At 39.6% G+C, this 62,210-nt stretch overlaps 1 long non-coding RNA gene across 1 annotated transcript; it reads right to left on the bottom strand.

The window, feature by feature from the left end:
- Positions 1–5,664: 5,664 nt before the first annotated feature.
- LOC140625065 (uncharacterized) lies at positions 5,665–40,401 on the bottom strand. The gene is made up of 3 exons (XR_012024443.1): positions 39,599–40,401; positions 34,367–34,425; positions 5,665–6,012 (listed from the first exon to the last, which is right to left on the bottom strand). It is a non-coding gene; the product is annotated as an uncharacterized lncRNA (long non-coding RNA).
- Between the last annotated feature and the right edge of the window lie 21,809 nt (positions 40,402–62,210).

Genomic DNA, 62,210 nt, shown 5'->3' on the forward strand with positions numbered 1-62,210 from the left:
GAAACAAAGACTCTAAGAGATTGAAAAGAATTCCACAGTTAGTCAACTATGGCATCAGACTCACACTCAGATTTGACTCCCAAGTCACTGCTCTTGTACAGTGGTCTTCTTCCCTTATGGGTGTCTTAGCAGATGGGCATAGTGTGAACACAGACATGTCGGCAACAAGATGATGCATGGAAATGCAGCCAAGTAGCCATATGGTGGGCATTAGCAAAGTCTGTTTGGAAGTAGTAGAACATCTGCTATGGGCCTAGGGTTCATGCCAGGATTTGAATGCTGGAAGTATGGGCACAAACCAAGTAGGGTTCGGTCTTTGGAGAATGAGGGCTCCTGGCCATTATCAGTTGCAGGTCCTCTATCCAAATAGAAGTAATCATCTAGACTAGAACATGGGGACTGAGCCCTAGCAGCCAGTTACTAAGAAGAGCTAGGGACAAGGAGGAAGTGGGAATAACAAAGAAATGGAAAAGACAGATTTCATTTTCACTTGAGATATGGACCTGTGAATTGTAGAATCTGCTCTAATGGTTATAGAACTGGCCTCAGACCGGGTGTAATGGAGTCTGAAGGTGGAGATTTTGACCAAGAAGTAAATTTCTGGGGCTTCCTTCTGTGGTAGTAGGAATTTAAGTGGAAATTACAAAGAGTCAGACTCAATTAAAGTATAGAAGGGATCCTATAAATCAGGACTCTGTGGTGGAACAGTGTTGTATAAAGATGTTATTGCTTCCTATCTCTAGGACTTTCTAAAACATTTACTTGTTTACTGGGCATTTAATGACCTTGGTTACACTTCTTCACTCTTGCTGTGATCCCAAGCCCTTCTGATGTACCCTCAATCTAGCTCCTTGATCTCCCCTTTATCCATTTCTCTTGCACTCACTGCTGTTTGCCAGGATTACTCAAAGAAGGTACTGGTGTTTTTCGGTGGGAAAATTATTTCTGGAGCAGGACCACTTTGAATAGTGCTAGATATTTAGGATTCCTGGCCCCTGTTCATGAAATAGCAACAACCCTGCCAGGCTATCATGTGACAAGTGACCCTACACCTTTCTAATACTCCAGTGGAGACTTGCTCTATGGCTTTCTGGTATTCTTTCACTTTAACATACCAAGCTTATTCCCATCTCAGGGCTATCACATTTGCCTTGGATCGTCTTCCCGTGAAGATTGGTATTACCTCTCCTTTTTCAGTCTCCATTTAGCTTTCACCAAGAGTATGTCCCAACCTCATCCTGAGCATTTATCATGATCTGAAATTACTTTCCTTTTTTTTTTTTTTTTTTTTTTTTGCTTTTTTCTCTCTCTCTTTTCACCTCCCATCACTAGAATGACATCTTTATGAGAAGGGGAACTTGTTCTTCATATTCACCTCAATATGTTGGCACTTTGAGTACCCGTAGATAGTAGGTCCTCAACTATTTTTTGAATTATATGAATTAAAAAATTGAATCTTGAGTTTTATGAAGGGACAGATGAACACTTTCTGAGATCCTATATGAATATGAAATTTCCTTTTTTAAAGTTTATTTATTTTTAGGTAATCTCGACATTCAATGTGGGGCTTCAACTCATGACCTCCAGATCAAGAGTTGCATGCTTTTCCAACTGAGCCAGTCAGGCGCCCCCCTCTATAAATGATTTCTGCATTGCATAGAAAATTGGGTTCCCTATCAACTGTAAAATTCTGCTGCTTTCTTTTCTACTGCTTCTGGAGTGTTTGAAGGAGAAGAAATTCTCCTCGGTTGGCCTCTAATGTCCTATTTACATTTATTTACCTGAAGATAAATGTGACTGTGTAGTTAACAGCATAATTAAGTCTCTCTTTTGGAAAAGACATTTTAATGATAAAAAGAGATCTTTACCTCATCAAGACAAAACTACAGGACATGGGTTCATAAATATGACTCTAAGGACTAGTCTTCCCAGAATGATTGGGAAGATAATAGAATCACTGGAGAGCCCTGAGCAAGCATCTTGCCATAAAATAAAATTAAAAACAAAAAATAAAACAAAACTTGCAAGAAGTCATTCTTCCAGTTTTTGTTGTATATCCTCTGTATTCCTGGCATTCTGATGGGCACTGGGAGAATGGTAATTTTGAGGGATCATTTCACCCAGTTGCTAGTGAAATCAAGGATGGGCCCCATAGGAGGTGTATTTGGTTTAAAAGCATGTCTGTCCTCCTATAACTCAGGCTTAGAGAGAAGTGGAGTCTGGTTGGCCCTCCAATACCATTGCTTCCAGGTACCACACAGCCTTTTTGTAACCCAGGCCCCATGGGTTCTTTGAGGGTAGGTAGTTCCAGTCTTCTGAAAAGAACATGGTTGAGGTTGCTTTATGTTGAGTTTGTGAATGTTTTTAATTCATATACACATGTCCTTCCTGGGTAAAATGGCATCTGGTTTCAGAAATCAGATACTTCACAGACCTCAAACTCATATTCCTACTATGCTAGTCCTTCCTGATACCCTTAGTCCTACTCCTACACTTCCCTTCTTTCCTGTACTCTGAGGGTGTTGACTCTAGCAAATGACATTTCCTAGATCTCTTGCCAACTAGTTGCAGTTAGGTCAGGCCAGTGTGAGGCACTGGAGTGGACTGGAGAGCAGGAAGAGAGAACAACTGCAACTTTTTCCTTCTCCTGGGATCAGTGTCCCAAACTGGCTGTGTCGCCTCTGCAGACAGCTCTTGCTAGTGACCTCCACCCTGAGCTCCTATAACATCACCTATGATGGTAAACTTAACACGTCCTCTGGGCTAGGCTGTGGCGCCCAGCTGTTAGGTCACATACCAGCTGTGGCTGTGAAGGTATCTGTGGAGGTCATTAACATGTACCATCAGTTGACTTTAAGTAAAAGCAGATTGCCCTTCCAAATGTGAGTGGGCTTCATCCAATCAGTTGAAGGCCTTACGAGCAAAGACTGAGAAGAAGTAATTCTGCCTAAAGCCTAAAATATCAAATCTTCCAGGCCACCAGCCAGCCCTTTAAATTTCCAACTTGTCAGGCCTAACAATTACATGATCTAGTACTTCCTTACAATCTCTCTCTTTCTCTTTCTTGCTCTCTCTCATTCTTCTTCCCATCTCCCTCCCTCTTAGATTCTATTTGTCTGTAGAACCCTGACTAATATACTACTTCTTCCCATTGACTTTCCAGCCTGAAGGGTGATAGTGGCTTTCTATAATTGGTATCTCTAGCATTGCCTCACAGTGACCTGAAAACTCTTTAGTGCTTCAAGCTCCTTTGTGAACCAGTTCCCTGCATTTAGTTTTTTCTTTTGAACTACAGTGTGGGTGTTGTTTTCCTAACTGAATTCAACTTTATCCCGAGGAAGCTTCTCAAGTCATTCAGAACCTAAAGTGCCCTTCTCTCAGGACAGGTAGCCCTGTTCCTTTAGCACCTAAATAAAAAGGGTTACCACTCCAAACCTTAGAAAAAAGAGGAGACCATATTACTGTGCCATTCTTTGCTATTGGTTAGTGAAAAAAAATAACCCTTGGGGAAGAAAAAATATTCTTGAGTGCAGCAGCCCTTTGGTTGAGAAGCCACTGGAGGAGTGAATGATTTTGAGTATGGATGTCAGTGAGAGTGGGGAGAGGGAAGGTAGGTGAGTGAAGCTGTGACTGAATGTGGAAAGGGAGGGTAGACTCGGTTCTGTGGGATTCGGTGTGAGGGAGTGGCACTGCGTGTTTGTGTATGAGTCGGTGGGACTCAGCATGTGAACTTGTGTGTAGTGGGAGTTGGCAGTATGTGTACGTGTCTGTTTGTATGTGTGTGACTTGGCATGTGTGCCCACAGGCATGAGCCTGCAAGTGAGTGTGGATGAGTGCATGTGTGAAGAGGGTTGGATGTTTCTCTACCTAAGTTCAGGGAAGAGGTGTGAGTGTATGAGTATACTTGTGCTATAGACTGAATGTTTGTGCCCCCCACCCAATTCGTATGTTGAAACTAAATCCTTAATGTGATGGTGGGTTCTTTAGGAAATGCTTAATCTCTCATGAATGGATTAGTGACCCGTAAAAGGGACTCCAGAGAGATCTCTCACCCTTTTACCATGTGAAGACCCAGCAAAAAACACCATTTATGAACCAGGAAGAGGAATCTCACCAGACACCAAATCTACTGGCATCTTTATTTGGACTCCTAACTCCCAAAACTGTGAGAAATAAATGTTTATTGTTATGAGTTCACTGCGTTTATGATATATTGTTCCAGGAGCCTGGACAATGACAGCTTGTGTATGATGAGGAAAGTCTGTAGGAGTGCTGCAGTTGAGCAAGTGCAAGTGCATGCAGAGGAGAGAGACTCTGCTAATGAGGTTAGGTGAATGTGACAGCAAATGACTAAGAGTGAGTAGGATAGCATGGGACCAAGTGTGAGGACTGTATGAGACTAGGTGTGAGTGTGACTGAGTGGGACTAGGTGTGAGTGGGACTGCATTGGACAAGATGTGAGTGGGACTGAGTGGGACTAGATGTGAGTGGGACTGAGTGGGAGTAGGTGTGAGTGGGACTGAGTGGGACTAGGTGTGAGTGGGACTGTGTGAGACTAGGTAGGAGTGGGACTGAGTGGGACTAGGTGTGCGTGGGACTGCGTGGGACTAAATGTGAGTGAGACGGCGTGGGACTAGGTGTGAGTCTGAATGTGACTGGGTGTGAACTGGAGCATCTTGTGACAAGGTATGGCCGCGTGTGTGACTATGAAGAGTATAAATGGCGCGGAATATGAATGCGGCTCTGTCCTGAGTGTGCAGGATGGCAAATGTATGAGGGAGAGGGACCACGTATGAGTGAGTGACTGCATGACTGAGTGAGCTGACTAGCCTGAGTGTGAGTGTGGGGGCCGAGTGAGCCTGAGCAAGACTGGATGGAAGTCGGTGGGCCGACTAGTATGAGTGCAGAGGAGTAGGAGTCGGATGCTATGGCAGTGAGCAGGAATGTGAATGAATGGGGCTGTTGTGGATGATGGTGAGTAAGCCTGAGGGGGGCTGAGTGACTGTCAATGGCAGGACTGGATGTGAGTGAGTGAGTGTGTGAGAGCAAGGGCCTGAGGGTGGCTGTGTATGCGGGTGAGCGGGCCTGTGCCCCTGGGTGTGTGGAATGAGACCAAGTGCTTCAGTCCACATGCTGGTACCGCTGGGAGTCAGACAAAGGGGTGGACTGAAATCAAGTAGGCATTTAAGTATCAGGGCACACAGTGGAGTTAGAATCCAAAACACAGAAGACACTAACTTGGGGGGAGCAAAGAGACATAATTATTGTAGAAAGAGTCAAGGAAAGGAATAAATTAAAAAAAAAAATCATGAGGGGGATCCCTGGGTGGCTCAGCAGTTTAGTGCCTGCCTTCGGCCCAGGGAGTTACCCTGGAGTCCAGGGATCGAGTCCCACGTCGGGCTCCCTGCGTGGGGCCTGCTTCTCCCTCTGCCTGTGTCTCTGCCTCTCTCTCTCTCTCTCTCTCTCTCTGTCTTTCATGAATAAATAAATAAAATCTTTAAAAAAAATCATGAGAACAGTAGGGCAGGGTGAGAGAATAAGGTCAGCCCCTATCCAGCAGCATCAGCACTTACACCCCTCAGGATAGAAACCAGGCAAACACCTGGATAGAGGACACGATGTGCCAGCTGGGGGGGAAGAACCCACCTAGATCCTTCTTGATAGAGCATGGACCCATTCCAGGATGTGGCTCTCTTCACTGCTCACCGATGAGACTAGGAAGGTGGTTGCAGCCCAGTGAGGAGGGAGATGAAGCCCTGACCACAGAATTAAATTTACTGAATTGAGCTTTTTATTCCATCCCTTCTTGCTTCCAGCATCCATGAAAACTTCCAAAGTTTCATTCAATACAGGGATCCCAAAACACACATCAAAGAGGTCTGATGAGGCAGGCTGGTCTTGGCAGTATTGCTTTTCCTCCCAGCTCTGGGCAGCGTGAATCTTGTTACGTTCTGTGCCTCTCCTGCCCTGTTCTCTTTCTTCCGGCCTCACTTCCGTTACAGGACTGAGTTCCTACAATGAAAAACCAAAGAGATTCTTGCTTTCAGTTAACAAATAAATTAAATTGAAAGTCTGGGTCACAGCCACATGTTGGGATTGTTTGCAGTGAGATATATAATAAGTTATTTAGAGGGAAGGTGTGTCTTTCATATATAAATAACCAAGATATTGATACGGTCACTAGATAACATTTCTGTTGAAACCAAGGAATAAATGATAATTTCTAGATGATAAAGCAAGGGTTTGTTAGCCAAGTTCTATGGACATGATGAACTAAGGTCCAAGAATCCCTGAAATTATATGCATCAATATGAACATGCATTTTTCTGGGTGGGGCATCCACAGTGTACATTAAAGTTTCAGAGGGAGCCTCTTGACCCCCAAAGTTATAAGCTGCTGTTTTAGAGGTTACCGCCGTGTAGACATTGAGTTTTATTGCGAGAATTCTGTCTTTGTGATTTCTCTAAAGCTGTTCCTGCTGCTTTGACTAGTGCGGGTCTGGCTGAGCTTTAACCTTCAAGGGGTTGCTGTTATTAGAAACATTTGCAATCCTTAAAGTCAACATGAAAGGTAGAAAAAAAGAAGAGGGAATTTGCCGCCTATTGACTCTAAAAGCAATACGAATGAATTCAGTTCGTCTGTATGTATAATAATTTTTGTTGTGCCAGTTTCCATGGCAACTACTTCTTTAAAATATTCTACTCTTTTAACACTTGGGTTTATTAATTTGATCACCTTATTCTCAGGCATTGGCACATACCCATAATTTTTTACATACTATTCTTTCAAAAATGAGAAAAACCTCTTTCTTCGACTATTTCTTTTTATCTGTTTTGCGATAGCCAAGAAGGAGTTGGATCTCATTTTAACAGGACATATAGGATAGATCCAGATTTTGTGGGACTTGAAGCTGATAACAGCTATAGGCCCCTCTTTAAGGAAAAAAATAAATATTGTGAATTCATCAGTGATAGGGATTTTCTTTGGACCTTGGGCAAATGAAAGGTCCTGAAGTTTAGGCTTAATTAGCATCACCGCATGTGAATACGTGCACATGGAGAACAGACCTATTTAACTTTTTAATATTGGGGTCAGGAATTAATTTTGGCTATTTTTGCTTTACTCTGAAAACAAGTCTACCCTTAAGAAGAACTACCTGGTCAAATCATGTATTCATTGTTAGCTTGAGGGATTGATACAAACTTAGACTATGTCTGGATCCATAAGAATTCAAGTACCATAAACATCTAGTACCAAAGGGGCAGCTAAGGGGAGAACTGATTGAGTTAACAGGTTCAAAAAAAGAGGGAAAACTGACTCTAGAAACTTGTTCTTTTGAGATGCTCAGAGAAGTGTCCTGGTTTAGAAAGAAAAAAACCGACACAACAAAGAAGCTTTGTTCTAAAAGGTAGGTTTTTGCTTTGTACTCACTGGCTCTGAATAAATTAGTAAGGGGAAACCAGTGTTACCATAGAACTACCAGTGGGACTTAGGTGCTACAAAAGTCATTTGTGAATAGGATGATAGAACAAGAGAGATTGGGAGGAGTTCCACAGAAAAAATGTGTTATACAAACAATATTGGTATGAGCATACAAACACAATTTCCAAATGTGCCGTTAATAATTTCATTTTATAATTAATATGTAGGCTGCTAACAATTCTGAATTTATTGAAGAAATAATCTCCTTGCAGCAAAACAAAGCTCGTCTGGCTTTGGGAAGCAACAGGCGTAGGAAAAAAAACTTGTAAAGATTCTTACTATAAGGTCAAGGTCAAAACATTGCCTTTCTTCTTCTGCTTCACTGAATAATGTAAAGATGTCTGGAAAGGAGCCAATCAATTAAAACCATAGCCAGAGGGAATTGTTCGGGGAGAAGGCTTGTGGCAGTAGCAGCCCATGAAAACATTCCCTTCTCTTTCTGTCTTCCCGAGTGAAGAATAAATCCTGATTAGCCCATATTAAAGAAGGGTACTCATTTGCCAGTGAAATGTAGAAATTGCATCTTCTGAACAGCATGGTATCTAATTATCCTTATAGAAAATAATTTTATTTTTCTGTTACATACTTTCAAAAGACATGATATTTCCTTGGGCATGATTATTCTTCGGCTGTGTGCAAATAACCCCATTTAGAGTAATATTTAAAACTCTGTATTGGATTTCTTGAGAGTTTCTGGTTGATTAGGACATCTGAGTAGATAACATGGTAACATGTTGGTGTGGTGACAGAAACAATACTCCAGGGTGGTCTACACCCAGGACTCATAAAACTTGAAAATATACCATACATTTTTCATTAATACATGTACATACACACATACATATGTGTGTTTGTGCGTGTGTGGTACGTTTTGTGGGACGATGTGAATCTCATCAGTAGTAATATGTGTGGTAATCGTTAACAAAGTTCTCCCAGTGTGTCAGTGTCTTCACCTTTTGGGTGCATGGTGGGACCGAATTCCGTAATTCCATGGTCCTTTTATTGTTAGGTTTGGACCACGTGACTAGGTCTAGCTAAAATTTAGGAGCAAAGATGACATTTGTTACTCTGGTTGATTGCAAGGTTTTTGCTCTGTGATATTTGAAATGGTGGCTGTTCTGTGAGTCTGTGTTTCTGAATGGCAAAGAAGAGCAGAATGCCCAGTTCACCTGTTACGGATTTGTAATATAAGAAGTAAATCTTTTCCCTTTAAATCATTGAAAATTTGGGGTTGTTTGTTATCATTGCATACCTGAGTCTACTCAGATTTCTGTAATTATTATAAGGGCAGATTTGGGGACAATTTACCAAAAGTATAATTCTGATGACTTAGGTTGGAGAAAAATCTTAGAGTTGCCATCTCGAGAAATAAAGGGCGGTTGTTTCAATTTTTACACATTGCAGTTTGTTTTTTGACTAGAACTCCAAAGAGTTTATTGTACTGTAAAAATTTTTAGGACCTTAAGCTGCACAAATCACTTGCAAAATTCATTTTTGCCTCTAGAGTTGCTCATGGACTGTTTTCAGTAGTTGAAACCAGTTCTCACTGCTGAGGAGACCCCGTAAGTAATGTCAGTTTTTTTCTTAGCAAAGTTGAAGCTTCAACTAAACACAAACTTGATTTATAATACTTTTAAATGCAAAATTGATGGATTTTTTGGGAGGGGTCTGTCATTAAACACATTTTATTGACATAGGATTTTACAGCCACAAGTATGATAGAGTGTTGGGGAATGCCTAAAAATGCTGAGTTTGTTGGCAGAGTCTAGATGATTCTTAATTTCCAACAGAATGTCACTTTTTGGAGGCAGGAGCCAACTGTTGTATTATTTTAGCCAGGCTTCTTGAAAGATTAGCCTATAATTTCTTTCTCTACTCTCTGACATTTTTACTCACTCTTGTGAAGTTTTAGTCACCATCTCCACGCTAAGCCAGCTCTGGAAAAGGTCTCTAATTTGCTCCAAATCACCAAGATCTTTTGACACATTTCAGACTTATTATTTTGATCTCTCTGCAGCTTTTGAAATCGACCCATCATTTCCTTCTTAAAACTCTTCCCTCCCTTGTTCCCTGATACCACTCTAGCTTGGAGTTTCTATTGGTCTCTGTATCAGAGCCTAGTCATGGGTTCAAGAACTATACTGAAAATATTCACTTGCTGCTGCTTTGATTAGGATCCTCTATGGGACTTCTGCATTCAACAAATCAAGTGGAATTCATTATCTTCCCCTCCCCAAGTGTCTCTCTACCTTAAAGCCTGTTCTTTTTTATTTCCATTCTTGATGAATGAAGCTTCCATCTATTGAGCTATTAAACCAGAAACATGGGAGTCATTATTGATCCTTCATATATAAGTGTTTAAATCCTATTGTTTCAATTGCCTAAATATCTGGAATTTATCTATTTTTGGTAAAGCTGCCATATTTCTTTTTTGCCTTTTTTCCCCCCATGAGTTGATATAGCAGTTTCCTAACCAGTTTACTTCCCCCTTGTCTTAGTTTTCTGATTTATCTTCCACAGGGCAGTCATAATGATCCTTCCAAAGACAAATCAGAACATTTCACGCCTTTCAGCAAAACCCATCAGTGGTTCTCCATTGATTTAGAATTATACTCCAAATTCCTTTGTATGGCACACAGTGCCCCTTGGAAAGATTAGCTCCCTCAATTTTTGTTTACTGCTTGCCTCCTGTATGTACACTCTGGAATTCTGGAATTCCTTAGGTCTCCAAATATCTATATTTTCTTTTACCTTTCAATGAGGTTGTTCCATCTGCTTATAATTGGATAAACAACTGTTCCAGTGTGTCTAGAATTTACCTAGGTTTAGCCCTAAAGTCTCCTCTTTGCCAGGCAGCAGCTCATTCCCAGGCAAATAGGGATGGTTTATCACCGTAGTTCAGAATATTGTTTCCCCTTAGTTTTCTGTATTTGTTTTTCAAGAACATTTATGTTGACTTCTTCTAAAATTCTGTTCCAACTCAATTTTTCCTTCAGGCTGAAATTTATCTGCATATCCTCCAACGTATTACCATATTCCATTTTTTAAAAAAGATTTTGTTCATTTATTCATGAAAAACACACAGAGAGAGGCAGAAATATAGGCAGAGGGAGGAGCAGACTCTCTGAGGGGAGCCTGATGTGGGATTTGATCCCAGGACCCCAGGATCACAACCTGAGCCAAAGGCAGACACTCAAACACTGAGCCACCCAGGCATCCTGGGATTTCCATATTCTACTTTAATATGATCCTGCTACAGTTTGTGCCATTTGAAGAGAATACATCTGCATCTGTAGCTCAGACACATCTAGCACAGTGTTAAACACATGGTAGGCCATTGATAAAGATTCGTTGTACTGTACTAGAAAAAACATTCAGGGCATTTATCTTAATGCTCTATCTAGTGAGTATCATGAATACTTTGCTGATTGTATAAGTGAAATGTTTCTGTTGTTTTCACCTTGAAATAAAATGTATTACTTTTCCTCATCAAATTAACTGCCATTATTTAACTCAAAAGTAGTGATGATTTTTCTTGTTCTTTTAATAGATCCACCATTTGTATATTTAACCCTCGTTTGAACATTTCTCCCCTGTTTCTTCTCTCCCAAGAGATTTAGAGATGTTTGGATTATTTCAGTGTTTTTTCAAAAAAGGATTTCTTAAAGCACACAATTATGCCCCAAAATGTACTGGGTGCTGTGAAATGCTAGGTATAAACCAAAGAAAATTGACTTCTGTTTTCCAGAAGTTTACAATTGTATACAATTAAGCATACAGAATTAATTACACAATATTTTCTTAAGAATTTCATTTGGCACATGAGTCTGAGAACTACAAATCAAAATTATGGGTATACAATCTGTTGTCCTGAGGATCTATAACATATGAAATGTTAACATATGAAATGTGTAGCTGATAGAGATGGATAGAGTGGGGTATTACTTGGGAAAACCCCCTAGCCTACCTCCATGTTTCTCCTTTACTCTCACATGACTGATCACACTTCTGGTCCCCAAATATGTGAGGTTGTTCCCCACCAAGCAATTTTCTACAATATTGTCAGGGTGCCCTACAGTTAACTCAATTCTGATACCTATCTACCAGGAGATAGCATCATATCCCACAGGTTAAGGGCTCAGTCCCACAGGACTGTTCCACCCCACTGCAGATGCAAGTTCAGTTTGTCTCCTGTGCTTCTGCCCCATAGTCTATAAACCAGAGGTTCCCATTACCTCCTTCCTGGGTTTGATTAATTTGTTAGGGTAGGTCTGGGAGGGTCCCAAGCACAGGAGCTTCTGTCCTTGTGCGGTTGGTGTATACCTTCCTTGTACATAGATGTATTCACCAATTAAAAAGCTCTCCAAACACCATACTATCAGGATTTTTTTAAAAAAAGATTTTATTTATTTATTTTCGAAAGAGAGTGAGCGAGCACACACATTTGTGCGAGCATAGGGAGGGGCGCCCGGGAAGGGAGAGGGGGAAGCAGATTCTGAGCTGATTGCAGACCCCAGTGCGGGGCTTGGGGCTCCATCCCATGATCCTGAGATCATGACCTGAGCCAAAACCAAGAGTCGGGAGGATGCTTAACTGAGTGAGCCACCCAGTCACCCTACTATTGGGATTTTTGTGGAGGCTTCATCACGTAGGTTCATCAGTTATTAATTCTATTCTCAGCTCTTCTCCCCTTCTAGGGAATGAGGGGTTAGGGGTTAAAAACTAAGCTTCTAGTCATGGTGTGGTTTTCTAGCAACCAGTTCCCATCCAGGAGCCATCCAGAAGCTCCTCTGAACCAAAGACATTTGCATCACCCAGGAAATTAAAGGCTATTTTGAACCCAGTGTCAGGAACTCAGGTCAAAGACCAAATAATAGGAAAAAAGATATTCCTGGTACTTCCATCACAGGAGCTCAGTGGCAGGGGGGAGGGGCAGAGACCGTTGTATGTGTTTTTTAATTATCTCACAGGTATTTACTTTCTTGGTTACCAAAAACAACCAAAAAAGGCTTACTATTTGAAACACACAACAGGATCTTTCTCCTTTCCTTTCATTGATTTGTTTTAAATTTTAGCTATCCTATTTTTAATGTTAAGGAACTTCTTGTCTCCCATTGTTCCTTTTCAATGGCACTCTGTTTCTTATTGATATAAACTCATTTCTTAGAAAATGTTAATGATAGGGTTTAAAAACCACTTCATTCTATCCTGCGTTGTCTTTGTTTCCTTGGTAGCCATACTTTGCCCTGTTTATTTTTCCTGTTAGAGGATTCTCTCAAGGCTGGTGTTACTTGGCTGTTTATTTATATTAAGAGTGAGGCAATAGAAAACTGATTGAAAGCCTTGGGTCAGAAAGGCTTATCTGCTGATGCCTTATTCTGAGAGGACTCAGCCTTTTCGTTAGAAGCCTTCAAGTTTGTGGTGTCTTTGGGACTATTGGGTTTTTGGGAGGGAGAGGAAGCCTCTAATATACTGCCCTGGGCGGGGATTTAAGCCTAGATTGTGGCATTCTAGAAGAGGGGGGCTGGGGATTACTAGTCACTTGTGGAATTTCACGTGTCCACTCCGTGTTCCTACCTCCTACACCTTACTTATGTCTGAAGCCTTCGGGTTTGATTTCTCCAGGGAACTAACCTCTCATCTTTTAGGGAGGGTGGTAGGGGATGATGGTGGTGGTGGAGATAACCACCAGTTTGGGAGGGGTGGCTGGGATCAGCCTGTGGATCCAATTTCTTTATATAAGCTTTCCTCTGAATTTGTCTTTTCTAGTCACTAAAATGCAATAGAGTGTGTTGTTGGCACAGCCACCTCTGTAGAACACCTCTACAGAGGTAAGAGGATGTGGTTGGAGTGGATGAACTGAAAATTAGGCTTCTTTAGGAATTCCAGAAAAAAATCACATAGCCAAACTGTCTAATCACCAAAAAAATATTCTGTGCAGGAATCTCTTTTTACTAGTTTTCAACAGGTTAGTTTCATGTAAAATAAAGACCCGACAATAAATGTCTTAACACTTTTCAAGACCAAATTTCCACTTGATATTTTTGTTTGTTTGCTGTCAGATGTTACTAAGGATTAAGATTTAAAAAAATTTTCCACGTGGATATATATAAAAAGGAACCCTTTCATTCTTCATGTTTTGTTGATTCTGTTTCCTAGTTTTCTTACTTTCAGTTGCCTGCACCATGGGGAAACCACCCTCATTGCTCAGTGTTCTGATGAAAATGGCAAGACCTTCCACACTTGCAAGGCAGCCTTTCTTGGCTTATTTCAACCCCTCCCCCATGCTGCTGCCATAATGAAGGCTTAAAATCAGGCATAAGTGTAACACCAGAGCAGAGATACTTCACCTGAAATCATCCATGATGGTGAACTTTACAAGTCTGTAAGCCCTTTGAATCATAGATAAAAAATTGTGTTCGTGATTATTTTAGGGAAGAAGTGTTGAATTTTATCATATCTTTGATAGAGCCTGTGATACTCCCAAGTAGATTCAAAATGATGAATAACGAGGATGATAGCTGATGATCTCAGCGCACACACTCATACATGCGCGCACACACACACACACACACACACACACAGTCTCCATTATTTATCTGGAAACATGGTTGTTAGACATCCAAGTGGCATCTGTGATTGATCACTCTTCTTTTCTCCCCGTATAATGGTAGTAAAAGAATGACTGTTAGTGAAGTGTCTGTCAGAGTGAACCACAAATATGTTCATTAGAAAACAGGCTGTTAAAGTGGATCTAGTATAAATATATTTTGCATATCACAAAGACACCTAAATTTTTTTTAAAGATTTTATTTATTCATGACACACACACACACACACACACACACACACACAGGCAGAGACACAGGCAGAGGGAGAAGCAGGCTCCATGCAGGGAGCCCGAGGTGGGGCTCGATCCTGGGTCTCCAGGATCAGGCCCTGGGCTGAAGGCAGGTGCTAAACCACTGAACCACCCAGGCTGCCAAAAGACACCTAAATTAAGGAAAGCTGTGGAAGAGCAGAGAGCCATTTTTCAATTATATATCACCAATGTGGTATTTTTTGATGTCTTACTCAGTAATTGAAAGGTCTGAAAATGCCATACCTGTCTATGTCATTTGGGGTCATTGCTTTTAATGCAGGCAGTGAGTCTAGAAATCCTACCCAACTCGGAACAATCATGCTTTGACTTATTCCTATTTGTGCAATTACCACGATTGCACCTCATTGAACACTTTTATGTTTATGCACATGAATATTTATTGGGAAATAGACCTGGGCATTAAAGAAAAAAAAAGTCATCCAGCTTCCTTGACTTCGTCAGGTTGTTTGTGGAGAGGCTATTTCACAAACACACAAGCTACAAATCAAAAGGATGTGACACCTTTTTATATTATCAGGCAACATGGTGAAGAAAAAAATGAAATGGAGTTTGTGAACTTTATTACTCAGGGTGACAAGTTAATATGTGGGTGATGGTGTGCTGCTCCTAAATGAGATTTGTTGCATCCTCAGAACTGTGTAAAATGTCTAAAGAGAGAGGGAAGTTTCCATGCCATAGACAGTAGCATGGGCTCTCCTGAGGAAGTGAGATTGGAAACTTGTAAGTTTGCAATCGTTCGCAGGCGATAAAGTGTGTGAAGTGGAGAGCAGCAAGAGACTGTGCTTGCATGAAGAATTTTAATGACTGAAACTTTCTTTTCTTATTAATTTCAACATAGAAAGGGCAGTGAGATAAGGAAGTCATCAATCTTGCAGACATCTTTTTCCCCTACAAAAGGCAATGGTTGATTTGGTACAAACATCATAGAGCAGGAAGCCAGAAAATAGAATCAAATCAAACATGATTTTATAGTTGTTATCGTTCCTAAGAATATCTATGCTCCCATAGGCATATGTCTAAGATAGGAGAATTATATTGGAATTCTTGGTCTGCGCACTGAGGGGCTGTTGGTCATCCGGAACGGATTTGCCTATTGGATATGACAGGGCTGCTCTACGAGGCCTCGCTGTGCCTGCTTTTGGACCTACTCATGATTCGAGGTGATGTTTCCACTTTGCACGTAAGACAGGTGGGTTATGTTACTTGCTGGGTAGAAAGGATGGCAGGAGATGAGTTACCTGAAACTATCTGACTCATCACTATCCCCTTCATATTGACGTAATGTTGGAAGAGGATCACTGAGTCATATAGAACTAAAGCATTCTTTTCAACTTGCCTGTTGGGCTCTTGTCTGTCCTGCCACAATAGACTGTGTAGATGGAAACCAGACAGACTCAAATGAATTGTCTGATTAAATGGGCCAACTGTTTCAATTGTGACACAAATAAAGGATATTTCTGTATCAATTTCTACCTGTATACCTTGTTATCTCATATTCACATATGTTTTCCAGAAAAGATTTGGAAGTCTTAGAGAACTATTTTGAAATCCTTGTGAAAACCTAAGATTGAGGATCACAACACTTTTTCCTTTTCATATGGGTATTCACAATTTAAATAGCTTTACATCTTTGTTTTTTCTTTTGACAAATGAAAAATAACTAATTTTGCTCCCCATTGGAGGTACTAAAATAGGATTATTGACAGGACACTTGGAGCTGTCCACCTGGCCCACGGTTCCTACATTTTTTTCTGAGATAGCACTAAAATATTTGACCAAAAATTGCATAGTATTTCCCAGATCAGACCCTTATTTATTTATTTATTATTTTTATTTTATTTATTTTTTTAAAGATTTTATCCATTTACTCATGAGAGACACAGAGAGAGAGGCAGAGACAGGGAGGGAGAGGGAGAGGCAGGCTCCTTAAGGAGCCTGATGCAGGACTTGATCCCCAGACCCTTAGGATCACAACCTAAGGCAAAGGCAGACACTCTACCACTGAGCCACCCAGGTGCCCTAGGCCCTTCTTCATAAAAAAAAATAATAATAATACCCAGCTATAAAAGAGTAGAATGTGTATTTGCAGTGTATTATTCCTTATTAAACCAGTGAACAAAATGGCCTTAAAGGGACATTCAATTGAATCCAAGAAAACATTATTTGAGGACCTATTATATGTTGAACCTTGTGAAGGGCATTGGGGAGAAAAAGACAAACATTATACAATCTACAAATTAAGTAAAGATATTAAACAACTCTAACACAATGTAATAAGTGCTATGATAAAAAATTTGGTTGTGTGATTTCAGTGTCAATAGACTTCTGATTCAGTTCATCTCATCTGCCCAAGAAAATATTTTTGTAGTGAGGAAATGGCACCACTCCTCACCACTGGGAATTACTTTTTATTAAGTGGTTATTTACTTGGATAATTTTACCAGATATTTCTTTAAAGATGATATTGAGGGAAAATAAAACTTTTTAGTACAACCATCTTTGGCTTACAAACTGTGATTAGTGAGTGCATGGTGCATATGTAGCCTCCTGCCCATCTGGTCTTTTGTTGAAGAACTAAATAATTGGTTTCTGTAGGATCTAGTATGATACTAAAGCCAAGTCCTCACTGGATTAATTTTATCATTCTCTTCTTTGGGCCATTTTTTTTTTCTAATTGAGAACGTTTATTGAGTATAAAAGTAATTGCTTCATAGTTCTCAGAAAAACTATTGTGACTATGCCCATGATTTGCTCCTTATCCTAAGACCAAAATTTAAGTTATCTTTTTGTCTGAGACTTTTTCAGTTTTATTTTTTACCACTTGGAAAAAAGAAACCATTGCATATTCCAATCCTGGAAGTCCCTGAATTTCAGAACTCTGAATGTAGGGCAAGTATGAAAGAATTAGGAAGTGAGTTTGGCGGGAACATACCTTAGCATAATAAAGGCCATATATGAAAATCTTACAGCTAACATCATACTTAATGCTAAAAAACTGAGAGCTTTTCTTCTAAGATTAGGAATGAGAAAGGATGCCCAGTCTTTTTTTGAAGATTTTATTTGCTTATTTATTTGAGAGAGAGAGAGAGAGAGCTAGAGAGAGAGAGAGAGAGAGAGAGAGAGCATGAGTAGGGAGAGGGACAAAAAGGGAGAGGCAGAGAATTTCAGGCAGACTCCATGCTGAGTATGGAGCCCAAGGTGGGGCTGAGTCCTACCACTCTGACATCATGACTGAGCCCAAATCAAGAGTTGGATACTCAACCAGTAGAGCCACCCAAGCTCCCCAAGGATGTCCACTCTTACCACTTTTATTCAACATTGTAGTAGAAGTCCTTGCCACAGCAATTGGACAGGATAAAGAAAAAGCATCCAGATTGATAAGGAAGAAGTTAAAACTGTTGGTCTTTGCAGATGACATGTTATTATAGAGAAAACTTTAAAGATTCCACCAAAAAGCTATCGGAAGCAATAAATAAATTCAGTAAATTTGCAGGACACAAAATTAATACATAGAAGTCAGTTGTATTTCTATGTACTAATAATGAAATAGCAGAAATAGAAATTAAGAAAACAATTCCACTTATAATTGCACTAAAAAAAATAAAATACCTAGGAATAAACTTAACTAAAGAGGTGAAAGACTGCGGGATGCCTGGGTGGCTCAGTAATTAAGCATCTGCCTTCAGCCCAAGGCATGATCCTAGAGACCCGGGATTGAGTCCCACATGGGGCTTCCTGTATGGAGCCTGCTTCTCTCTCTGCCTCTGCCTGTGTCTCTGCCACTCTCTGTGTGTCTCTCATCAATAAATAAATAAAACCTTTAAAAAAAAGAGGTAAAAGACCAGTACTCTGAAAACTATAAAATATTGATGACATAAATTGAAGATGACACAAAGAAATGGAAAGATATTCCATGCTTAAGGATTGAAAGAATTAATATTGCTAACATGTTCATACTATCCAAAGGAAACTGTAGGTTCAGTGCAATCCCAGTCAAAAGATCAACAGCATTTTTCACATAACTGGAACAAATACTACTAAATTTTCATAGAACCACAAACAACTCCCAATAGCCAAAGCAATCTTGAGAAAGAATAATGCTCAAGGTATTACAATCCTAGATTTCAAGATATACTACAAAGCTGTAGTAGTCAAAAACAGTATGATATTGGCACAAAATAGACACATAGATCAATGGAAGAAAATAGAAAGCCCCAGAAATAAATCCATGCTTACGTGGTCAATTAATCCATGACAAAGGTGGCAAGAATATATAGTGGGGAAAAGGCCATCTCCTCAATAAATGATGTTAGGAAAACTGACCACTATATTCAAAAGAATGAAACTAGACCACTTCCTTACACCACACACAAAAATAAACTCAAAATGAATTGAAGAACTGAATGTGAGACTTGCAACCATAAAATGCTTAGAAGAAAAAAAAACAGTAATTTCTTTTTCTTTTCTTTCCTTCCTTCCTTCCTTCCTTCCTTCCTTCCTTCCTTCCTTCCTTCCTTCCTTCCTTCCTTCCTTCTTTCTTTCTTTCTTTCTTTCTTTCTTTCTTTCTTTCTTTCTTTCTTTCTTTCTTTCTTTCTTTCTTTCTTTCTTTCTTTCTTTCTTTCTTTCTTTCTTTCTTTCTTTCTTTCTTTCTTTCTTTCTTTCTTTCTTTCTTTCTTTCTTTCTTTCTTTCTTTCTTTCTTTCTTTCTTTCTTTCTTTCTTTCTTTCTTTCCTTTCTTTCTTTTCTTTCTCTTTTTTAAAAAAGAGGCTCCAGGTGGCTCAGTGGTTTAGCGCTACCTTAGCCCAGGGCATGATCCTGGAGACCCAGGATCCAGTCCCACGTACGGCTCCCTGCATGGAGCCTGCTTCTCCCTCTGTCTGTGCCTCTGCTTTACTCTCTCTCTCTCTGTGTCTCTCATGAATAAATAAATAAAATCTTTAAAAAAATAGAAATACTGCATGATGTTGTAATTCCCCTACTATATACAGAAAAACTAATTTGAAAAAAAATATATGCACCTGTATGTTTAATCCAGCATTATTTACAACAGTCAGGATATGGGAGCAAGTCCAATGTTTATCGGTAGACTCATGGATAAAAAAGATATGAGAAATATGCACAATGGGATGTAGTCATAAGAAAGGATGAGATCTTGCCTGTTGCCACGATGTGGGCATACCTAGAGGACATTATGCTACGTGTGGTAAGTCAGACAGAGACAGACAAACAAGTGAATTAGCAAACAAAAGCAGAGACAGATCCATAACCATAGAGAACAAACCGATGACTGCCAGAGGAAGGGAGTGAGGGGACAGGCAAGATGGGTGAAAGGAAGTGGGAGGTACAGGCTTCCAGTTATGGCATGAATAAGTCACGGGGATGAAGGGGACAGCATAGGGCATAGAGTCAGTGGCAAGGCAGTGGCGTTATATGGTGACCAGAGTAATGTAGAGATTTGCGGAACCCCTATGTTGTTCACCTGAAACTAATGTAACTTTGTGTGTCAACTATACTTCAATTACAAAGTAAATAAATATAAGAAGAGAAGAATTAGGGGTACCTCGTCATCTTCTCTGTGTGTCTCAGGTCTGTCTTTGTCCTGTTGGCTACTGACGCCAGAAACCCGGTACAACAAGCCTTCCTCCACAATCACCTTCTGAGCACCCACAAGGAGCCTCCTTGGCTGGCCACCGTCTTGCCTTTACAGCTTTACTTCCCTTTGTCATCCTGCCTGTCAGGATCTGACACTTTTTTTTTTAAAGATTTATTTATTTATTCATGAGAGATACAGACTGAGAGAGAGAGAGAGACAGAGACAGAGACAGAGACACAGGCAGAGGGAGAAGCAGGCTCCCCGCGGGGAGCCTGATGCGGGACTTGATCCTGGATCCTGGGATCCCAACCTGAGCCAAAGGCAGGTGCTCAACCACTGAGCCACCTGGGTGTCCCAGGATCTGACACTCTCAGCACTGTTCTGGAAACCCCACTGGGCCTGATCTCTTCCCCTCATCTCCAGCGCTTGCACTGGCTCAGCTTTCTCTTGGTTGTAGCTTTGGGGATGAATGCCCTGTCCCCTTGCCCAGCTCCTCAGTGATGCAAACTGGAAACCAATGCAGTCAAGCCATGTTAACCAAGCAGAAGGAACATGGTCATCCCAGGAGTGGCCATAGCAAAGGAGTTCTTGGCTATAGAGAAGAGGTCCTGGACACTTTCTGTGAAAGGATACAACTTGTGTCTTTTTAGTTAAGAAATCCAGGGGACTTGGGTGAAGGCTAGTGAATCACTTGAAACGATAGGAATTGTATTGTATAAATAAATAATACCAATTAACCTGATATTTGATACCGGTTTCTACTGCCCAGTGTTCTAAGGCTGTTTTACAGAATGATTTCTCCTAAGTAAATTGTCTTACTCTTCTGAGTGGAGCCTCAGTAGCCTAGCTACCTAAACTGCGAAGAACTGATAGAGTTCTCAATCTCCTTGAAGGATGGTTTTTAAAAAACCCCATAAAGCAAAATTATGTCACCTTAGATACATTATGAATTTAAAAGCACACAGTTAGCCCTGCCAGATTTTCCTTTGCCTAGGAGGATTGGAATAATTGTATCGTAAGTGCAGACAAAAATGAGATTTCTCTCACAGGCAGATTTTTGTGATTCCGCTCTGCACTTTTATTTAGACATTTTGTTCAGTTTCTTAGAGGAGCTAAATAAAATTGCTGCAGAAAGGCCAGAGGGGGGCACCAAATAATCATGATTGATAGAGTGGTTGGTCTGAGCAGTTGTGGGAGGCTCAGGCATCAGGATCCTGAGACCTCTGTGTCTCTTTGGACCATTTTGAGCAGAAAGCACATTGCAGTTTTTCTGTTTACCGCATTATTGTCGAACCAGGAGCTAACACCTCCACTTTAGAAGCCTGCAAAAGTACTCAAGGAATGGGGAAGCAGCAGTTGGCAGGATCTGTGGTTGCAAACGTCTTAGAGTCTCTGCACTCTTAAACCTTATTTCACTAATCAGAGCTGAACTGTAGGAGGAATTGAGAAATAAACTTCACTTGGCCTTAGAAGGTGCTGGCATGGGTCTTTCTCGACCTTTTTCTCTGAGGCAGGAGGATTACTGGCTAGCTTTAATTGTTCTTGGTAAATTTGCCGAAGTGTTTCTTTGGTCTTCAGGATGAGGGATAAATTTATCGCATTTTAAAATTCATTTTTGTGTTTGGCTCTTTGAGAAAAGCCTGTTTCCTTTGTCTTAGGAGGGATTTCTAAGTAGAAGATAACTTTAAAAGCATCTCACTGCAACTGGTGCGGTTTCTCTCGTGTGGAAAAGTTGTGTTTCATGTTGTTGGTATTAGCTACCCCTTGGGGTCTGTAGTTTGCTTATATGTCCTTATTTGCGGTGGACTAATTTGAGGCAGAGGGCAGGTGGGGTGTGTGTGTGCTTGGGATGAGGGCAAAGCGGTTGGGATTTCCTCTGCTCAGGTGAGGAGGATATAGGTGTGCCTTCTGGGTTCTTCACCAACCCTCAAAGGGTTCTAAGTCTTCGTGAGAAATACATGTGAGTACCAAAAGTGATTAGTTACCATCATGAGAAATTTAAGGTTCATTTTGGCCCCAGACTCCCATTTACCAACTCAGTTCTCCTTTTCGATTTTCTGTACATTCAAGGGGGTTGGCCAAAGTCCTGTCCATCTCATTTTGCAAGGTAACATCTGTGCTTGCTGTTTTCCCCTGATGGGAGTGCACGACAAGTGAACTCGGACATGCACAACTATTCTGACTCAGGGAGACAGAGCCCGTGAGGATCCCAGTAAATGCCGGCCCCTTTCTGTGTCACATTTTTTAAATTTATTTATTTATTTATTTATTTATTTATTTATTTATTTAAAAAATTTTATTTATTTATTTGAGAGAGAGAGCATGCACAGGACAAAGCAAGTACTAGGGGCAGGGTAGGGGGAGGGCGGAGGGTAAAGGAGCTCCCTGGATGCAGATTCCCCACTGAGCGGGGAGCCAGGCCAGCCAGCCTGGGATCATGGCCCCAGCTGAAGGCAGATGCTTAGCCGACTGAGCCACCCACCCACGCACCCCTCTATGTCACATTTTAAGTTCGCTGTTTAAGAACCTGATTCCTGGAGCCAGACTACCTGAGTATGAATCTGGGCTCTGCCTTTTACTACCTGTATGACTTTGGCAAGGTGCTCGGCCTCTCATGCCTCAGTTTCTTCCTCTGTAAAGTGGAATAATAGTACCATAGGGTTATTGCGAGAATTAAATGAGTTATTATATGTACAGCAGTTAGACAGGGCTTGGCATGCAGTGTTTCAGACGGTACATGCTAAATAAATGTTTACAGGCAGTGTAAAACCTGTTATACCAGGCTCATAAAATATTTATTTTTCCAGAGAATCTCCCCATCAGGTGATTTTTTTTTTTTTTTTAATATGGGTACATATTGACTTAGGTGTTTCCTGTGCTCTTCCTGGCTGGTTATTTCGGGCCTCTGCTGCTATCTCTTATGCCAAAATCTTGTACAAAGATCACATTACAACTGACTCCTCAACGTAATTTATTTAACAAACATTTATATAGCACTTACTATGTGCCCCACGCTGTTTTAAACACTATACAAATATTAACTCATTTAATCCTCATTATGACATGAGAATACTTGTTGAATTTCAATTAAGTGATGTGAGAAAATCCTTTATACCAGTGTCTGACATGATAATCCTTCAGTAAATATTTGTTGAAGGAATGAATACCTGTGAGTGACTCAATCAATCTGTCTATCTTGTTTGCTATCAAAAAGCAAACAATACACCAGGATGTTATATTAAGTAGCCTAATGTATTCTCAGACCCTGGAAACAGTTGAGACTCTTCTTTCACAGCTGTTTTCAGTTTGTCCTGAAGGACTCAAGTAGCCTAAACGTTCTTTCTCAGTATTTAATCCCTTCCTATTTTAATATTCAGTTTAGATGTTTAGCTTTCATAGAATAGGTAAAGTTTTTGGTGACTTGTAGACTTTTATACTCACCTATATTGATAGCTGAATGCTCTATTCTAAATTTCAGTTTTTATCGTGATTTTGGATTTTGAGCAGGAAGTATTAGGATTCTGTTGAAAACATTAAGAGACGCCAATTTTCCTTCACTCTTTGAATTGCATCGTTTATTTTTGTTCTAATTTGGGAAGACATACTTGCATCATATTTCATTTGTCACTGTCCTCAAAAGATTAGCACACAAGTACTTAGTATTTTGTAATGCTTTATCATAATAGAAAACATCTACATATTAAGCCTGAGGAGTAAATTGCCTTAAAAATATGTCAGAGCTATTCAGCATCCATTTGAGAACACTTGAGTGGTAAATGCCAGTTTTTATGAAAGCACAATAAATGTTTTTATTCAACATGCTATTGTCCCAATCAATTGTAGACTCTTTTTATAGTCACCAAATTAGTTGCTTTTAACTTTAGATTGTATTTATTGAAGCACCTGATGTGATAGAAAAGGATCCGTGTAATAAACCTAAGACTTCAATAGTCTCTGTGTCTGCCCCCTTCTTTCTTCACTCTTTGTCTCTAGCTACCAATCAAAATATTTATCTTTTCTTGACTATGACAAGTATCTGGTGAAGTGAGATTTATGTTGTTTTATGGAGCCATTGAAATGTGGCACCTGAAGGGCATTTGGAAAAGTGTGGGTAAAGTTCAGATCCCTTTGGTTGTTATGAAGAGTAGAGATGAGAGAGAAAAATCTGCAACTTCTTATCTTTGAGGTGAAATATTATTACTGCTGCTGGAATAGACCTGGGTGATTGTGAACAAGTCCTGGGCTCAGGAAAGTCAGCAAGTCTTTTAATAGAAGTCACAATATTGATAAAGGTAACAGCTGAGGAGTGGACTGCCCCTGTGCCTCATCCGGTGGTCTGAGGTAGAAGGTCAGTTGGAGTATATGAACTGACATTTGGTAAGATCTGTCCCAAACCCACCATGAGCTGTCAGACTTGAGGCCAAGTGGTTGTTCCCATAACCCTAAAAGTTCTAGTCCAGTTTGGACATCCTTTTTTATGTGCAGCCCTGGATGGGGAGGGACAGTCTTCTCACTGCATCAAGTTTATACATGCAGTTAAGGGCAGAGTCACAAAATGAGGATATCATGGAAAGTCTAGATTTCAGCTGTGCACTGAAGTCTGACATTTTGACAGTATGGACAGTGAGGAGGCCCTCAGACAGAAGTAACAGCTTTCCCATAGGGGTTGTGACATCGTCCAGCTTCAAGGGATACATCTGAACTCTGTCTCCAGAGATAAGAGGTACAAACTGTTGGTCTTAAATCCCTGTAAATGTAGAGGATTCCTGGACATTTAAGGATGGTGATATGGGGCTGGCTTCCTGGAAGAAAAATACTGGACTTGTGTACTTGTTTATAAATCTTATCCATGTAAGTATTTGCAATGTTGTGATTTACAAGAAAAATGTCATCTGGATGACCAAAATATATTTCTCATACTGGATTTTCATCTATGGTTTCTGACTCATAGCTCCCCAAACTCTTGGAATTTCCTCAGTGTCGAGAGTGACCAAGATGTTTCTTTAATGTTAATGAGGTCACTTTTGGACCCCACCAAAGGAAGAGGATTGGTTGCCAGGGAATCAACCATGGGATTAGAAGATTGGGACTTTTGGTTCTAGCCTCAGACTTCTGGGAAGGGGAGGGGGCCTGAAAGTTGAATCAATTGCCAATGGCCAATGATTTAATTGTTGTAATGAAGCCTCCACAAAAATCCAAATAGGGTTTGGAGAGCTTCCAGGTTGGTGAACATGTGGACATTCAGGGAGAATAGTATGTGTGGAGAAGGCTTTGCAACTCTGCGCCTTTTTCTCCTATTTCCTCCTATGCATCTCTTATTTCTGGCTGTTCCTGAGTTATATCCTTTTACAATGAACCAGTGATCTACTAAGTAAAATGTTTCTTTGAGCTCTGTGAGCCACTCTAGCAAATTAGTTGAACCAAGGGAGGGGGCTCTGAGAATTTCTGATTTACAGTAAGAAGCTGGGCGTGTGACTGGCATCTGAAGTAGGGGCACAGGGGTGCAGTCTCGCAGGACTGAGCCCTTCATCTGTGAAATCTGATGCTATTTCCAGGTAACTAGCAATGGAATCGGGTTAAATTATAGGATACCCTGCCGATGTAGGAGAACTGTTTGTTGGTGTTGGGGAAACTCCCCCTGACATGTCGGAATTGGGTCCAGGAACCCAAGAGAATATTTAATAAAAAATTAGGTGGCTCAACAAATATTTGTGAAAAAGATATTGAATAGAAGTAGGAGTTTGAGTCTTGTGCTCATTCACCTGCTGATATGGGAAGTAGGGCCCTCCAGCTTCGGCGTACACGTATATCCACTCTGCAGCTTCCAGCAAGTCCTCTGCTGCCTTTCTGCCTCCTGTCTTTATGATCATGAAAGTTATGGTGTTGTCTTCTGCCCTGCATACCTCCATCACATCAAGTTGCTCCCCTCACCTCCTTGGCCTTCCAAATTACAGGTTATTTCAGATAGTTTTTTTTTTTTTAATGGAACAGAGAGCCCCCTTTTGTTTTGTTTTGTTTTATGTTTGTGTTTTTCAAACTTCTCTTGACTCTAATCATGGCAGAAAACTTGAAATAGTTGGAAGTTTTCTCTCTGGTGGACAAAGGTGCTCTCTGATTAGATGTTCTAAACATAATGTCAGTCATCAATGCTATTATCCGAATAGGTTTTCTAGTGAATTATTGGAAAATGTTTATTCAAAATCTTCTGAAAAACTTTAAAATCGGATTAGACAGATATGTATCTTAGCAGTCTACAATGCTTGAGTTTATGGTTTTCATATCAGTGAACTAATTTAAGCTCCCTGGCACCTTCATGTCAGGCATATTGTGAGGCACACATAGTAGGTTCTTACTAAATATTCAATGGAAAATTAGTGTATTCCAATATATAGTTTTTGAGTGTGCTATTCCATTCTGGCACATTGCCAAATGTAATTGAATAGAAAATACTGTAAAGTGCTCATTTATGACCAAATTTAGAACCTCTTTGAGGTTATTAGAGGTGCCTTTGTCTTCACACAGCTTGGAAGAAAAATCAACTGTTTTATATAGAGATTATATTTGGTTGTTTTCTTAGATTCACAATAGTCCATTATTATAATTATATTTTAGCACAGACTGATAAACAAGACATCAACATTATTATCTTTTCTCTTTCCAGTTTCAATTTTTCCTTCTTCTTAACAGAATTCTTTCTCTAAACTATTTGCAGGCATTTAAATTAAATTAGTATTCTTTAGGTTACATGTGATATAAATTAACATTCTCTCTGGATAAGTGGCTGAGATTATTTTCATAGTTGTGTTATGGACTTTGGTATTAGTAGTATTCTAAGAATACATAACTAAAATTCTGACAAGTTTTTAAAACATTTTCTTTAAAGTAATGCCTACAAATTAGTCCTTTCCTTTTCTTGTTAGTCTAGGGCTAAGACTGAAATACCAGATGGGAAGAGGATCATAAATTTCTGTTATATCTGTATCTAGATCTGCAGGAGGACCTATGAGTAAGTAGAAGCATGGTTATGAATGGGTTCTGGAGCCTGCTTGCTAACATAGGCTTGTTGCTGTGGACATTATAAGGGTTCACTTTTAATCTGCTGTCAGCTAGCATGATATCACAAATGCCATAAGAAAATAAATATATAGTCTTATGAGGATGGCTACATTGACCCCTTTCCCTGAATGACTTGACAAAAGATCTGATTCTCTGTGATGCAAGAGAAAAATATCAGTTGCAGGGTTCTGCTACATAAAGTATATTCTAGTTTAAATTAGTGGCCTATAAAGTTATTATCTTGTTTGAACAAAAATCTTATTAAATTGAGCATGTTTTTACTCCACAAAATGAAATTAAATTTTTAGATGGTTATTTTTCTTTTCAGTTGCAAATTTACTGAGTTAATAGAAAACAAGTCACACAACTTTCCAAAGAATATATTACATGTTTTTGCATTTCGGTTTTCTTTGGCTTTGTGTGATTTTTAGAAAATCTTGTAAGTCGAATGTATTAAAGTAGACATTGAAAGAAAATAACCAGAGCTATAGCAATAAATTTGCAGATAAAGATTTCTTTAAAGAAATGTTCACTGCGGTATTACTTATGTAAATAATCGGGAACTACCAAAGTCCCTAACAATAAATATATTGTTAGAAAAACTGTGACCTTCCCATTAATGGACTATTAGGTAGAATTTAGAAATATTTTTGAAGAGGTTTTAAAAGCACAAGACATTTTACCAAAGTAAGAAAACACATAACAACAACAATAACAACAAACCCAGAAAACCGACTGCATATACAATAGAATTTTGGTTTGTGAAAACAAGCAAATGAATGGGATAAGGCGAAGTGCTGGGTGCTTTCAGGGCCTTATCATAATTAATCTTCACAGGAGCCCAGTAAGATTATTCTGGGCAACTTTGAAAATTCCATAGTCAAGGACTGATTGATTCCCTGGATGACTAGTTTCAGGAGATCATTTAAGAACTTGAAAGTCAGAGGTCGGGAGGAGGGGAAGATGGAGGGAGAGGAGGGTCCCCAAGTCACCCCTCCCCACCAAATTACCTAGAAAACCTTCCAATTATCCTGAAGATCTACGAATTCGGCCTGAGACTTAAAGAGAGACCAGCTGGAACGCTACAGGGAGAAGAGGTCGCGCTTCTATCAGGTAGGAGGACGGGGACAAAGAAATAAAGACACAAAAGGCCTCCGAGGGGGAGGGGCCGCGAGGAGCCGGGCTGAGGCCGGGGCGAGGGTCCCCAGGACAGGAGAGCCCCGTCCCGGAGACGCAGGAGCTGCACCGACCTTCCCGGGGGAAAGGGGCTCGCGGGGAGTTGGAGCAGGACCAGGAGGGCGGGGATGCCCTCGGGCTCCCGGGGACACTAACAGGCACCTGCGCCCCGGGGGAGTGCGCCGAGCTCCCTAAGGGCTGCAGCGCGCACGGGGGACCCGGAGCAGCTCGGGGGGCTCGGGGGCGGCTCCGCGGAGGGGGCTGCGGGGCGGGAGCGCGAATCCAACAGCGCAGGCCCCAGAGCACAGGGCGCCGGGACACAGCCCAGGATCCGGCCTCCCCCGGGACAGGCGGAGGCCGGGAGGGCCCAGGACAGCGAGGACGCTCCTGCCCCAGCTGAGCAGATCAGCGGCCCCGCCCCGGAGCCTCCAGGCCCTGCAGACGGAGAGCTCCGGAGCTACTGCGGGAGCTGACTCCAGGGCTGCAGAGCTGGCCCCGCCACTGGGGCTGTTCCTCCTGGGGCCTCACGGAGTAAACAACCCCCACTGAGCCCTGCACCAGGCAGGGGCACAGCAGCTCCCCCAACTGCTAACACCTGGAAATCAGCACAACAGGCCCCTCCCCCAGAACACCAGCTAGACGGACAACTTCCAGGAGAAGCCAAGGGACTTAAAGTACACAGAATCAGAAGATACTCCCCCGTGATTTTTTTTTCTTTCTTTCTTTTTTTGTTGTTGTTTTGTTTTGTTTTGCTTTTTGATTTGCTTCCTTCCTCCACCCCTTTTTTTTCCTTTCTTTCTTTTTCTTTCTCTTTTTCATCTTTTCTTTCTTCCTCTTTTTTTTCTCTTTCTCTTTTCTTTCCTTCTTTCTCTCCTCTCTTTTTCTCCTTTTCCCAATACAACTTGCTTTTGGCCACTCTGCGCTGAGCAAAATGACTAGAAGGAAAACCTCACCTCAAAAGAAAGAATCAGAAACAGTCCTCTCTCCCACAGAGTTACAAAATCTGGATTACAATTCATGTCAGAAAGCCAATTCAGAAGCACTATTATACAGCTTCTGGTGGCTCTAGAAAAAAGCATAAAGGACTCAAGAGACTTCATGACTGCAGAATTTAGAGCTAATCAGGCAGAAATTAAAAATCAATTGAATGAGATGCAATCCAAACTAGAAGTCCTAACGACGAGGGTTAACGAGGTGGAAGAACGAGTGAGTGACATAGAAGACAAGTTGATAGCAAAGAGGGAAACTGAGGAAAAAAGAGACAAACAATTAAAAGACCATGAAGATAGATTAAGGGAAATAAACGACAGCCTGAGGAAGAAAAACTTACGTTTAATTGGGGTTCCCGAGGGCGCCGAAAGGGACAGAGGGCCAGAATATGTATTTGAACAAATTCTAGCTGAAAACTTTCCTAATCTGGGAAGGGAAACAGGCATTCAGATCCAGGAAATAGAGAGATCCCCCCCTAAAATCAATAAAAACCGTTCAACACCTCGACATTTAATAGTGAAGCTTGCAAATTCCAAAGATAAAGAGAAGATCCTTAAAGCAGCAAGAGACAAGAAATCCCTGACTTTTATGGGGAGGAGTATTGGGGTAACAGCAGACCTCTCCACAGAGACCTGGCAGGCCAGAAAGGGCTGGCAGGATATATTCAGGGTCCTAAATGAGAAGAACATGAAACCAAGAATACTTTATCCAGCAAGGCTCTCATTCAAAATGGAAGGAGAGATAAAGAGCTTCCAAGACAGTCAGGAACTGAAAGAATATGTGACCTCCAAACCAGCTCTGCAAGAAATTTTAAGGGGGACTCTTAAAATTCCCCTTTAAGAAGAAGTTCAGTGGAACATTCCACAAAAATAAGGACTGAATAGATATCATGATGACCCTAAACTCATATCTCTCAATAGTAAATCTGAACGTGAATGGGCTTAATGACCCCATCAAAAGGCACAGGGTTTCAGACTGGATAAAAAAGCAGGACCCATCTACTTGCTGTCTACAAGAGACTCATTTTAGACAGAAGGACACCTACAGCCTGAAAATAAAAGGTTGGAGAACCATTTACCATTTGAATGGTCCTCAAAAGAAAGCAGGGGTAGCCATCCTTATATCCGATAAACTAAAATTTACCCCGAAGACCGTAGTGAGAGATGAAGAGGGACACTATCTCATGCTTAAAGGATCTATCCAACAAGAGGACTTAACAATCCTCAATATATATGCCCTGAATGTGGGAGCTGCAAATATATCAATCAATTAATAACCAAAGTGAAGAAATACTTAGATAATAATACACTTGTACTTGGTGACTTCAATCTAGCTCTTTCTATTCTAGATAGGTCTTCTAAGCACAACATTTCCAAAGAAACGAGAGCTTTAAATGATACACTGGACCAGATGGATTTCACAGATATCTACAAAACTTTACATCCAAACTCAACTGAATACACATTCTTCTCAAGTGCATATGGAAATTTCTCCAGAATAGACCACATACTGGGTCACAAATCGGGTCTGAACTGATACCAAAAGACTGGGATCGTCCCCTACATATTCTCAGACCATAATGCCTTGAAATTAGAACTAAATCACAACAAGAAGTTTGGAAGGACCTCAAACACGTGGAGGTTAAGGACCATCCTGCTAAAAGATGAAAGGGTCAACCAGGAAATTAAGGGAGAATTAAAAAGATTCATGGAAACTAATGAGAATGAAGATATGACCATTCAAAATCTTTGGGATGCAGCAAAAGCAGTCCTAAGGGGGAAATACATCGCAATACAAGCATCCATCCAAAAACTGGAAAGAACTCAAATACAAAAGCTAACCTTACACATAAAGGAGCTAGAGAAAAAACAGCAAATAGATCCTACACCCAGGAGAAGAAGAGAGTTAATTAAGATTCGAGCAGAACTCAACGAAATCGAGACCAGAAGAACTGTGGAACAGATCAACAGAACCAGGAGTTGGTTCTTTGAAAGAATTAATAAGATAGATAAACCATTAGCCAGCCTTATTAAAAAGAAGAGAGAGAAGACTCAAATTAATAAAATCATGAATGAGAAAGGAGAGATCACAACCAACACCAAGGAAATACAAACGATTTTAAAAACATATTATGAACAGCTATACGCCAATAAATTAGGCAATCTAGAAGAAATGGACGCATTCCTGGAAAGCCACAAACTACCAAAACTGGAACAGGAAGAAATAGAAAACCTTAACAGGCCAATAACCAGGGAGGAAATTGAAGCAGTCATCAAAAACCTCCCAAGACACAAGATTCCAGGGCCAGACGGCTTCCCAGGGGAATTCTATCAAACGTTTAAAGAAGAGACCATACCTATTCTACTAAAGCTGTTTGGAAAGATAGAAAGAGATGGAGTACTTCCAAATTCGTTCTATGAGGCCAGCATGACCTTAATTCCAAAACCAGACAAAGACCCCACCAAAAAGGAGAATTACAGACCAATATCCCTGATGAACATGGATGCAAAAATTCTCAACAAGATACTGGCCAATAGGATCCAACGGTACATTAAGAAAACTATTCACCATGACCAAGTAGGATTTATTCCCGGGACACAAGGCTGGTTCAACACCCGTAAAACAATCAATGTGATTCATCATATCAGCAAGAGAAAAACCAAGGACCATATGATCCTCTCATTAGATGCAGAGAAAGCATTTGACAAAATACAGCATCCATTCCTGATCAAAACTCTTCAGAGTGTAGGGATAGAGGGAACACTCCTCAACATCTTAAAAGCCATCTATGAAAAGCTGACAGCAAATATCATTCTCAGTGGGGAAGCACTGGGAGCTTTTCCCCTAAGATCAGGAACAAGACAGGGATGTCTACTCTCACCACTGCTATTCGACATAGTTCTGGAAGTCCTAGCCTCAGCAATCAGACAACAAAAAGACATTAAAGGCATTCAAATTGGCAAAGAAGAAGTCAAACTCTCCCTCTTCGCCGATGACATTATACTCTACATAGAAAACCCAAAAGCCTCCACCCAAGATTGCTAGAACTCATACAGCAATTTGGTAGCGTGGCAGGATACAAAATCAATGCCCAGAAATCAGTGGCATTTCTATACACTAACAATGAGACTGAAGAAAGAGAAATTAAGGAGTCAATCCCATTTACAATTGCATCCAAAAGCATAAGATACCTAGGAATAAACCTAACCAAAGAGGTAAAGGATCTATACCCTAAAAACTATAGAACACTTCTGAAAGAAATTGAGGAAGACACAAAGAGATGGAAAAATCTTCCATGCTCATGGATTGGCAGAATTAATATTGTGAAAATGTCATTGTTACCCAGGGCAATTTACATGTTTAATGCAATCCCTATCAAAATACCATGGACTTTCTTCAGAGAGTTAGAGCAAATTGTTTTAAGATTTGTGTGGAATCAGAAAAGACCCCGAATAGCCAGGGGAATTTTAAAAAAGAAAACCATATCTGGGAGCATCACAAAGCCAGATTTCAGGTTGTACTACAAAGCTGTGGTCATCAAGACAGTGTGGTACTGGCACAAAAACAGACACACAGATCAATGGAACAGAACAGAGAACCCAGAAGTGGACCCTGAACTTTATGGTCAACTAATATTCGATAAAGGAGGAAAGACTATCCATTGGAAGAAAGACAGTCTCTTCAATAAATGGTGCTGGGAAAATTGGACAGCCACATGCAGAAGAATGAAACTAGACCACTCTCTTTCACCATACACAAAGATAAACTCAAAATGGATGAAAGATCTAAATGTGAGACAAGATTCCATCAAAATCCTAGAGGAGGACACAGGCAACACCCTTTTTGAACTCGGCCACAGTAACTTCTTGCAAGATACATCCACGAAGGCAAAAGAAACAAAAGCAAAAATGAACTATTGGGACTTCATCAAGATAAGAAGCTTTTGCACAGCAAAGGATACAGTCAACAAAACTAAAAGACAACCTACAGAATGGGAGAAGATATTTGCAAATGACGTATCAGATAAAGGGCTAGTTTCCAAGATCTATAAAGAACTTCTTAAACTCAACAGTAAAGAAACAAACAATCCAATCATGAAATGGGCAAAAGACATGAACAGAAATCTCACAGAGGAAGACATAGACATGGCCAACATGCACATGAGAAAATGCTCTGCATCACTTGCCATCAGGGAAATACAAATCAAAACCACAATGAGATACCACCTCACACCAGTGAGAATGGGGCAAATTAACAAGGCAGGAAACAACAAATGTTGGAGAGGATGCGGAGAAAAGGAACCCTCTTACACTGTTGGTGGGAATGTGAACTGGTGCAGCCACTCTGGAAAACTGTGTGGAGGTTCCTCAAAGAGTTAAAAATAGACCTGCCCTACGACCCAGCAATTGCACTGTTGGGGATTTACCCCAAAGATACAGATGCAATGAAATGCAGGGACACCTGCGCCCCGATGTTTATAGCAACAATGGCCACAATAGCCAAGCTGTGGAAGGAGCCTCGGTGTCCATCGAAAGATGAGTGGATAAAGAAGATGTGGTCTATGTATACAATGGAATATTCCTCAGCCATTAGAAACGACAAATACCCACCATTTGCTTCAACGTGGATGGAACTGGAGGGTATTATGCTGAGTGAAGTAAGTCAGTCGGAGAAGGACAAACATTATATGTTCTCATTCATTTGGGGAATATAAATAATAGTGAAAGGGAATATAAGGGAAGGGGGAAGAAATGTGTGGGAAATACCAGAAAGGGAGACAGAACATAAAGACTCCTAACTCTGGGAAACGAACTAGGGGTGGTGGAAGGGGAGGAGGGCGGGGGGTGGGGGTGAATGGGTGACGGGCACTGAGGGGGGCACTTGACGGGATGAGCACTGGGTGTTATTCTGTATGTTGCTAAATTGAACACCAATAAAAAATAAATTTATTATTATTATTTTTTTTTAATAAATTTATTATTAAAAAAAAGTCAGAGGTCAACAGTTTGGAGACACATATGTAAATTGTGTATTGGAAGAAACTAAGTATGCAAATGCAGTGACTGTAATTGATTTTAAGAATGTGTTTTTTTTTTTTTTTTTGGATGTGATGCAATAATTGCTATCGTTGGGACTGATACTTAAATTATAAACTGGGCAAGTATGTATAGACATTAAAATACCTACTGGTGATTGGTTCCCTCTGTAGCCTTTAGGTTGTCTGTTCCTTAACATCTGCTGGGTGCCTGTAAGAAAAAGTGTTTTGTCTCAGTGATATGGAGTAGTCTTTTTGATTAAGCTTGAGTTCCAGTCATGGTGATTTTTCCTTGAGGAACTTGAGAGGAGCCATCTTCTCCAAAGCAGAACTAAGAGACTCAGCATGTTTGAGGCCCAAAGTTTCTAGAATTCACCTCTGCCATTCTTCTACTCTTGTTGCTGTTCTCTAGTTAGCTGACATCTCAAACGTTAAAGATTGGTATTACTTGTTGAGCTAACAGCCTTCACTTATGATTTCAGGGATTGGGGAAGTGGCAGCAATACCATGTTAGTGCTAGGTTATCCATTTTCTCCTAAGAATCATTATATTATGTTATGATGCCAGGGCATACAAATGCAGGCTAACTGGTTTTAACATGGAGGAGACTCAGGCTTTGATTCTTCACTTGAGAATGATACCTAAACATTGGTTTGTAATTTCATTTTGCATATGAGTAAAATTAAGACATAGAGAAGAAGACCATTGTTTGTCTAAAGTCACACATCTACTCATGACAGTCTCAACCCAGCTCTGTCCAGCTTTAAAGATTTTGGTTATGGTAGTACCGAGACCATAGTTACTTTTTAAAAAAAAAATATTTTCTCTATTTTCTAAATCTTACATGATGATATTGCTTCCATAGATAGGTAATATGTTTTTAATAAGTAATAAATGCTATGAAAGTAGAGATAAAACATTTTTATGTAATCTGAAGAAGGGAGAAAGGAGAGATTTTTCCTATTAATGAGAAACACGACCCTGTTTCTCTTTTCCATCCTGGACTGTTTCCTGTGATTGCTCCTACCATATTGTGCTGAAATGACCTGAAGACAGATGGAAACGATGTGTCCTACAGGCTGAAAATATCAGCCTTGACTTATAGTTTCATTAAGACTTCTGTGATCAGACCATGCAAAAATTAGTGTATATTATTAACTAAACTCATCAAGTGCTAATTACAAATGAAACATAGAACAATAACGACAAAGCAGAAGATATTCTTTAATATTCAATATTTGATGTCTTCAGGTTCCAACAGGATTCCATTTAGCTGTAGAAACTTGAATACACACAGATCTGCAAGTATATATCCCTTTGTCCTCTTTGGGCTATGTGTGTTGGCCCTCTGGGGAAGAAACAGAAGTTTCAGAATACATTTTTATTCATGAAGCTGCTCTCTTTGGATTTCTGAAGAAAGGAACTTCTGGGTGGATGAGTAAAATATGTTACTTCTGTTCTGACATGCCTGCCATCAAGACTAGCTGCCACTGTGCACTCTAATGACCCTTCCACAGTCACAATGGACAGTGATACTGACAAAAAGGGTTTGAGACGAAGGGCTGTGTTCACCTGCGCACCACTTTCCAGCTTTACCACGAGCTCTGCATTGGATGCTACTGTATTTGGCTTAAGCTCATGTTTGCATCTATGAAAATAGGATGCTCCTTTAATACTTAAGGACTTTATCTTGGGCAGGGGAGGGGAGAGGAGAAGCAGGATCAAAGTGTTTTGGCAGGCGACCTCTTTGATAAGGAAAACTATGTGGCCCAAGAGCCAGAAGTCCCCAAATCAGGAACAACCGAAATTCTTCTGTGTCTATTGAAACATCTCCAGTTGAGCCATGTTTGTAAATGAACTAGTTCAAAGGCATTTGCAAAGCATGTTCCTTAAAAAAAAAAAAAAAATTCGTTTCCTTCTGATAGTTGTATAAAACTTCAGCCCTAAATGTTGAATTACTGAAGGTTACTAATGGAAGACTAGGCAGTGAAAAATAGTTGGGAGTTGGAGAAATGGAGTGGTATTCAGCAACATAACTCATTTAGGATGTCTCTGGGGCAGGGCTTAAATAACTGAAAATTTGAATGGACTTTTGAAGAGTAGCCTGTTTTTGTTTGAGTCCTACACTATAGGGTGTTCAGCATTTAAGAGTGAGAGTGTGGTTCCATGGAGCTTGAGGGTGCACTGCTGCTGTGAATCCTGGCATGAAAGTCAATAACAAACTTCCAAAATGCTAAGAATTCTGGAATTGTTAGTTCTTAGCAGAACACTCAGCTTGGAGAATCTTTCACCAACGCCCATTAGTTTTAGAGCAATAATTAGAATATAATTAGTCTTGCAGCCCTGTCAGTGATTTTATATTAAGAATGATAAATATCAATATTTATGTGCATGGCTTCAGTTCTTTTCTTTCTTTTCTTTTCTTTTCTTTTTTTTTTTTGCTTCAGTTCTTTTGTGGGTATTTGCTTTGTACCAAATCCAGGCAACTCGGGCTATTTGGGATGACTGATGTGGATTGCTAGTGGGAGGCAACCCCCTGAGTTGGTCCAAGAAAATTGGTGACTCCATGGCCTCAGCATCTCACAAGTGAATAAAATAGCAAAAGAGAAATCCTCTAGTGCTTATTTAAGGGATTAGTTCATGCGGGGAAATAGAATATTTCACAGAGATCTTAACCGATCAAGGAGAGGAACTTCTTTCTGTATGAATACAACCTGAAAATTCTGCCAAAGCAAGAGTGTGATAAAAAATCCTTCCACTGATACGGCTTACAGTGGATAAGGGATGTAATACAGCAAAAAAGAAAAAAAAAACAGAGGCTCACAGTGGAGATTATGCAGAGCTGAGAGAAATTTTCTTGGGTAATAAACACTTGCAGTCAGAGTGTTTGGGAAGGAAGCGATGTCACAGAAACCTAGTCAGAGAAAACCATGTTGAAATGATGAATTTTGCATTTGTACTAAGGAGGCCAAAAATTTCTTTTGAATTGTTGTATTGACAACACTGATAGAAAAAAGTGACTGTTCCAATAGACACTTGTGGCGGAAGGTCACAATTGGTGTCAAATGCAGACAGGGTCTGCAGATGAAAAGAATTTGATGACTCACAGGGACCAGAAGCCAAACCGAGTAGTGCTGTGTCATTTCCCCTGGCTTCCTGGATTCCCCAGGAGGGGCTGCTGGATGCTTAGCCCAGGACCTGGCTGCATGTTCTATAGCTGAGTGAATGGGAAGTTGAGTGTGTTTGAGGATGAGGCAATCTTAGACTTTAGTATCAGTAACAGAGCATTTGTTATTTAAAAGCTCCTGTTAAATTAATTTAACGAGGAGCCCATTAGACTGTTTTGGCTCTAGCCTAACCCGAACCCTAATCCTAGTGGCCTAGGTCAGCAAACCAAAATCTAAACCTGCAAATGCCTCAAAGTTACAAAATTGAAACGCTAAGGAGAACCAATCACAAACTGCCAACCAGGCTTTAAGCTACAGCCAATCCAATGATTTCTTTTCTTTGCTTCTGCACTTTCTCTATCTCTATATAATTTTATCCCTGAACCACTTCCAGTTTGGCACTGCCCTGTTGGAAGTAACACATGCTCCAATTAACTCGTAAAATTTCTTGTTTGCCCGTTTATTTTTTAATACCTCTCTTGAGTCCTGGTGAGGGTAAACCTTTGGGGGGACTTCCGTCTTGTTGAGGTGGCTGATGGGTCAGGCTACAAATTGAGGAAGTTAAGGATGAGCCAAAATGTCCAACTTAAAAAAAGCAGATTGAGATCTTGGGGGAGATAATTCTGTGAGCAGAGAAAGGGTTGCACATGCGCAGAAGAGTTCCTGGCAGTTGAGGTAGAAGAGGAAGCTGAGAGAAATATAAACACTGGTTAAAGAAGAGCATTTCTGATGTTTTACTTTCTTTCATTTCCACATGGACACTTTAGTAAAAATGACATTATTTATATTGGAATTAAGTTTGTGAGTTGAGCTATGACATATCAAGCCTGACCTCCAGGGCATATTTGGGAGGAGAGAGGAAGTCCAGTGAAGGGCAGTCTCATTTGGATTACAATTGAATTTTAAACTGTATGCAATTATTCTTCTATAATTTTTAGTATGCATCATTCTCTATTTTTGTTTATCTTTATAAAATACTTATTTAATCTGCCCCAAATGTTATTGGGCATAATTAACTGAATTGAGGAAATTTCTGCTGACAATTGCAGTCAGAAGTCTGTGCCTAGAAGGTAGAGTGGATGAATAGACATTTTTATAGAATGGGTCCAGAAAAACTTTCATTTCTATTGGCGTTTGCTTAACATAATATGCCTCCCAGTTATCATTATTCGCAGATTAATAAGATAGTTTATAAGCTTCTTATCAATTTTGTCAATATGTAATTATTTTTCTGACTAATGAGGGATTGTTAGCACATAAATAACATATCAAGAGTGTGTCTTGCCCATTTTAGTTAAGTCGGATACTTACTCAATTGGTGATAAAAGCAAGATCTAAATTTAAGAACATACTTTATGTCCTTCTTCAGTTGAAGGTATAACGCAAAGTAAATTAAGGTTCTAGATAATTTATTGGATTTTTAAAAGCTTTATGTGCTTTTCCTAAAAATGCCTTGAGGCATTAACAATAAAATTAATTTAAGCATCTGCATCTACTTACAGCAATAATGATATATTCAAAAGGAAATTAGTAGCATGCAAATCAAGCAAAATGCCCAGTTAACCCTTGGGGTATTGAAAGGTGTATTGCAAATACGTAGTTATTTTAATAAGGAAGGGCAGAAACCTCTCTTGGGTCCTCTTTTTTACATTCTCTGCACTTCTCTTGGTGAAGCATCCGAGAAAAGAAACTTAATGTTCAGAGGCGCCTCTTGGAAGGTGGATGCCCAGGTCTTTCCTTTTCTGTGGTTTCCTGCCAAGAGTCCCTGCACCCTCAGCCTGTATGGGGCTGGGAGTGGGGGGTGGGAGGGGGCGAGGGTGGGGGGGGGGGCCTGACTCTGCAGGAGCCCAGTTCACACCACACCGCACCAGTACTCCCCAGCCAAGTGTCTGCTGCCAGGGAGCTGCAAGCATGCATCATTTTATAAAGTGGTCTTTGCAGTCGGCTCTAGAGGGTCCTTCACATTTATGCTTTGTTTATTAAAAAATGTCTAAAAAGTGAGAAGAGAAAGTGGAAACATACAGAGCAACTCATGAGGGGGAATAAAAGAAGCTTTGACAGTTTTCTGTAACTGATTTTTTCATGCACCGTGACCCCCTCCCCCCTTTTTGCTAGTGGGGCCAAAACTTAAACTTGGTCATTAGGGATAATTAAGTCTCTTCTGGCTACAACAGGCGCTTTTAGGTAAATAGTGCATCTGCTCAGAGCTGGACTCACCGTCAGGGCTGATTCTTTCCTTTCAGGTGGTACCTCTTCCATCTCCTCCTTCCCAGGAAGGCCAGAGGGTGCAGAAGGAGCGGAGTGTCCCCAAGGTGTGGGTGCATGCAGCGGCCTGGGACTGGGAGGAGGCTCCGGTCCAGCTAGGCCTCTGCGAGCGGTGCCGGGCCTCGTTGGGCCTGCCGGTGGCCAGGGCGGCCAGCCTCACCGCCTCAGCCCCCACCCACCTGCTACTGTGCTCTCAGCAGCCCCGCAGGGGGCTCTAAGCAGCTGTGCTGTTCCTGAGCACCCCACCTCCACATTTCTGATGCTCCCATTACTTATGGCTGTGACTCCCATTGACCCCCAGCTTGATAGCCGGGCTCGGGCTCCCTTCCTCAGGATCACTGTGTTACCCCAAACGGTGAACTCCCCAGCCAGCCAGCCGCAGCTATTCCCTCTGGGACAAAGGAAGCTCCTGGACTGCTTACAGGTCACACTGAGGCCACAGAGGATGTGGGGTGCTGGGTCAGGCCCTCTCCCTGGCTAAGCCTGCCATTCTATTCCTCCGCAGTCAGCCCCGATTGGCAAGGCCGATTGGAGGGGTGGCCCCCGGCCTCCCTTTTGACTAATCTAGAGTTTCTCTTGCCCTTCCATCTGATGCCAGATTCAGATCTGTAGGTCCCTGCTCTTTTCCTCTTATTTTCCTGTGAAGAAGGAGCCATTGGTATATGGGAAATACAAAGGGGAGAAAGAAGTGATCAGTTCCCTGTAACCTTGAGTCAAATACTTGTCGACGTCCCCGCTCTCCGGTCCTTGCTGCGTGCTGTGGCATCAAGCTCTGTGACGTCTGCGAGGGCAGATGTACAGCCAGTGGTATGCACGTTAGCAGGTAATTGGTAGGGAGAGGAGAAGGAACACAGGGCGTGGAAGGAGGACCTGTCACAGAAATCTTTGACAATCACTTCATAGTGGCAGCAATCAGGGGTGCCGCACAGTTGCCATCTGGAAGTATGGATTTGCTTTCACTTACTGTATTCATCTCACTTGAGAAATGAAACTAGCTCAGTAACTTTTGTTTGCTTCTCGCCTTTAACCCTTCTTAGTGAGAATAGACCAGGAACCAATGGATAATTTTGTTTGTATTCTGATAGCATTCGTGTGCTGGGGCCGCATAACGGAATACCATAGACTGGGTGGCTAAAACCACAGAAATTTTTTGTCTCTCGGGTCTGGGGACAAATTTTTTGTCTCTCTGTCTCAGGTCTGTCTCTCAGGTCTGGAGGCTCAAGTCCAAGATCAAGGTGTCCACAGGTTTGGTTTCTTCTGAGGCCTCTCCCCTTGGCTTGCAGATGGCTGCCTTCTCCCTGTGTCTTCACATGGTTTTTCCTCCAGGTACAGTATCCCTGGTGTTTCTTTCTCTTCTTAGAAGGACACCAGGGTACTACCTTGATGGCATCATTTTAAATGAATTTCCTCTTTAAGGACCTGTTCTGGGGGAATGGGAGTTGGGATTTCAACAAATGAATTTTGGGGGGATCCCTGGGTGGCTCAGCGGTTTAGCGCCTGCCTTTGGCCCAGGGCTCGATCCTGGAGTCCCGGGATGGTGTCCCACATTGGGCTCCCTGCATGGAGCCTGCTTCTCCCTCTGCCTGTGTCTCTGCCCCTCTCTCTCTCTCTGTGTCTATCATAAATAAATAAGTAAATAAATATATAAATCTTTAAAAAAAAAAGCAAATGAATTTTGGGCTGAATACAATTCAGCCCGTAGGAGCAGCTGTATTCTAGGGAATTCAAAGTACTTTTAAATCATAACCAGTACTGAAACAAATGTTAATACCATCACTACTTTTCAGACTATAAAACGTAAGAACAGGGAATGGTTTGTGAGAGATTCCAAAGCTCAGGAGAACGTGAGAGCTTTATTCAACGCTCTTACGAAGGAATGGGATATTGCTCTGGCATTTTTGATTTTATTCTTTTAATTACACAGATAATACCTTAAAATGTGCTTGGTGAGAATATTTCAAACTATATAAAAAACATAAACTGTTGTGGTCTCCTTTAGTTTATGTTGAGTTTCCTTCCCCCTATTCCATCCAGAAATTAAACACTGTTAATGTTTTAATATCTACTCTTCAAGATAAATACTACTTATACACAAATATGTGCAGAGTTTTAAATTTAATTTTTGTTTTTTTTTTTTTCAGAGTGGCATAATACTGTATGTATTATTGTGTGGCTTGTTTTTTTTTTCCACTTAACGTGATGACTTGGAGTTCTTACTAAGGCAAGATTTCTTAACCTTGACACTGTAGGTATTTGGGACCATATAGTTGTTTGGAGGTGAGGTGTCCAATGTGTATGTAGAAAGTCTGTGTATTGTTAAAATGCTTTGCAGTATCCCTAGCCTGTACTCACTAGATGCCAGTTGCACTTCCCCCTTTGCCAGTGGTGACAACCAAAAATGTCCCTAGACATTCATTGCCAAATGTTTCCTGGTGGGCAAAATTGCTCTCAGTTGAAAGCCATGGGTATTTGATTTCCTTAATTTTTAAAAACTGCTGATTGGTATCCAGAATATGGGTTCCACCATAGTTTATCTATCTATGCTCCTCTTGATTGACGTTTAGGATATTTCCATTAGGAGCAACACTGCATCTTTATGGGTGACTCCTTCATCCATCCTTTTTTTTTTTTTTAAAAAGATTTTATTTATTTATTCATGAGAGTCACAGAGAGAGAGGCAGAGACATAGGCAGAGGGAGAAGTAGGCTCCCTATGGGGAGCCTGATGTGGGACTCGACCCCAGGACCCCGGGATCATGCCCTGAGCCAAAGGCAGATGCTCAACTGCTGAGCCACCCAAGCATCCCTCCTTCATCCATCCTTACATGTGACTCTTTCTTACTTGTACTAACATCATTTAGATAAAAAAAAAACCTGGAAATTTAATTGCTAGGTTAAGGAAGAGGCACATTTTATATTTTAATAAATACGATCAATTTATCCCTCCAAAGCTTTGTCCATTTCTCCACAGCCTTGCCACAACTGAGTAGTATAGAACCTTCTAAATTTCGCTAGTTAATAGATATAAAAATTTGTATCTTGTTATTTTCCCCCAATTACTAGAACTTGAGTGTCTATGCACTTCATTTCCATTTCTGTGACTATTCATATTTCTTGCCCCTTACCATTTTTATGAGTGGTTTGAGTTGTAGGAGTTCTTCATGTATATTCTGATTCCTGATCCTTCTATTGCTACATACATTGCAAAATATTTCTCCTAATTTGTTATTTGTTCTTTAACTTTGTTAATAGAGTCTTTTATGATTATAAATTACAAATTTAAAAATTTAAAATGCTTAACTATTTTAAGCATTTGAATCTTATTTAAGAAAGCCCTTCCAAACCTCTATTGTGTAATACTTTATATTTTTATTCCTCTTTATATATATTTTCATGCTTCACGTTTTATCTTTTACATCTTCAGTCATCTATAATACATTTTTTTGGTATATGTTTTTATACAGTGATATTTTCTCTATTATTGACTTAAGCATTTGTATAAACAAGTCTGAAGCTCTATGACCAATCTGTATATGGATCATCTAATAGAAACCTGAGAATAGAACACAAATAAAATTTGCATTTTTATCCATTTAAAATTTATTTGACAATCTTCTATCTCTCTTTTACATAGAAATTCATAGCAGGTGAATTTCCGACTGTTGTCCCTGCTGCCTTCACCATTCCTGCTCACTGCACGGTGCAGGTAATGGTATAGAGCTCTCCCTTGTCAGGGAGCAGAAGAGCAGGATTCTGATGATTTGTAGCTAGTGGCTCCTTTTCAGAGAGCAGAGTCACCATCCAAAGAGGCCCCTGAATTCCTCCTCCATTTTGCTCTGAGCCAGCCCCGCTTTGAAATACACACCATGCAAGACCAATGGCTTTTTTTTTTTTTTTCATTCCTGGATTAGTTAGTCTGGCTGGTTTCCAAAGATGCAGGGCCATCACAATATTGGAGAGCTTATTCTTCTTGGGTTGCAAAACCTGAATGACTGGCTGAGGGCCTGGGAGGGCCTAGGAGGCAGGGAGTTGAAAGGGGCTCCTGAAAAGGGAGCAGCCCATAGTCCAAAGCTTTAGCAGAGATGGAATAAATCAGTAGTTTCCTTACATCTCATTATCAATCCTGCCCTCACACTGGATGAGTTCAGACCTTTTCATATTCATTGCAGATTAATTGAACTTTGTACTCAAGAAGGAGAACGATGAAAGAAGTAAAGAGAGTCTGGAAGAATGTAACACTAGTGAGACTGTACCTGAAAAAGAATGAAATAAAACCGGGTGGGTGGAGACATCTGTTTCTTCCTCTCTGACCCTATCTCCTACCTCCTCCAACCAACCTTCTCACAGGACTCTGGCCACCCCGGCTGCCCTGCTCCTCTGCATACATTGCAATATGTCCCACTTTGACCAGAGCACTCTTCCCCAATGTTCCAGGCCCACTCTCTCACTTTCTGCCTTGGGGGTACACAGGGAGCCTGTTAGTGAGAGCCCTGTGCACTGTCTATGCAATAACACACCTCTCTGCTCACCTGGCTCCAGTTTCTTTCTCTGCAGCACATCGTACCTTCTGCTATGCTGTATACTTACGCATTGTGCACACTCACTTAGGCACATAGATTGCTGTCAGCTTCCCTTGCTGAAGTGTAAATTGGAAGAGAGGGTTTTCTGCTCCTTTGGTTCATGCTGTATTTTCACGTCTTGGCACCACAGCTGGTACTCAAAACATTTTTGTGCTGAATAAATGTCCCCATTGAGATAACTCAGCTAAGACGTGGGAAGAATAAGGTGTGATACATCCTTTGATTCCTGGTTGACTTCATAGGAACCCCAAAGTATTAACATTTAAAACGGATATGACAAAAAAAATAAAAAAAATAAAATAATATGGATATGACATTCTCTGTTGAAATAAATATACTTTTAGTGTATATTTTTTGGTATCTTGTACTGTACATCCAACCTGTGGGAGTTTAAAGGGCATGTTACATTTGCTACAATAAATGCTTTTGTCAGTAACTTTGAAATTCTGTAAGATTGGAAAGCAGAAACTAGGGGAGGCAGCATTTTGTGATAGATTTCCACTGGGCTGTGGCTAGTGTGCAGCTCTCTCTGAGGCCATTCATGCAAATCTTTCTATTCAGGCTCATTTCAGTAAGGTGCACTTTTAGTCAGAGATTTCTCTTTTTGTGAATAATGGAATTGATAAAAGATTAGCAGGATGTTTCTTGAAAACTAACACGTCAGCCAACAGAGTGCATATTTAGGCAAAGGTAATATTTTTTCGTTTGTAGACTCTGTTTTCCAATAATTGTGAACATGATCTCTTCATCTTGTGATATTGCTATGTGAAAAACAGAATCAACTGTATTCAACTTTAATGAATGCTATATTTTTACAGAGGGCCATATAAAACCTGTGAATCCTGTTTTGTATATTTTGATAGGATGTTTGAATCTTTTTATTGTATAAAATAAGAAAAATGAAGTAAATAGAGAGTATTGCATTGAAATGGAATCTGTTTCCAAATCCTGTCTCAAATTCGATATTCTTAGCAAGCTTATCCTGAGCGCCTCAACCAGTTTGAAGCTTTCCTGCCTTAGAACAAGGAAGGACTTTGGATTTTCCTAAAAACACTTGCTGGCTTTGTATTATGATAAACTATACACATGTCCCATTCACTCTATGAGTTTGTGATTTTAAAATTCATAGTTGCTTCGGAATAAATGTCGAAAATGTCAGCTTCATAATAAGATAAAATATAATTTAATCTTATTAAATTATATTTAGGACACAACAAATGTTTATTTAGAATAGGGATATGGTTTAACATTTAACAAACTGCATGACTAAATGCTGGGAAAAGAGAGACTGCCTTGTACTCTCAAAGGGCTCTGGCAAAAAAGCATTAAAATGAATCTTTGGAATACATGGGGGAAATAACAAGAAAGAATGAGCAAAATTAAATTCTTAATTCCAGTATTTAAGCATCGTGCTGTTTCGAAGAGTTCTCACTGTAAAACTATGGAGGAAAGACAAATTAATAGAAAATTTCCTTTGAGTGAACAATGCAATTACTAAAATTACCAAAGTGAATATTTAAGTTTATGAAAAATTGAGTGCTTACAGTTTATATATGCACTGGCAACATGACTGCTAGGACTATACCATCCTGCAATACCTAGTCTTATTAAATGATGTTAAGTGTATGGCACGAATTCACTTGAATTATTTAACAAATAGACTTATCTCCAATATTGAATTGTTTGCATGATTTTCTTGGAAATCTTTTACTTGTTTTTGAACATTTCAGTGTTTGCCTTAATATCAATTGTGACAGAACCATCAGCTCTGAGCTTTCTTTTGCAAAGATGATACTCAGGGATGAGTTAACTAATGCTTTCTTGGAAACTTTCTTGGATTTGTAATGCTCTGGCTCTTTGGTTCTGTCCAAGTGTTGTCCATTTAATAGCTTCACTGACCTAATGAGATACTACTCATTTAGAACCCATCAGTTCAGTGGGAACCCCTAGTGGATCCAAAAGACATCCTGTATTTGTTGGCGATTGTGAAATGAGGTGGGAATGGTTTCTAGTGAATGTAAAATGAAAGCCAGGGCTATAGATGATATTTGCAGAAAACAGTGCCCATAAAACTGTCAGAAAAATAAACTTTCCTTTGGTTAGAAACAGAAAAACTAAAAAAAAAAAATGTTTCCAGCCAAGCCTAACTTATATGACTTTACATGGTGGTCATTTTCAAGACAGCATTTCCTTCCTCCTCCCTGATAGGCAGCTACTAGGTATTTGGACAGGCGATAAAGCAGAAGTATTTATTTCTGAAAAGAAATTCAGGAAAGAATGTCATAGAAATTGGAACGATTTCCTCCTTCTCTTTCCTATCTAAATATTCATATAGTTGCTCTTCCCTCTGCTGGGCACACAGTATTGGATACTATGTCTATTACCAAGGATAATGTCAGGATTGCACACTTCTTTCTGCATGTCATGCTTTTATAGGGCATTGACTCTAGAAATAATCACCGACAATTACTACTGTTAGTTACATAGTATGACAGAGACCCTTAGACTATTATCCTTCCATGGCATTTTCATTACAAATCCCATTAAAATGTGATTTACTGTCTCAAGTACTTCATACATTATCCAGAATCGCTGTTCAAGGATGATATTATAAACTACTCTATACCTTTCTTTTTTGATATATCAAACAAACTAAGGCTCTACTGTCTAAAATCTGTGTATATGTCATAGTAGAAGAATGTCTATTGCGAATTTAAAAGAAACTAAACTTTTATGTGAGACCATTTTCAGTGGGGACTCATGCTGGTCATTTCTTTATTTATTGTGTTACTGTTGACATTAAGCAGCACAAGTTCTCTCAGGGCTCCCCCACAACCCCCAAGCCCAGGGCCTAAGCACATCTGTAAAATATAAGTTGTCTCAGAACAGGATCTACATCTTTGGAAGCTGTTTGAATTTATAGTACTTAATATCCATGTATACAGAGTACTAAGTGATAATGAATATAATAAAAACAACTGGGTTTTAATTGCAATTTATTGTGAGAATCATAACAATATTAGTACTTTTGATCTCAAAGATCTCACTGCCTTTTAGATAATTTAATAAACCGTCTCAGATTTTCTCCCTTTGCCCTAGATTAGTTCCTGCATAGGTATGCAGTGGGCCACGAAGCTCGGTTTCTTTAGGTAGGACAGAACACCACAGGGGCTTACTTAGGAAAGAAGCTTGCTTCTTCAATTTCTTTCTTTCTTTCTTTCTTTCTTTCTTTCTTTCTTTCTTTCTTTCTTTCTTTGATTTATTTATTCTAGAAAGAGAGAGAGAGAGCACAAGCGTGAGTTGGGGAAGGGACAGAGAGTAGAGAGAGACAAGCAGACTCTCCACTGAGCAGGGAGCCTGATGTGGGGCTCGACCCCAGGACCCTAAGATAATGACCTGAGCCGAAATCGAGAGTCAGTCACTTAACGGACTGAACGCCCCTCAGGTGCCCCAGAAAAGAACTTTCAAAGTGCTGGATTACGTGCTCTCCCTGACAGGAGAGCAGGCCCAGGCTCAGGGCTGTGTAACTGAGTAGGGCCCTGGAGTCTCTAGGTTACTATCCACCGTAGTTCCTCTTTATTATTGGTAGATATGAAGAGTCCAGCTCTCAGGCAAAAACCTGTGGTGTGTGTGTGTGTGTGTGTGTGTGTGTGTGTGTGTGTGTGTGTGTGTTTTCAGATCTGACCACAGGAAATAACCAAGACTCAAAGGGAAACCTGCCCTCCCCACACCAGGTTTGGTGCACAGCCAGTGCATTGTTGTCTCAGAAGGGAGTTACAGTCAAGCACTCTAACCCCTGGCTAGCTGCCATGCTCTCTGGCTTCCTAGCCCAGATGCCTTTATTTAGGGGCTTCTTTACTGGGGGACTTTGGCAGAGTTCTTCTGCCAGTGCCTCTGCTAAGACCTCTGTATCCAGTGGAGGGAGGAAAGCCTTGAGGACAATATTCTCTATTCTGCCCAATACTTGGTAGTATTCCATGTCTAGCCTTTCACACTCCTCCCCTTTCTGGCGTCTAGGTTCTTAAAATTTCAAGAGCTTTTTAGGGGGGACCCTTTTGGTAGAGAGATAATTTCCCACATCTGGGCTGATCCACCTGATGGTGACGCAGTGGAGAGCCATGGGAAAAAGTGGAATAGTGAGGGAGCTGGCATTTTTTCCTATTTGACTTCTTGCTCCTACTATCACAGTAAATGATTAAAGGCTTGACTGTTTCATTTTTGGCTTGTCATCTAAATCAACAGCACCATATAAGCTAACATCTGGTAGCTCAGCTCAACTGAGCTTAACTCTTGATAGTTGACATTACTTTTGTGTAGAATCAGCTCACCTCCCAGTTTCACATCTGAATTCTAAGCATTAGAATTCAAAAAGAAATCTAACCATTAAACCAAACTTGGAGTAGTGTACAGAGAAAGGGAATCTACTTTTGACTGTTGCTAGGATAACTAATTTTGTAGTGAAGCCTGATTTTGGTGGTAAGATTCATCCCTGAACTGTGTTCCTTCATCTGTCCACCATTCCGACTTTACCTTTGATAGCGATAGAAATGTAACCAATCATAATTAGAGAATTAAGTAATAATGATGTTTATTGATTGAAAGCTTGGTGCCACACACTGTGTTGGGAAGATGGTAATAAAAAAAATCTCACAGGTTCTGTATAAAATATTAGAAGAAAATGTGGGTGGATAATGCCTAATTAGGTGAGCACAGTATTATTTTTGCAGAAGATCCATTCTTTACAACAGCAGGGTACTGGTTAGCACATGGTACATGTGTAGATGAGCACTTACAAGAGTCTGGGTGGATGGCAAAATTTAGGTAGCATCATTATTCTGGCCATATAGGATGGAGCCCAGGGTATGATACTAATTTCACTAACATGTCAGATGAGAAACATGTAAGATTAGTCCTATAAAAAAGTAGAAGCAACATGGTAAGGTTTTTATGATGTGGAGAACAGTTGGTATATTAACGTATGGTCAGCCAGGCTAATCCCATAAACAGACTCTAATCCTAAACCTTCCACCTTCATCTCTCTGCATATAACCAGAGGCTGGTAGGCAAGGCAGCGAAGCTGATGATCTGCTGCTCTTGTGAGGATTGGTTTATGAGTGGACCAGGAGGAGGGCATCAATCACTCTAGTTGTACAACTAGTAAATAGGAAAGAAGTTTGAGTAGGTATTGAGAGCTCATTTAGGACTGGCTAATCTGTTGAGTGAAAAGGTATAGATCTTAATATATTTAAATACAAGGACTTCTGCTTTCTGTTTTGAGGTAGGAAGTTGCAAAAGACCATTGTTTCCACGGTGAGAACAACCCAATGAATTCTAATAGCAAAGAGCTAATTAATCATAAATGAATTAAATTCTAGAAAGAGATCAATCCTTCCTAGCAGAGGAGGACTCATGACTGCTGGTGTCCCTTGGGGAATGGCAAAGGATGCGTCCATCCACCTTAGACTGCATAAAATGAAGTTAGGTGAATTTTTAATAAACATTTAACAAAGCATGCTGGTTGGTTTGTTGGATTAAGGCCTAAGAAGCTCTAGTCAGAGAGCAAAGCCATACCTGCTTTCCAATTCTGGCCTATTGAGAGTTCAGAGATAGTATGCTGAAGGTTGGGGGCATCATAGGGGAACTAAGAAAATTACCTTGAGGTACACAATATCTTCTTAGGGTTTAGGGTAAGTCAAGTGCATGTCACCTATAATGCACTTAGGGCTGGAGGCAGAGCAAGAGACCTGAGAGAAATCCCTCTGGTATACTGATTGCAAGGCAGTGGCCCACTGAAAGCTAGGGGCGGGACAGGAAACTGGAGAAAGATCTTCAGAGTTTGGGACAGAGCAAAGGGGCCCCAAAGGAACTTAAAAGCTGATGGGTAGATTATAAAGCATAGAGAGACTTTTGAAGCATTACTGTTATTCAAATCACAATTCCTGATCCTGCCATTAAAATATTGGGAAGCCATTGATTACTAGAATTTAAGTAAAGCTGAAACAAATCCAAACAGCTCAAACAAAACAAATCAGCTCAACTACAGATTAGGTTGACTCAGCATGGAACTAGCACAGCATAACTTCTGTTGTATTCTGTTGGTCAAAGCCAGTTAACAAAGCCAGTGTGGACTCACAGGTAAGGTAAATAATCTCCATCATTTTTATTTTTTATTATTTTTATTTTTTTTAATCTCCATCTTTTGATGTGAGCAGTGGCACGCATGCATGGAGAGAAGAGTTGTTGGGTCCATATCTGTAGAGTAATTATGATATTAAGCAGTGCATTTGCAAATAATCCATGATTTTAAGAATGAGCCATAGTTTTAAGAATAAACTAGAAGAAGTTAGAAAATATTTCAAACTTAATGAAAATTCAGTCTATCAAAATTTGTGGAATGCAGCTAACACTGTACTTAGAGGAAAATTTGTAATTAAATGCTTATACAGTTAAAGACCTAAGAGTGAGACTGGAAACCATAAAAAATCCTAGAAGAGAACACAGGCAGTAATTTGTTTGATGTTGACCACAGCAGCATTTTTCAAGATATGTCTCCTAAGTCAAGGGAAAGGGAAACAAAAGAAAAAAGAAACTATTTGGAGTACCTCAAAGTTAAAAAAAAAGTACCTCAAAGTTTGCTGCTGCACAGCAAAGGAAACAACCAACAAAACAAGCCTACTGAATGGGAGAAGATATTTGCAAATGACATATCTGATAAGGAGTTAGGATCCAAAATATGTAAAGAACTTACACAGCTCCACATGCAATCACAAAAAATAACAATACTACAATTAAAAATGTGCGGAACACTTGAACAGACTTTTCAATGATGACATGCAAATGGCCAGCAGACACACGAGAAAGTGTTCTGTTCAACATCACTAATCATCAGGGAAATGTACATCAAAACAATGAGATATCACTTCACACTAGTCAGAATGGCTAAAATAAAAACCACAAGAAACAAGTGTTGGTGAGCATGTGTGAACCCTCATGTACTATTGGTGGGAATGCAAACTGGTATAGCCATTGTGGAAAACAGCATGGAGATTCCTCAAAAAATTAAAAATTGAATTATCATACAATCTAGTTATTCCACTACTGGATATTTACCCAAATAATGCAAAAACACTAATCCAAAGGTAGATGCACTCCCGTGTTTCTTGGAGTATTTTTTTTTTTTTTTAACAATAGCCATGCTATGGAAGCAGCCCAAGAGTTGATAGATGAATGGATAAAGAAGTGGTTTATATGCATGATGGAATATTACTCAGCTATAAAAAACCACAATCTTGACATTTACAAGAACATGGATGGATCTACAAGGTATAATGCTAAATGAAATGAATCAGAGAAAGACAAATACCACGTGATTTCACTCATTTGTGGAATTTAAGAAACAAAACAAATTTACAAAGAAAAAGACAAACAAAAAACCAGACTCTTATATACAGAGAACAAACTAGTGGTTACCAGAGAGGGGGTGGGTAGGGGAATAGGTGCAATACGTGAAGGGGATTAAGAACACGCTTATCTTGATGAGCACTAAGTAATATATAGAATTGCTGAATCACTGTATTGTACACCTGAAACTAATATAACACTGTATGTTAACTATATTGGAGTTAAAAAACAAAAGCTATTTTGAAGAGAGATGGACAGCAAATGACAAAGTAAATTAAATGAAATATTAACAGTATGTACAATGGATATTCATGTGTTTTGATACTATTCTTAATTGTGCAAGTTTTCTGTAAACTTGAAATTATTTCCAAATAAAAATTTAAATTAAGACGAACAAAAATTTGTGGAATGAACCTAACATGGTACTTAGAGGAAAGTTTGTAATTTTTTTTGTATATTTTTTTATTGGAGTTCGATTTGCCAACATATAGCATAACACCCAGAGCTCATCCCATCAAGTGCCCCCCTCAGTGCCCATCACCCAGCCACCCCATCACCCTCCACCTCCCCTTCCACCACCCCTTGTTTGTTTCCCAGAGTTAGGAGTCTCTCATGTTCTGTCTCCCTCTCTGATATTTCCCACTCATTTTCTTTCCTTTCCTCTATAATCCCTTTCACTATTTTTTATATTCCCCGAATGAATGAGACCATATAATGTTTGTCCTTCTCTGATTGACCCAACAGCAAAGAAACAAACAATCCAATCATGAAATGGGCAAAAGACATGAACAGAAATTTCACCAAAGAAGAGGTAGACCCATATGGCCAACAAGTACATGAGAAAATGCTCCGCATCATTCACCATCAGGGAAATACAAATCAAAACCACAATGAGATACCACCTCACACCAGTGAGAATGGGGAAAATTAACAAGACAGGAAACAACAAATGTTGGAGAGGATGTGGAGAAAGGGGAACCCTCTTGCGCTGTTGGTGGAAATGTGAACTGGTGCAGCCACTCTGGAAAACTGTGTGGAGGTTCCTCAAGAAGTTAAAAATAGAGCTACCCTAGGACCCAGCAATTGCACTACTGGGAATTTACCCCAAAGATACAGATGCAGTGAAACTCTGGAACACCTGCACCCCAATGTTTATAGCAGCAGTGTCCACAAAAGCCAAACTGTGGAAGAACATTTGTAATGTTAAGTGGTTTTACTGTTGACCCTTGAACAATGTGGAGTTTAGGGGTGCCAATCCAATGCACAGTTGAAAATCCATGTATAACTTTGGACTCCATCAAATGATAACTTAGACTAATAGCCTACTGTGGACTAGAAGCCTTACTGCTAAAACAGTCTATTAACACATATTTCATATATGTATTATATATTGTGTTCCTACAATAAAACAAGCTTGGGAAAACAAAATGTTATTTAGAATATCATAAGGAAGAGAAAAATACATTTATAATATTTATTGAAAAAAATCCACGTATAAGTGGATCCGTGCAGTTCAAACCTATGTCTTTCAAGGGTTAACTGGTTATAAATACGAAAAAAGTTTTAAAAATTAATGGTCTAGTTTCCAGCTTAAGAAAGTAGAAAGACAAGAGCAGATTAAATCCAAAGTAAGAGGAAAGCAATTAACAAAGATAAGACTACAAATTAAAGAATTATAAAGTGCACAAACAATAGAGAAAATCAACAAAGCAACAAAACCCAAAAGTTAGTTCTTTCAAAAGATTAACAATATCAGTAAAACTAGAGCAAGAGAGCACAAAAGAAAAAGAGGAAAAAAAAAACCCTAGTAATTATGAATGCCAATAATGAAAATGGGATCTCACTTCAAGAATAATACAGGAAGGGCAGCCCCGGTGGCTCAGTGGTTTAGCACCGCCTGCAGCCCAGGGCCTGATCCTGGAGACCCTGGATCGGGTTCCACGTCAGGCTCCCTGCATGGAGCCTGCTCCTCCCTCTGCCTGTGTCTCTGCCTCTCTCTCTCTCTGTGTGTCTCTATGAATAAAAAATAAAAATAAAATAAAAAATCTTTAAAAAAAAGAATAATACAGGAATATTATAAACAATTTTATGCTAGTAAATTTGACTAGATAAAAATGAATAAATTTATTGATAGACATATATTACCAAAGCTGAATCAAGAATAAACAGACTATTTGTATAGCTCTGTATCAATAGAAGCAATTGAATTTGTGATCAATCACAAGAAAACTCCAGGACCATATAGTTTAATGAATTCTATTAAACATCTAAGGAAGAGAATGCCTACTAATCTTACACAAACTTTTTCAAAATATAGAGAAGGAGAGCCTTCTTCCTAATGTGTATTTTGGTCATATCCCTAATACCAAAACCTAAAAAGGATATTTCAAGATAAGAAAAACACAGATGAATATCCCTCATGAGCATAGGCACAGAAATCTTTAGTAAAATATTAGCAAGTAAACTCTAGCAATATATTAAAATTATAATATATTCCATATAAACATTCTATGGCCATCCATTGTACCAAGGTAAGTATTACTGTTATTGTAAACCAGTTTCAAATGATTATAATGACAAAAAAAAATCATGATAGAAATGCCTTCCAGTTAATCACAATCACAAAATCAGTTGCTGGGTAAGACTTTATTTTTAATTAAAAAATTTTTTTTCTAAGATTTTATTTATTTATTCATGAGAGAGAGAGAGAGGCAGAGGCACAGGCAGAGGGAGAAGCAGGCTCCATGCAGGGAGCCCTATGTGGGACTCTGGGACTTGATCCCAGGTCTCCAGGATCACACCCTGGGCTGAAGGCGGGGCTAAACCACTAAGACAGCTGGGCTGCCCAGTTTTTTTTTTTTTTTATAGAGAAAAAGAGTGTACACTTGAGAGTTAGTGGGTCAGGGAGGGCAGAGGAAGAGAGCGAGCAAGCCTGAGCTCTCTGTCCACTGAGTGGGGAGTGTGACACAGGGCTCGGACAACCCTGAGATCATGACCTGAGCTGAAATCAAGAGTCAGACACTTAACCTACTGAGCCACCCTGGAGCTGCAGGACTGCAAACATGTTAGTCAAGTTAGGTCTTTGCCTTTAGGCTGGTGATTGTTTAAACAGTTGCAATTATTGCTGATTGAATTCTTTCTTTCTTTCTTTCTTTCTTTCTTTCTTTCTTTCTTTCTTTCTTTCTTTCTATCTTTCTTTCTTTCTTTCTCTTTCTTTCTTCTTTCTTTCTTTCTTTCTTTCTTTCTTTCTTTTTTTCTTCTTTCTTTCTCTTTCTTTTTTTCTTTCTTCTTTCTCTTTCTTTCTTTCTTTCTTTCTTTCTTTCTTTCTTTCTTTCTTTCTTTCTTCCTTCCTTCCTTCCTTCCTTCCTTCCTTCCTTCCTTCCTTCCTTCCTCCCTTCTTTCCTTCTTTCTTTTTTCTTTCTTTCATTATCTATCACATATCAGGTTAGAATTATTCCACTTTCTTTGATTATGTCCTTGTTATTTATTAGCAAGTCTTAGTAGACTTTATCTGTCTGCATTAGTGCTTCCTAAAATGCGCCGATCCTTAATTCTATGGGCTGTTAATAGTTTAAGTGAAACCAAATGGGCTTCTTTACAGCCAGGCTTCGCAGAGCCTCATTGGTCCTGATGTGTGTAACACTAAGAGAGGTGAGCTACTTTGCAGCTGTCTCTGTTGGTGTATTCCCCAGACTCACCACTTTGACTCCAAATGCCTTAAAGAATAATGTGAATCCTAACCATCAATAGTCTTGAAGGGATAAACATAGTTTGTAAAGTGTATTACAAAGCAAAGCATCCATCATTAAAGCAGCTGCTCAAAAAATATTTCCTCTGTGCCTCTTTCTCCTTTTTTTCTGTCTGCCTTTCTCTCTGTCCTTTGGTCTGTTTCTCCACCCATTCATTAATCTATTTATTTCATTCTTTTTGCAATATTTTATGTTTCTTTGATATATATATATATCACAATATATATATATATATATCACAAGAAAACTCCAGAATATATATGCATTCTGTTCCCAGTTATGAAAATGATTTTTGTGTTTTGCAGCAACCTTGGAAGTTTATCACAGTTTATGCTGTGTTTCTTTTTCTTTTCCTTTCTTTTTCTTTTCCTCTTCTCCCTCCCACCCCCTTTCATTCTGTGGGGATAAACACCCTGGATTAATGGTAAGCACAATTTCCCATCCAATTACATTTCAGTTCTCTGAGAGAGGTATATATTATATAGGGTGTGTTGTTTCCTAAACTTATTTAACCACAGAATATATTTATATATTTTTTTTCCCTGAGAGAACAGTTTTTGGCACTAATTTTATATGGAAAAATATGGGCTACTCAGCTCTATTTTAATAAATGCCATTTTCTTGTTTGCTTTCAAAATATTTTTTCAATAATAAAAGGAAAATAAATGCTCATTGTAAATGAAAAATTTATAGAAATGTATAAGGTAAAAATGTCACAATTTTCTATACTTATAATTTCAACACAGATGTGCTCCAGGAGGGGAGGGCTGTCTTTGCTTCATAATTATATCTTCCGTGTCTAGCATGTGCTGGATATGAGCAGGCCTTGAAAAAATATGTGCTATATTTTCTAAACTGGTACAAACATATAAAGTGTATTGACTATCAGAAGCAAAATATAACTCTTCTGCATTTATACACCGTCTAGTTCTTATTGAGTGACTCACGATGAACTCATAGCTAATCTACGTAATGCAAATGTCCCTGTCCAAAAGAGCAGATGCAATCCAAAGTTTTAGATTGAATTATTGCAAAAATTTAGGAATATATTCTGAGAAGCAGTGGGCTACTTGAGATCCCTGCATGCAAGCTTCATTTGGGGACCCAGAATTCTATTTTATGCAACAATCTCAAGTTCACCTGCCATTTCTCTGCATTATTCATACTACAGGCAGTGGTGGCTGTACTATCATTCTGGGAAAATATTAGAGACTTTTAAATCACAGACCAAGGTAATTGCCATTCTGTCTATAGGAGGAATCAGTGTTGGCAGCTGTCTTCTAATTTAAAACCACATTACCCTGTGTACGGTTTGTGGCAGATCATGATTTAAATGTATTTTGATAATTAGTTCTCATTTGTGGAAACAAATTCAGGCAATTATTGAATGTTCAAACAGCATGGAAGAGAATACAATAAAAAATGCCTAATGACTCCCACCCACCTAACTCATCCTTTCCAGAGACAAATGTTCTTTCCTTTCAGAATTTTTTGGATCACAAATTTTAGCTTCCAAGATTGTTTTTTTTTGGGTGGGTGGGGGGGAGAAAGTTAAACAGAGATACATAGAGAAAGGACATAGGACATAAGAAAAAACCATTAAAAAAGAAAAAAAATAAGAGCCCTACAGAGTCCATATATCAAAATAGGAATAGACACACACACACACACACACACACACACACACACACACACACCTACCTTTGTACCCCAAGCCTTCTGCTTTCCTCCATGGGGGTGTTGTGAATCCTAGCCAATCTTTGGTGCAAGAGCACTTGTAGAATGGGTGGTTTCTTAGCTGTTGCCCTGGGGATGAGTCATTCGATCGACCTTCCTTTTAAGGAGTCATGTTAAAAAACAATCCCTGCCTGACTGATAATTATTCATAGTATCATGGATAAGGGATGTTAATGACAGATTAGGAACTGGGCAAGTGTTTATGGGCTTTCTTTAAGCCAGTAGTTTACAAATAGGAACAATTTGGTCTCCCCACGGGACATATGACAGTGTGTCTGGAAACACTGATTGCCATGATTAGGGACGGGCGAGTATCCTGCATGTAGAGAAAGAGGGCAGGCATGCCGCTAAACATCCCGCAGGGCACAGGGCAGCCCCTTGCAACCAAGAATTATCTGGTCCAAAATGCATAGTGGTCGGATTGAGGAACTCTGCTTTACATGAACTGTTTTGCCATTTGTTCTTTTGGGAACAGTGATTTTCATTCAGAGAAACAACTCAACATAGGGAACAATGTCAACAGTGATAAAATCCTATGCAGTTTTCCACTGTGTTTACAGTTCAGGCTCTTGAACCTCAGAACATAATGGGAGGATGTGGTGTCCTACTAGTTCATACAGAAAAATAATTTTCTCATAGCATTATCAATGCTTAGCCTTTTCCCCTTTTCACCTTTTGAATATATTGCCTATGGAAAACCCCAATATATTGCAGGGAGACGAAACTTGAAAAGCAGGGAATAATAGCAAATAACTTCTATATTTGTGTGGAAAAAGACTAAAAAGTAGTAAGTCATTTGCTGGGTTTTATTACCAGCTACTTTTTCCTCTGGTTCTCACCAGAATCTGCACAGATGCCATCTTTCAGTTAAAAGATGATACGTAAATCCCTCTCAGGGTGAAGCCTAATAACTGTGTTCTGGTGGGCTAATTGTATTTAATCCACTCATTTCTGAATGTCATCACAGATTAAAGCATGTAAAATATTAAATAATGTGAGATTGCATTGACTCTAGGTTAGAAAGATTCTTGACCCATAGTAAATTCTGTCTTTGCTTCATTTCAGTGTAGTTATGTTGGCCTAGAGGAAAATGTGGAATGTTGAATGCTTAAAGTTGTCTTGGTGAGGGGAATCAGATTGTTGGATCTGTAATAAGATGGTTTAGAGGGTGTGGAATACATCTTCTTAAGTTATTGATGAGGAAGCAGCAGATAAGTGTCTGGCCCTGGGAAACAGGTCAGTGGTGATCACAGCTCAGTAGTGATCCTGGGGCTGGAGTCCAATTTCCTTCATCTGAACCCACTGCTTTTTGGCACTATTTCTGTGCAGCAGCTCATAGTTACTTCCATGTGGCCAGAGATACTCAATATAAAATATGCTAAGGTCAGACCATAATATCTTATATGTGTCATCACTTTAGACTGTTAAAGCTACTTTCATATGAATTATCTCATATCAAAAACAACCCCATTACATAAATAAAGCAAGAGTTTTGTCTCAATTGATTACGAGAAGTAGGTAGAGCTACTAAATATCTTAGATGAAGTTAAATAACTAGTAAGAGATAGATGCAGGTGTCCCAGTCCAGGACTCTTCTCTCCAGTTCTCCACAGATTTATTGCAGAGGTGAACAATTCCATAGTCGTATTAGACCAGCTGCTCTTTATTGGTTGCTTACAGTATACCTGGCACTGCGTAGGGTATGCTGTAGTCCATCTATTTCTCATCACAACTTTAAGAGATTGGCATCATTATTAATATCATGTGTTCAATAAATAAAGTGATGCTTGGGGGAGGTTCTAAACCTGCTTAAGCTTATACCACTATTAACTTTAGACTAAGGCCTGTTTTTTTTTTTTTTTTTTTTTATTATTTATGATAGGTACACAGTGAGAGAGAGGGAGGCAGAGACACAGGCAGAGGGAGAAGCAGGCTCCATGCACCGGGAGCCCGACGTGGGATTCGATCCCGGGTCTCCAGGATCGCGCCCTGGGCCAAAGGCAGGCGCCAAACCGCTGCGCCACCCAGGGATCCCGACTAAGGCCTGTTTTATTCTAAAATCCATATCATAACAATTATACTTTACTACCAGCACTGTTCAATATGTTTTTTCTATGGCTATTTTGGTAACCAGTATGGCTTCCTGATTGGAATAGCCATTGCACATCCAATTTTATTCATTGATGCTTTAATTATTTAAAAAACATATATATTTTTTTCACCCTTATTTATAGCTGATGCTGAGAATGGAGGCAACAGGTTAGGATAATCTTCTCTTCCTCCTCCACATTTATCCAGTAGTTCCTATCTGATTTTTCTCCTTCAGCATACCTGCCTGTACACATTCCATCTAACCTACCCAATGCAGAACAAGCAAGCTTTGTAGAAATCTGATTGTGTCACTGTTTAGAAGCCTTTAATAGATCACCGTAACTTAAAACACAAGATACTCTAAAATCTATTTCCTGCTTTATTATGCAGTTTAATCTTCTTCCAATCTACCACAGACTCTGCTCTAGTCATCCTAAAATTTGATAGTTTCCTAATGACATCATGCAGTTTCATGTGTATGCATTTTCATATTTTTCAAATCACATCTCTACACTGCCATCTGCTTCCATCCCCTGGACCAACTTGGCTCTTATTTCATTCTTTTGTTCTTTTTCAAAAATCAATATTTATAATTTTCAGAGGACAGGTCTTTCACCTCCTTGGCTAAGTTTGTTCCTACGTATTTTATTCTTTTTTGATGCAATTGTAAATTGGATTGTTTTCTTAATTTCTCTTTCTGCTACTTCATTATTAGTGTATAAAAATGGAGCATGTTTCTGCATACTAATTTTGTATCTGTGACTTTATTGAATTCATTTATTAGTTGTAGTAGTTTTTTTGTTGGAGTCTTTAGGGTTTTCTATATATAGAAATATCATGTCATCTACAAATAGTGGAGGCTGTACTTCCTCCTTGCCAACTTGGATGCCTTTTATTTTTCTTATCTGATTGCTGTGGCTAGGACATCCAATACTATGTTGGATAAAAGTAGTGAGAGTAGACATCCTTGTCTTGTTCTGGAGCTTAGAGGAATAGCTCTTAGTCTTCCAACATTCAGTATAATAGTAGCTGTGGATTTTTCGTATATGGTCTTTGTTATGTTGAGGAATGTTCTCTCTAAACCTATCTTGTTAAGAGTTTTTATCATGAATGGCTATTATACTTTGTTAAATGCGTTTTCTGCATCTATTGAAATGATTGTATGGTTTTTATCCTTTCTCTTGTTAATGTGATGTATCACGTTGATTGATTTGTGAATATTGAACCACCCTTACATCCCAGGAATAAATTCCACTTGATCGTGGTGAATAATTTTTTAATTTATTGTTTTATTCAGTCTGCTAATATTTTATTGAGGACTTTTGCATCTACATTCATCAGAGATATTGGTCTATAGTTTTCTTTTCCTTTTTTTCCCCCACATAGTGTCTTTATCTGATTTGGTATCAGGGTGATGCTGCCCCATAGAATGAATTTGGAAACTTTCCTTCTTCTTCTATTTTTTGGAATAATCTGATAAAAATAGGCATTAATTCTTTAAATGTTTGGTAGAATTAAATTGTGAAGCCATCTGGTCCTGGACTTGGGTTTGTTAGGACTTTTGTGATTACTATTTCAATTTCATTGCTAGTATTTGGTCTGTTCAAATTATTTATTTCTTCCTGATTTGGTTTTGGAAGGCTATATGTTTCTGAGTATTCATCCATTTATTCTAGGTTGTATTTTTGTTGCATATAATTTTTCATAATATTCTGTTATAATCATCCTTTGTATTTCTGCGCTGTTGGTTGCTTTCTCCTCTTTCATTTCTTTTTTCTTTCTTTTTTTTTTTTTTATTCATGAGAGACACAGAGAGAGAGGCATAGACACAGGAAGAGAGAGAAGCAGGCTCCATGCAGGGAGCCCAATGTGGGACTCAATCCCAGGACCCCAGGATCATGCCCTGAGCTGAAGGCAGATGCCCAACCATTGAGCCACCCAAGCATCCCTCCTTTTTCATTTCTAATTTTATTTATTTGAGTCCTTTGTCTCTCTCTCTGTCACTGTCTTTAAATGAGTCTGGCTAAATGTTTATCAGTTTTGTTGATCTTTTCAAAGAATCAGCTCTTGGTTTCATTGATCTGTACGTTTTTTTTTTTTTAATGTCTATTTTATTTAGTCTCTATTTCATTCTAACCTTAATTATTTTCTTCCTTCTATTGACTTTGGGCCTTATTTTCTCTTTTTATTCTATCTCTTTGGTGTAAGATTAGGTTCTTTATTTTTTGTTTTTTTAAAGATTTTATTTATGAGAGAGAGGGGGGTGGGGAGAGGTAGAGACACAGGCAGAGGGAGAACCAGGCTCCATGCAGGGAACCTGATGTGGGACTCCATCCAGGTCTCCAGGCTCTCATCCTGGACTGAAGGTGGCGCTAAACCACTGAGCCACCCGGGCTGCCCCAGGTTCTTTATTTTAATTATTTTGCTCTTTAAAACTCCCTTCAAGGATATTGCTTCTGACACTTACCAGGCACACAGAACATAGTTCTATCATGGCCCTATTGCTGTAGTTGATAATTGACTTTCCTTTCCAACTATGTTATGAACTGTTTGATAGAAGGCACCATTTCATGTCTTTATTTTCCCAATGCTTAGCTCAATTCCTGGCATATGATACAGCAAACTAATAAAGTTGAATGAATGTGGTAGTATTACAAGAATTTGGGGATTGAGTAGATAAGAGAAGTAAAAGAGAAAGGAGTGAAGGATGGTTCCAAGATATCTCCTCTGGGTAACTGGGAAGATCATTAAGCTGTTAACTGAAACAGGAGATTCAAGAGAATGATATGAATCTAGTGGTGACAAGGAAAGTTGATAAATTTAGGTTTGTTCATGTGGCGTGTTGAATATGATAAGATGACCATAGAATGGTAATCTCCAATGTCCTAAATATATTATGTGTTGAATAAAGTAATTAGAAATTTAGATTTCATGTCCAAAAAAAGATTTAAGAAGGCTCTGTTATCATTTGCAATTATAAAATAAATAGATCTTGAGTTCCTTAAAA

This window comes from Canis lupus, chromosome 35 (assembly GCF_048164855.1).
Source record: "Canis lupus baileyi chromosome 35, mCanLup2.hap1, whole genome shotgun sequence".
Taxonomy (NCBI): domain Eukaryota; kingdom Metazoa; phylum Chordata; class Mammalia; order Carnivora; family Canidae; genus Canis; species Canis lupus.